Here is a 72,089-nt window from a genome sequence, read left to right on the forward strand (position 1 = left end):
AAATGGTCCAAATAGCAAAGTTGTGTGGCTTGACCCAAGGAATCAGGCATGAAAAGAAATTTGTCTCTACACATCATGGTGTAGGAGTTATGAAGCAAAACATGTTTTACTGCTCTATAGCGCCCTCCTTTGGCCAATCGGGGTCATTTTTTGTTGCCTGGTGAGATGCACACAAACTACACCTACCCACCAAGTTTGGTGTCTCTAGGGCTTACGGCCTCTTGTCCACAGATTCAGAAGAAGAAGGAAAATCTGAGCAAATACAACAATTAAAATGTAGCTACATGACAAAGGTCCGAATTTCTCTTTATTCCTTGGACTGAAACAGGCTGTTCTGTTACTGTGCCTTTAGTTCAGCCTGACAGCCCAAATCAGAGATAATATAATAAACTACTTCTGTATTTTGGACTCATATCTGAATAGATGGATTAAAAAAGGAACATTAGCGCCCAACTATAGCTGGCAAGCTAATAAACAAGCTAGTTAAAATAATAACGCTCGCTATCTACTGAACCGCACACCGTTTATTAGGAGCTGTTTAAGACTCCTCTTGTGTCTGTGTACCTTTGTTGACTGTCTCCACTTCAGGAACCTCTCTGGTCCTTTCATGTCGGTTCCTGCACGTGTAAAAATAATAAAAAGCTCCAACGGCGACGGCAGCCGCGGCCGCACACAGCAGGGGGCGCCACCACATTTCAGAAGGAGCAAGAGTATGAACGGAGAGATGCTGCATTGAATCCACTCGAAGGACGAGATGTCTGGAGCGCAGGAGATCACAGCTTGTCTGTAGACGGTCGGTATAACGTACATGTAATGCTCCATCTCCACTGTGTCCCAATATGCCTCGAATATTTGAATGAAAACATGTTTACAAACGTTTGGTTTCCCTGGAAACAGAATGAAAGACTCACCACGAATGACTCGTTATCAGTAGTTGCCCATATAAGGATCTGTCCGGCGTGATTTATTTCAGCCACTGGATTAGGATCAGGCCTCTTTATTCTTGTAGGATGGTTTGGAACATAATTCAGCATTAATCAATGTTAAATGTGCTTGGTAAAAGATATTTACTATTTATATAGTGTCAACTTTCTTTATTTTTTTTTAACTTTATTGCCATTAACACACCTTGACTGGCTATTAACATATAACAAATTCACCTTGAGATTGGGGTTTCACTTAACATACATGTTGCAGGGACAGTACATGAGCACATGAGCACACACACACACACACAAACACACACACACACACACACACATATATATATATATATATATATATATACATATATATATATATATATATATATATATACACACATTCTATAGCTCCAGACACATATTCACATATACTCAGAGGGAGGGAGGGGGGGGGGGGGTAAATAAATAAATAAAACAATAAAAAAATAAAAGAAAGATATTAAAAATAAAAAAGGGTCCACCCCTAGCTAAGGTAGACAATAACCCATCTTCTTATAAAGACAGGAACTTTTAGTTATCATCATTTTTAGTTATCTATCATGTGTTCCATCGTATAAACATGTTTGACTTTTTGTGACCACTGTACAATTGTTGGGGGATTAGGCATCTTCCAATTAACCGTAATCAATTTGCTTGCAGTCATCAACAGAACATGCAGTATGTAGTACTGGTCACTGATAAACGTGTTCAGGTAACACCTCCAACAAGAACAGTAATGGGTCAATGGGAATATGAATTTTCTCCAACTCCTCTTTAATATTCTTCCAGAATGTCTTTATTTTTGGACAGTCCCAGAACACATGAGTATAATCTCCAACCATACGACAGTTTCTCCAACATTTATTGTTTTTTTTTAAAAAACACATTCAACCAGTGGAGTCCTGAAATACCTCATTTTAACCTTCCAATCGAATTCTTTCCATAGCTGGCTCCCAATCCCCCTGGGACATCTGGAATATACATTTTCCCAAACTTCATCCTCCACTACTATATTCAGTTCCAATTCCCATTGTCCTTTGAGATGTAAAGTATTGTCTTGACAGTCAATCGTTAGTTTTTTATAGATATGAGAGATTTGTTTTTTTGTTGATGCACGATGTTCAGACAAATTTATAAAATGGGTTTCTATATTGGTTGGTTGTCTTTTCATAATATCCCAGTTTGTGTTTTAACGTCTAATTTGTAAATATCTAAATAAGTCGCTTGATGGTAGAGCAAACCTGTCCTGGAGTTGTGAGAAAGACTTAAATATATTCCCATCAAACAGCCGATTCATTGTTTTTAGCCCCTTCTTTGCCCATCTTTTATATGTATTATCCCATATGGAAGGAAGAAATTCCATATTGTCTACTATGGGCATCACCCGAGACAAAGCTATTGCTCCCTTTAACTGTTTTTGAACTGAAGCCCACACCTTCAGTGTGTATTTAATCCATACATTACTTATTTAAATTTTTTTCCAAGATTGTGGACTTAAGAATGGAAGAGTAGGTAATGGTATTCCTGGTATGGAATTTTGTTCAATAGAGACCCATCTGTTGTCTACATCACTGATCATTGGGCCGCCCAGTAGTAGAGTTTTAGGTTGGGTAAATTCAGACCTCCTTTCTCTTTTGAGGACATTAACACTTTCAATCGGATTCTAGGTCTCCTGTTCTGCCAAATACATTTTGATATCCATTTTCCTAGCAATTTGAATGTAGACTGTGGTATTAAAAGGTAGAGACTGAAATAGAAAGAGTATTCTTGGTAAAATATTAATTTTTATTGTCTCTATCCTGCTGGAAAGTGATAGGGGTAGTGTATCCCATCTATTTAGATATTTTTTTATTTCTTTAATCAACTTACCATAATTTGAAGAAAAATGTTGTGTTGTTTTGGGTGTTAGAACAATACCCAGATATCTAAATTCATGTTTGGACCTTCTAAAAGATACCAAATCATCTAGTTGGGAAGGCCATTCTCCAGTTATCATCATGGCTTCAGATTTATTTGTATTAACTTTATATCCTGACACTGCACTGTATTCACTAAGGCTATGTAGGAGGGCAGGTATAGAAGCAACAGGATTATCTAATAATAATATATCATCTGCAAAGACAGCCAATTTGTGTTGATCATTTCCTTCATCAGTTATTCCCTCTATGAGTGGGTTCGTTCTTATTAGTTCAGCCAATGGTTCAATACTAAGTGCAAATAGGGAGGGTCACAGTGCATCTCCCTGTTGTGAGCCACGTTCCAGGGGTAAAATTTCTGAACAATGTCCATTTACCCTTATTCTAGATGTAGGGTTTTTACTTTATCCAATTAATACTTTAATCCAATTAACAAACATTTCATTAAAGCCCATCTGTCTGGTCTGTTCCAGGAAAGTCCAATTGACCCTATTAAATGCCTTCTCAGCATCCAAGCTGAGAAGCATTGACGGGGTGTCTCTCTTGACTGCTAGTGATTGTAGGTTCAAGGCTCTTCTAATATTGTCAATTTCTTGTCGATTACAAATTAAACCTGTTTGATCTGGCTTTATAAGTTTATTGATATGTTTTTGAATTCTATTTGCTATAATGTAGGTCAGAAATTTAAGATCCACACAGATTAAACTAACTGGCCGATAAGATGCACACTGACTCGGATCTTTGTTATCTTTTGGAATAACACTTATTATTGCTTCCATCCACGATCTTGGCGGATCTCCCTCCAACAGGACGTAATTATATACTCTACATAAAACAGGGGTTACCTTATTTGCAAAAATTTTATAATATTCTCCCGGGAAGCCATCTACCCCTGGGGACTTATTATTTTTAGGTTTAATGATAGCTTCTTTCATTTCTTCTTCTGTAATCGCTAGTGTAACCATATTGGCCTTCTCTACTGTTAGTCTAGACAGGCTAATTGAGTCAAGGAATGATTTAATCTTTTCTTTTTTATTGGGTGCATCTTCCTCCTTATACAGCATTCTGTAGTATGTAGCAAAAGCTTCTGCAATATCTTTTGGTTGGGTAAGCAGCTGATCGGTATCCGGACATGTCATCTTGTGCACTATTCTGTTGGATTGGGCTTTACGCAGCTGAAAAGCAAACAACTGACTTGATTTGTTGCCCATTTCATAATGCTTCCTTTTTATAAATCGCAGTGCTCCCTCTGTTTTGTAAGTTAAAAGATCATCCATTTTTTGTCTAGTTTCTTTCAACATGTCCAATACTTTTTGGTTTTTTGATTGTTGATGCTTTAGCTCTAATCTCTTAATTTCCCTCTCCAATTCAACCTGTTTAGCCAATCTTTGCTTTTTTATTCTTGAAGACAGCGCAATAATATTACCTCTTATCACCGCTTTAGCCCCCTCCCAGAGAGTAGACAGAGAGACCATTTCATTGTCATTAATAACAAAATATTCTGTTAGGGATTTACGCATTTCTTGTTGGATTGTTTCATCATTTAATAATGATACATTAAGTCTCCAGTATTTAAACTGTTTGCTTGGTCCTATAGCTTTATCTTCAGGGTGACTGGAGCATGATCTGATATGGCGACTAGTTCTATTTTACACTGTCTATATTTCTGATCCAGATATCAAAAACATGTTCAGTCTAGAATAGCTGCCGTGCACCTGCGACATAAAGTAAAGTCCTTTTCTCTAGGGTGTAGATGACGCCGGATATCTACCAAGCCCAATTCAACCATCATTGTCAAGAGAGCGAGAGATGTTTTGGACACTACCTCAACTGGAAGTCTATCCATATTTTGTCTCAAAACACAGTTGAAGTCCCCACCTATCAAAATAACGCCTTCTGCATGATCTGCTAATAAAGTTGCTACGTTCTTAAAGAAATGCGCACAATCTTCATTTGGAGCGTACAGATTAAGCTTTGTTATTTTAGTACCTCCTATGGTTCCTATTACCATGACATATCTACCTTATTTATCTCGAATTGTTTTTCCAAGGTTAAAACAGACTGATTTATTAATCAGAATGGCAACCCCCCTTTTCCTCCCGTTTTCAAAGGAAGCACCTGATCCAGGGGCGAGGCTAGGGTATTTTTAGTGGTGCTAGAGCACCACCGTGAGGTTGCTCAGCACCCCCTGGCTCAACACATTTTTTAAATATTATATTATGCAAAAAACTTGCTCTGCACCTGCGCAATACTTTGGTTCGACTGGCCAATCTGGCAACCCTGCTTCAAAACGAGGCTTGTGACCAGTCCACTTATCAACTATATCTCTTCTGATTGGTTGGCACATTCACGCGACTGCTTGCTGCTAGAATTGTCTACAGCTTGGCATTTTGTTCTGGTCGTAAGCTAGCTGTTCACATTCTACATTTCTGGATCTGCGAGGCAGCCAGCACCTGAGCTGGGGTGAGAAGGTATGTTTCTTCACTGCAAAAAAAAAATCTTAACAAGTAAAATTAAGTCATTTTAAGGCAATAAATCTTTTTTTTCTCCGATAAGAATTTTTTACTTACTAGGCATTGCAAGTTTTAGGATTATTTTGCTTATTTTAAGTATAATGAACTTAATCAGTCTTACTTAGAATTTTTACCCTATTTTAAGTCATTTGAACTCAAAACAAGCACAAAAAAACTAACCGTTCAAGTTAATTAAATTTTTCAGTTTACATGCTAAAAACACAATGATTTGTACTTGATTTAAGATTCACTTCACTCATTTTTTGACTTTGTGATTGCTTATTTTAAGAAATCTTAATAAGAAAAAAAATCTTACCCCATTGGCAGATTAGTTTGCTTAATATAAGCATTTACGTCTTAATTTACATATATTTTGTCTATTTTTTTGCCAATGGATTTTTTGCAGTGTTCAGTAGACATGTGTCGACTGATTATAATACATCATGGCGTTGTGGTTCACTGATAACTCAATCCTAGATTGGTCCGGTTATAAGCGAATGTGTGTGTGGCAATGCCTTGATGCAGCAGCTTTTCGTAGCTTAGTTAAAGTTAGCTGGCTAATGCTGGAGGGCATTTAGCCTACTTTGAAACCTTGTGAATGAAATATGGGTAAAGAGTGCAGCCGAGTGAACTTCCCCAACGTTAGACCGTGCATTTGGAGAGCTGTAGTTGGCCAAGTCAGTTGCATTTAGTTAATGGAACATTGGGAAAATCTGACCGATTGTCTGTCTTTCCATAGATGGACATACGTTCTTTTTTTAAGAACAAAGGTGAACGCTCAACTTCAGGTGAGAGAGAAAAAGACTGAAATAGTTTTGTCAGTTTATAACAGTCAATAGAATAGTCCCTTAATGTGGCTTGCAGTAGCTATCCTCTTTCATTGAATTTTAAGATGGAATTTAATGGAGAAAAAGATGAGCAGAGAGACCTGGTAAGGAATGGTAGTGGCTTATTTGAAATAGCTTCTCCCATCAATTATAGGGTTATATAATTGTTTGTCTATTAACACAGCTACATTAAGAAATGTGTTAATATTTGAAGACTGCTAGTAGGCTTACAATAAAATGTTTTTAGGAGAAAGGAAGAAGGATAGAGAGAGTGAGGACTGTGAAAGGGAGGAACATATACAAGTAGCGGGTAAGAAGAATAAAAACAGGCCACTGTTGTATATTATTTCATCCAAATACTGTTAATATTGTAAATTAATAGCTTTGTTATGTCTTATATATATATATATATATATATATATATATATATATATATATATATATATATGGGTCAATGAATGTACTGATAATGTGCTGATAATCAACTCGCTCATTTAATGCATACAATGGTGGTATTAGCTGTGGTTGCACCACCCTGACTGCTATTACTAAAACGTCATTGACCCATATATATATATATATATATATATGTATATATATATATATATATATATATATATATATATATATATATATATATATTATATATAATTTTATTTTTATTTATTTTTTCTGAATCATGTTGCTACAGAAACAGAGGAGGAGGAGCATATTGGTGAAGGTGACAGGGAGATCAGTGGAGAAGCAGAACAAGAACAGGCAGCAGCATCAGCATCAGTTTCGACAGAGACAGCTTTAGATTTAGGTGACAGAAACACAGGTCCTAAAAAGTAAAGCTAGCCCAATACCCACAAAGTGTGTTTGGCACACAAAAAAGGGCCTTCCAGTTCAACTGGTTTCAAAGCTTTAATTGGCTTGAATACTCCTGTAAAAGGGATGCTGCATTCTGCTATGCATGCAGGGTGTTTGGGCGAAATTTAAAACAGGACGTATTTGTTAGTGGTGGTGTGAAAAATTGGAGGAAGGCACTCAGCTTCTACCACAAGCATGAATCCTCACAGTCCCATAAAGATAGTGTCATTCGTTGGCAGAGCTACAAAGCAAGTCTTTTGAAGGGTAGTGTCGTACAACAAATTGAGAGTGCTACTTCCACTGAAGTGCAAGAGAGAAGGGAGTACTTAAAACGCATTGTAGCAGTAACCTCCCTGTTGGGGAAACAGGGAATTCCATTCAGGGGTCACGATGAGTCTTGTGAAAGCCACGATAAAGGAATGTTTGCAGAATGCTTCAAACTGGTGCAGAAATTTGACCCATTTCTCAAAAGTTACACTCCTCCACTGAACACCACATATCTTTCAAGTTGCAGTCAGAATGAAATGGTACAGTGTTGTGCAGAGGAGGTCACTGCAACTATTGTGAAGGAGATGAGGGAAGCGCAGATGTTTGCCATTATGGCTGATGAAGCCAGGGATGGAAAAAGGGAACAGCTATCACTCTGTGTGAGGTATGTCACAGGCAGAATGATTAAAGAAAGATTTCTAGCCCTAACAGAGTTGATGGGCTTTGATGCTGAGTCAATTGCCAACACCATTGAGCAACAGTTAGCTCTAAATGGCATTGGAGATCTCAAATGTGTGGCTCAAACGTACGATGGTGCAGCAGTGATGAGTGGGGCTGTGGGCGGTGTCCAGGCCCATTTCAGAAAGAAACACCCCGAAGCAGTGTATGTACATTGTTATGCCCACGAATTGAACCTTGTTTTATGTCACACATGCAGGGCAATTTCTGAGGCCAGAGAGTTTTTTGAAATATTGGAAAGTGTCTACTCATTTTTCAGTTCATCACTGGTGAACCACCACAAGTTTGTAGAGACACAAACAAGACTAGGGTTACAGCAAACTGAACTTGCCCAGTTGTCAAGCACACGTTGGGCATGCCAACTCCGTTCAGTAAATTGTGTTCTTGACAACTTCCCTGCCATCATTGAATGCCTCCTTGGTATTAATACACCTTTGGCTGTGGGACTGAGAGTGAAACTCTGCAAATTCTCCTCTGTGTACTTGCTTGTCATGTTCCACACTCTCCTGTCATTATGTGCAGGTTTGCACTTGTATCTGCAGAAGGAGAACATCGACCTTGCCAGAGCCATGGAGTACAAAAACGCAGTCACCGACTCCCTTAAGGAGAAGCGCAGTGACTCCACTGCTGGTGAGCTGCATGCCAGAGCATTGGCAATTTGTGATGCTAACAAACTGGTCGTCTCTGATGAATCGTCTAAGCAGAGACGTAAAACTAAGAGAATGGTGGACTATGTGGTGGAGTCTAATTGTGGGGCTGGGGCAGGCAGTGAGGCAACTAGTTCTTCCAATGCAGATGACCTCAAACAGAGGCTACTGTTTCCTTGTTTAGACAGAATGCTAGCAGAACTGGAAAAGAGGTTTTCTGATGTAAGTGAGGAGCTTCTCTGTGGGATTCAGGCATGCTCTCCAACATCTGAGCAGTTCTTGTCTGTGCCTCTCCTGTCAGCACTGGCATTGCACTATAACATTGACCTTAAGCCAGCGGAGGTGATGGTGGCCAGCAACTTTTTTAAGCGCAAGAACGAGACTGGAGGTGATGTTGAGGACATGCTGGCCGTATACAAGCAACTTGATGCTGACATGTTCCCTACTCTGAAAGCTACTGTTCAGGCTGCTCTTACTATCCCTGTTAGCAGCTGTAGCTGTGAGAGGTCCTTCAGTGCATTGCGCCGCCTACATACCTGGCTGAGGAGGACCATGGGGCAAAATAGACTCCATCATTTGGCTGTGATGTCAATTGAAAAAGAACTTCTTGACAGCATAAGTCCTGAAATTGTTATTGACAGATTTGCCAACCTTAAAGTGAGGCGACACCGCTTAGTTCTTCCAAAATAAGTTGCTTAATTAGTAGTTGTTACCTTTTTTGTTTTTGTGTGAAGTGAATGGGATGTAAGTGGATGGATCTTTATTCCCCCATTAGGTGTTAAAATCTTCAGTTTGTCCTTCTGACCACTAGAGACCCCCCTGTCCTTGTTCTGTATAGGGCCCTTCCTAATCCACACAGGAAGAGACCATATTTATTTATTTTATTTATTTGTGTGTTTTATTTATTTATTTATTTATTTATTTATTAAGGCATTATTGATATTATTAGCCTTGGGTGATTACAAAGTGTGGGTTTTTTTGTTGTTGTTTTTTTTTTGCTCAAGGATGCATTATTTTAGTGACCATTTTATTTTTTTTCTAGCATTTGTTTTTCTTTACTCCCAAAATAAATGTTGAGTTATCTTCAATATTTGTCTCAGGCTCTCTGTTATCCCTGTGAAGCCACAGTCTTTTGAAATGAAGTCAAGATTGAATGTTGTAGGGGAAAACACAACTCAAAGCAAAACTAATACGGCTCCAAAATTTATAAATGTACTAGTTCGCCTCAATTGGTGAGAAAAAATGTGCCTCTGTGAGCACTGGGGGCTGGGCACCCCTAAAGACCAGATCCTAAAATCGCCCCTGACCTGATCCATTCTCTTTTTCATTTTAAATGTTCATTCTGAGACAAATGGGTGTCCTGAATCATAGCTACAGAACAATGTCATTTTTTTTAAGTTGGCAAAATATTGTTTTCCTCTTAATTGGACTGCTTTACATTATAACTAATACAGTTTAAACCGTCCCTATATTACCTTGTGCTTTTCCTAGCTTGTTTAAAGTCAAGTCATGTAGAAATACAAGATAACCAGCCCCTCAGTAGTCTCAAGGCAGAGAGAACCAAACAAAAACACATCAAAGCAACTAAGATAACACGAACAGAACAAAGTGAACTTCCACGTACCCAACTGGTTTTTTAGCACCTAAACACAAACCAGTTCGTGTGACCTGGGCCGAGGAGGGTGACGGCTCCTCTGGGGGAATCACACATCGTGTCTGAGCCGCCGTCGTCCGACTCGTGGAACGGTCGCTGCTCAATGCGCGGGTAATTCACTCGCGTGACGTAATAGCTCCGTCCGTTACAGTAGAACTTAAAGGTGATCCTCCTAACGCTCGTTGTTCCAAGCTTCCGAGAGTGAAAACCAGTCCGTGAACATTTTTAGCTGTGCCGGGTGAATGCACTTGGCCACGATGCTTTTCTGCTTTAGCTGCTTGATTACCTCCCGCACCTGGGCTCTCTTCTTCTAATGTAACTCCGGGGAGTAGTCGTGACCAAAATATATCGCCTCTGTTTTATACATGACCTGCTTTTGACTCCATGCTTGTCTCAGGATTGCTTCTTTCACGGAGTAGTCCACAAGCTTAACTATAAGAGACCTCGGAGCAGCGGCGGGGCCTTTTGGTTTAGCTGTTAGAGATCGATGGGCTCTCTCTATTTGTAGATTCAGTTCGGGCATTGGTTGAAGAACAGACCGAATCAGCTCTTTCGCGAACGCCTTCACATCCCTTCCTTCACATCCCTTCCTTCACTCCCTTCGGGCACTCTGTAAATTAGAGTTATAAAGGTTATTGCGTCTTCACACCAGGCCGTCAGATCAACCTCTCGGCGTAGCAGACACCGAATTGCGTTCTCGTATCTCCGCCCGTTGTCCTCCACCGTGCTAATGCGGGCCTCCGTCTCCGTAGTTCTTTTCTCGAGTTTGGTCATTTCAGCCTTCAGTTCCTTCCTTGATGATTCCAGCTTTGTCAGTGATATCTTGGTTTGTTCGTGTCCCTCCCGATTCTGTGTCCTCAGAGCTCAGCTAGTATCTTCGGCTCCGGCTCACGTAAGCTGGTGTTAGCCGCATCGCTCACAGGAGGTCGAGATCGTTGCTTCCAGTTTTCATTTATCTCTTTCACCTTCACCTGTTTTCTAGCGCCTTTGCTCCTGCAGGATGATGCCATTGAATATCGTGTTGTTATGCCACGTTTTTAGTATTTTTTTTAGTTATTCGGAAGGAGCTTACATTTTAACCTATGGCGCCACTGGAAGTCCCCTAGTGTCAACTTTCTAATGATAGAAGCGAGCAGTCTTTGCTCCGCCATGAAGTGAACAGCATCAAGAACATAAAATCTGACGTATCATACTTGTAAGATTTTCCCGACATAAAACAAGAGTACTTAAAGGCACTCAAGCCCTACTGAGGAACTACCTATACTGGTCTGGCCATTGTAGTCAGGGTATCAGTTTAATAGTGTGGAATGAGCTGATCTAGAACACGAACAAAAAAGATGACATTTCTCTACAAACAAGACGGGCACCCCATTACACATCCTCCTCCCGTGTGTGTTGCGGACAGTGAGATAAGAGATAGCTGCTTCGAACCACTAGAGGTCAGACGTGAGTCCCAGCCAATATCAATGTGAAAACACTTAATTCTTCAATTTCTGACATTAAGACTTATCTAATTTAACCCATCCTACACAAATGCAAAAAGAAACCTCAAGGAACACTCTATGCATTTTAAATTGTTTAATCAAATATAAGAAACAACATATTCAAGAACTCATATACACTGTTATTTTAGGAAGTTTCAACGCGGTATCAAGAGTCAGATGGAGCTCGACATGCAAACCTCCTGAATATACTTCCAATTTGTCACGTGACAACCATCTCCACTCAACGGATGGGGTGAAATGGCTCCACAATCTCTGCGAACGTCTTCTTTTCTGAAATTGTAACATAAAGGCAATGATCACCACTACATATGTAAAACAGTAATGGATAACTATATAGAGATAAAATAGACGAGTAAGTGGATGGTCCTTTGACTTCTAAACCATCTAAAAGACAAATACACTAGCTTTTGCATGCTTTTACCTTTCTCTGCAAACTCCTCTGGATGTAGTCGGATGTATTCGTTCATGTCTCTGTCCAACCGAGCATAGGTGTAGTTTTCATACTTTGTTAAATGGTAGCCAATGAACCAGCCAACGGTCATGAACAACGCTTGTCGGTGCACACCTGCAAAAACATGTCAAAATTAACAATGTATAGAGGTGATCATTTATACATGTCCACTGCATGCACACTGAAAGAAGAAGGTTGAATGATTTGGGAAAGAATATACATTATAAACATGATCATATAAATCTAAATTATATATATATAAATATGTAATAGCACTTCCATTATGTCAGACTTGAGGCTTGAATGCTTAATTTCCCTCCTTAGAATTTAATAACCTGAATAAACTGAGCGCATGTCCAGTGTAGGACATTATTAAAATTGTGCCATTGCAATTTAAAAACTGCATTCTTTCAAACAGATTTCAATGTAAAAATAACTGACTGTTCAGTCCTACTTTATTAAGAAAGAATGAGCCATTTGACAATACATGATAAATAACATGCTGATTTAAGGGGAATAAATAAATGAACAAATGAATAATACCCCTCTAGCCCACGCTTGGCATTGGGCATGGTGCAGTTGCTCATGAGTGTCTGTGCAACGCTGTAGAGATTATGCAAGTTGTGTGGGCACCAATGCCTTTAGAAAGAAGGCACTGTTGTCGTCAGGAACAGTAGCTCTAACTGCTCTCACCTCCTCTTCAATCAGCAATCCGTCTTTACATGTCAAATACATTCTCAGTTATTGTGCTTTGGTGAATTTCCTGCCGTTTTTAGAAACAACTTATGTCAGCTACTAGAAAGACCAAGGCGCCTTGTGTGTCACTTTCACCATCCCTCTCTACGTCCATCTGAAGACACTAGGGTCGGGTGTACTCATCTATGTGTGTGCGAGGCTGAAGTTGGCTTCCTATTCGCCAGGTTCTTGTTTGAGTTTTCCCGTTCCACCTTAAATAGTGCAGCAATATGCGCATACTGCTGCACCATTTAAGGTGGAACGGTAAAATGCTAATAAGAAGCTGACTTAAGCTTCGTCATGGGTGTCCAACCCTTTAACGTTTGTTCAGTCGTATGTAACCAGTTAACGCGGATTAACGTTGAATTTCAGAGCCGCGGTTCGGCGCTCAGCTGCCGGAGACTCACCCGCTTTTAGCGCAGGCCTTCGGTTGAAGCTGTTGTGCAGCACCGCTGTGAACCAGCCTGAAAGACCGAGCCACACCGAGTTTCTGTTTATGATCCCAGGAGGAGGGAGAACCTTTGCCTCGTCGGGGAGAAGCCCCATTTCCGCGGAATAAATACGAGCGTCTCCCTGTCGAAGTGCAGTTTTACCCGCTACCACATCACCTCTCAAACCAAGGGCAATGTTTAGGGGAAAATGCAGCGCATATAGTCCGTCGGGGAAAACGTGGCGTTCTTTCAAAGGTTCCGGAAGCCATGTAACGATAAGTAGCTGATTGTGGGAATTTAGTATAGGATTTATTTTTTTATTTTATTGAAACAAGTCTGCATGAACTATCGCTTGATCCACAGCTAGAACAGACAATAGCGTCCATTTAATGTAATGAGCGTGATCCAGCACTTCAATTAAGACGAGCTGTCTGCCTCTACTTTTGTCTACAGAAGACTCCAGCGTTAATGAGATAATAATAATGTAATGAGTGATATGTAAACAAGTCATTCAGACTGTTTTGATGTGATATGATTAATTTTTAGAGAAACTTGCTGACCACCACATTTTATGTACTATCCAAATTCACTAGTGAACCTACACAGTGTCTCCTGAGTTAATATTTGTAATCTCGATGATGGTAAAATAATGTAATAATAATCTAAAAATAATATAATAAAATAATCTAAAAAAATATTGTGCCTCGCAATTTTTATTGTTCATATTAATGAGAACTAATTTTAGTTTTAGTCATAAGCATTAAATCAATTGCAAAATCACCACTAACGTACAACTGATTATCCGATGTTATCTATTTATCACAGTAGGCTGTGGAAGAAGTGCCAATCCAAAAAAATCCAGTTGTGTGCTCATAGTGCTCATACATAACCACACTGACGCACATAAACATGAATGACGTTTATTCCCGTCGTTATCCTTGGCTATTTTCTTGTCATTCGTCGTTATGAACGAGCTTTATGAACATAAACCGGTGGTCACTAGGACATATGAACTCCAACTCCCAGAGTCCAGCGCGCTACTGTCTCCCATTTTTTGTGGCTCGGGTTTCCAGCGGCAGGCGTGATGATGTCATGATGAAAACCGAAGGAAACTCTGCAATCAGAGGGAGCAGAAACCCAGATTGAGGGAAGGACGAGATTTGCAGTAACGTCTTGTTTAAGAACCTTTAGGTTAGACTGGATGCCTGTGGAATAATCTGTTAACTGGGGTGAATCCCCTACATTTGGTAAGTGCCGCTACATTTCATTTATCTGACCTCAATGATAGGTAGCCTGGATGAAGCCGAGAAATTGCCTGGTTACACGATTTTTGCTAACTGGCTAGCAGGGTAGCGGATTGTCTGCAGTTGTTTTTCTCCATTATTGCAGGCTGCAAATCCAACATTGCATTTGCAGGGTAGTTAATAACGGAATGAACACAAAAAAGAAGGAGTATGGCGATATCCCTCCCTCCCTATCTCTCCCTCTCTCTCTCTCCCCCTCTCTCTCATACAGAAGCCTTGGATACGGGCATACAGTAAAGCAGTGCATAGTGCTAAAATGTTTGCAATCTTAAGTAGGATTAGAAAAGCAGGGACGGTAAATTTGCGCTGTTTCATGATTGCAAGATAATTAGTGACCAGTGCTGTTATGTTAGTTCTTATTTTTTCCACGGCACATTGTGTGCATGCAGTACTTTTCAATTTAGGAGTGCTTACCAAATGCTTTAGACAATTTAGACAAATACTTCTTATGGGCTCTCATTTCCTCTTGTCCATTGCACAGAATAGAGTGTCTGTGTTTTGCCTAGTCTTGGCATGGCGGGTCTTGGTAGGCCCCTTCTTTATATCCCTTGTTTCTTTATTGCAGTCCTCTCAGCATCCTGCCATAGGCCTTGGCAACCAGACCATTTAAACACATGCACAGAAGGCTCTGCCCATAGCAACATTTCACTTAGAAAAGGGGAGGGGAGGGGGGGTTGCCATGAAAACTGTGAAGCGTTTTTTATCGGATGGATTCAAGAATGCATTAATTTAACAATTGACTTGTCAGTATATTTTTTTTGTTTCAGTGATTATCTAAAGAAACATGGTTAAAGTTTCAAAAATATGAATGAAAATTCGATGGAAAAATGAGCTTATTTGAATTCACTGTTTTGTGATGTCACAAAAACCAACATGTTTACATATATCCACCTATTTGGCCTAAGCAGTTTAGTTCTGCCCATAAATATTAAAGACCGTTTCAGCCTGGACTGCTTTATGAATAAGGTACAATACAGAGCAGCCAAATCAGAGCAGCAGTCATTTACATATAAGCTGAAAGTTTTAAATGCTCAGCACCAAACACCCGATTTACTTCTGAAGGATAAAGAGAGGGTGGGATATGCTGATGTAAAAATGAATAATGAATGTTTTTGGTACTTCATGCCACATACATTTTCAAAGCAGACTTCAGGAAAATACAGAAAATGCAGGATATGGTTTAAGTATCAATGAAATATTTGGAATGTAATTGAAAACAAAATTGTGGAAATGAAGCTTTGTTAAAAGCCACTTTCAAATGAGTGAAAATGTGGTTACATTAAATATTTACATGCAGCAGAAGTAACAGGAGAAGGATGGGGGTTACGTGATGCTGTCCTTGCATGTTTTTGTTAAAGCTGTAACTTTCAGTGTATTCTAGATTATATTGAACTGAGATATGATGGTTCATATTGCACACATGGTTCTAAACACATCTCTCTCTCTCTCTCTCTCTCTTTCTCTCTCTCTCTCTCTCTCTCTCTCTCTCTCTCTCTCTCTCTCTCTCTCTCTCTCTCTCTCTCTCTCTCTCTCTCTCACAGCATGTGACCATGGAGGATTATGATTACCTGTTCAAAATAGTGCTGATAGGAAATGCCGGAGTGGGCAAAACTTGTCTCGTCAGACGTTTCACTCAGGTCTGTCTTTTTATGTGTTTTGCATTTAATTTCCTATTTAAACAAATAAGTAATGGAATTCATGTGAACAGTAATTGTACCATCATGCAAATCAGTCATGCTAAATATTTACTGAGAGCTGTCATTGACTGTTAGCATCATTAGGTGAGGTATTTATTTAAAACTTTATAAAATATGAGGGGGATGCAGTACAAACACCCACAGGCTGCAGCCTCCCCCATGCAGAGCAAAAACTGCTGGCAGGCTCCATGCCCTTTAGAGACTTCTCATATAATTTATAACATTGCAAAAGAAGCTTAACATTTGGTGGGTGGCTTAAGTGCATTACATATAAGAATATCAAAAACCTTAATGTGAAAAAAAAAAATCAGGACAGTTTGTGATATGCAAATAAAAGCTTAAAGTGCTGATTTGTTAATCCACTTTGACCTGTGATATTTAATGTTTTACCCTGTCAACTTGACTGGGGGTTTTACAAATATTTGCATGTTCTGAAGTTTAAGATTAGGAATATTTAAAAAGCATCTTAAATAGGTGATGCTCTGATGCTTGGGGATAAATAGGAGGCTTAGCGCCTCTTTGCCAAGTAGTGCATCAGCAAATAATCCAACAGTTTAAGAACAAGGTTCCTCAAAGAGCAGCTGCAAGTATTTTATGTATTTCACTCTGTATGGTGCATAATGTCATCAAAAGCGATTCAGAAGAAATCTTTGTGTAAAGGGCACTGCTGAAAACCACAATTGAATGCCCATGATGTTTGACCTGCAAGAGTCTGACATGCTTCTGTGATGAATATCACCACATGAGTTTGGGAATACTTTGGCAAAACACTGACAATTAATAACAAGATCCAGAAACGCTACCAACTTCTCTGGACTCAAACTCCTCTGAAATGGATTAATACACAGTCAGTATTGTGGTCTCATGAGTCAACCTTTCAGATTGTTTAGAGTAATAATGGATATCTGTCAAGGTATTAGTGGGTTGTTGCATTAGATGTTGCACATCTGTGAAGGCACCAGTAACACTAAAATATATATATAAATGTTTTGGAGCAATTCTAGATGAGGTTTATTCAGAGACGTCCATGCTTATTTCAGCATGACGACACCAAGCCACGTTCTGCCAATGCTATAACAGTATGGCTGTGTAATCACAGATTGCAGGTGCTAGACTGGCCTGCCTGTTGTACAGACCTTTCTCTTCTATTGAAAACTTGAGGTGCAAGTGTGAAAAATATGACAACGAACACCCCATACAGTTGCAGAGCTAAAGACTTGTATAACTAAGGTATGAAAAAAATTCCAAAAATTCCAAAATTCCACTTTTAAACTGGACCAATTGCTGTTTTCAGTCCGTAAACAGTTATGAGCTGTGTTGAAAGGAAAGTTGATGTAATGCAGCAGTAAACATCCTCCTTTCACAACGTTTTTGGAATATTTTGCAGGTATCAAATTTGGAATGAGCATATATTTACAAATAAAAATAAAGTTCATAGGATAATGCATAAAAGGCTTTTATACAGTTTTTCATCGGTTTCTTTTTTTTTCAGCATTTCACATACTGTCCCAGCTTTTTGGAAAAGAGCTTTGTATGAGGCATGCTAATTTTAGTGTACTGTCCCTTCTATTTCCATTTCCATGGTTCTAGGGTCTGTTCCCACCCGGCCAAGGTGCCACGATTGGGGTTGATTTTATGATCAAAACAGTGGAAATAAAAGGGGTGAAAGTAAAGGTATGTGCCATTCTTTCAGAGCTGCATTGTTCTGTAGTGATAGTGAGTTAGCATTTAATAGTCTGTGTTCTGTATTTTAGCTATGAAGTAGTATTGTAGATTTTGGATGAGAGAAGAGACTGCAATGCTCAAATCAGTTGTAATTGTCATTTTACTATGTAATTTATAAACTTAGGTTAATGTGAATTAAAACACCGGATTCAGTTAACCATTAATAGATAGTTTGTTTGACATGTTATATCTGTCTTGCTTAGACTACAGTTTAATTAAAAAAAAAACAAAAAAAAACAACATTTCGACAAAAAAACGACAAAACAAAACCCATTTCAGTCGAGTTGGCAGATGACACTTGCGGTGGAAACTCAGCTTGGTGTTCGTTTATTCCTGGCTCAGCTGCTAAGTGACTGCATTGATTAGGTGATTTTGTAATGTGCAGCTTCAAATCTGGGACACAGCGGGCCAGGAGAGGTTCCGCTCTATCACACAGAGTTACTACCGCAGTGCCAATGCCCTCATCCTCACATACGACATCACCTGCGAGGACTCCTTCCGCTGCCTTCCGGAGTGGCTGAGGGAGATCGAGCAATATGCCAACAACCAAGTTGTGACAATCTTAGTTGGTGAGCATTCAAAGCATTTACCACTTTCATGCAACAGCCATTGTAAAAACACCTAGTAATAGAGTTGCTTTGGGCAGCAACTTACTGTTTGTAGAGAATCCAAATTAGAAGGGCAGAATTTTGTTTGACTACTTAACTGTAATGTATAATGCGTGATGTGACAGTTGTGCTTTGGTAAATACTTGCACATCTGAACTGAGGCTGCAAATGTTTACTACCAGGGTGTAGTTACTTAATTAATAAGAATAAGCAACTCCTAAAGGGATGTATCAATACACATAAATGCGTTATAGTTTAGGCAAAATGAAAAGTTTATTGTTGATGTTAAGAGATAATAGGGGTGGGTGAAATGGCAGAAACATCATGATAATATCATGGTACTTGTTTCTTTCCTTCTTTCACAGTACATATGTATCACAGTTTTTGTTAAGCTGGAACAGACTTTTAAAAATTCCCAGCAGTGCCACATTTAAAACGTTCTATAAAAAAAGAAAAATGTTCAAGTTTCATATACTATGCTGCACTAAATGGAATTAAACAGGACAAATTATGCTCTCTTTGCATTTGAACATGCAGCTGGTCAGTGTTTAAGTACAGGCAATGTCCACAATGTAATGTATCACAATAAACTATAGCCATATAGCCTGTCTTCTGACATTTACTTTATACTAGGTGTGTTGTGAGCAGGCAGACAGCACACTATTTTTATATCAGTATTTCCAGAACAGCCTTCAACTGCTGGCTCCAGCTTTGCTCTGCGACCCAAAAAGGATAAGTGGGTGTGGGTGTGGGTGTTCCAGAACACTATTATTTGGATTGTACCTTAAGCCTAGGAATTACAGTTTAAGGGTCACATTTGATTAAGTGATCAGTCATAATTATTAAAAATAAACCAACTGGGAGAGAAAGGGGTCAGATGTTAACATGAGGGCCAGTTTGGCATAAAGTGTGCTAGGGTTTGTTGTGATTGTAGTGCTATCCTGCCTGATCATGCTGTTGTCATCAACAGGGAATAAGATTGACTTGGCTGAAAAGCGAGAGGTCCACAGACAAAGAGCGGAGGAGTTTGCTGAAGCCCAGAGCATGCTCTACCTGGAGACATCCGCCAAAGAATCCGACAATGTGGAGAAACTCTTCCTGGACCTGGCCTGTGAATTGATTCGTGAAGCCAAGCAGAACACATTGGACAACAACGAATCTGCCCCCATGCCTGGAGAAGGGAAGAACATCAATTACTTAAGCTGCTGCAGCATCAACTAGAGGACTTGGCTGCAAATCTGGCAAAGGGCTTTGGGCTCTGGCCTCTCCCCACGGAATACATAAAGTGGTGGTTATTCTTGACGTCCTCTGCATAGTTGCGATGATTCCTCTTCGCCACCACAGTTGAGGTTTAGGATACTTCATTAACCCTTATGTGAACCCCTGGGGTATTTTAAAAACTACTCACTGTACGTATAGAATGTCAAGAGGAGATGATATATGCTGCTGTCACTGAGGGAAACTGAATGCTCCTAAATGCTCCTAAAGGCCTTGTTACAGAATACTGCTAGTTGGAGTACTTAAAGGAAAGCCACAGACCAGACAATGAGATTTTATGCACTTCTGTAAAATACTAAAGGTGTGTAAGCCAGTGCGTCTGCTATTTGAGAGATTTGAAAAAAATGCAGGTCTTCACCAGCAGGGTTGCCTCATTCAGAATCACAAAAAAAATTACATCTCATGTAATGACAAATACGACAACATTGTGTAGTATTGTAGTGCCCCTTAATTCAAGTGTTGCTCATATTGCACTTCCAAAACATTGCTAGTAATGAGCTCATTTCGTTGTTTTTTCTTGAAGACGAATACTTTCTTGACAATTTCTGAATGTGCCAGAGAGAGACCATCTTAAACAGTTAGCAGAGGGAAGATGAAATGTCTGTGCATTATTATTATCTAATTAACACTCTCTGACATTTTTCTCGAAATCAGATCACTTAAAGAGACATTTTTCTCCTCTTATTTTTTTTCTCAGCAGCATAGTTTACAGCTCGTCTTTGGGATTCTCACTTGTTTTTGATTTTGTTTGAGTGCTTTATGTAAATTGTGAGAGCTTTGCAGGCTAGAAATTTGCTTCCAACATACATCAAACTAAAGTAATTGTACAGCCACTTGAGTGCATGAAGTTGCTGAACTTGCATTATGTTTCCACAAGCTTATTTTAGACGCAAGCTGAACGTCAGTGTTTGCTAGATGCTAGTGCGTTCCTCAGCTTTTCTTTCTGTGCCCAGTGCACTTTAAACATTTAAGTCAATTGTGAACACTGTGGAAATAAGATTTTTTGCATTGATAGAATCCTTTTAATTGGATCTGTGGGAACATTTTAATACAGTAGTGTGTAGGTTTTTGGACTTTCTTGCTTTGTTGCTTTGGCTCTAGATTCCAAAAAGTGGATTTGAAAAGAAACGATGAGTAGGAGGTTAAAGTGCAGATAGTCATCTGTAACTAAAAGGTGTGATTCCCCATAGTGGGTAAGCCTTTTGTTGCTGCATTTCTAGATCATCTACAAAATGCCTGTCAAAACACCTGTTTGGTTTGAAGTGATACCTAGGTTATAGTGACATTTGCATTGCTGTTGCTGTCTCTTAAAGAGTACCAAAGTAATGTCAATGTCAAGCAATGTCAAAGTAAGTTAGGCCAGTCTAAAAAAAGTCGATTAGAATTAGAATAAATCAATCCATGACAGCTGAAACATTGATTAGTTAAAATAGATTTTGTGCATACTTAAAAAGTAGGTATGCACTGTTGAGGTAGGCCAAGGACGACCACAGGAGTAGATGACTAAAAATATTTTCATTGATTAAGGGGGGGGGGAGCCCTATTCAGCTTTTGAATTCTCTCCAGGATGTAGGCACAGATGTGTAAAAACTACCATAAAGATAAGGATGCACCAGCATGACTTGAGCTTGTTCACTGCAAGATGCAAACAACTGATAAGCTTCAAAAACAGAAAGCCTATGCTACAGTTTGCTAAACCTTGCCTGGAACAAAGTCTTATGGACAGGTGAGACAAAGATCATATTGTACCAGAATGGTGGGAAGAGGAAATGGAATATGATACTCAACTATGAAACATGGTGGAGGTAGTGTCATGCTCTGAGCCTGTGTAACTTTTAGTGTAATAGGTTCATTTGTCTTTGAGGACATGGCTGCCAATGGTGATGAGAAGATTAATTCTGAAATGTAGAGAAATATCCTAACAGCTCAGATCCAATTAACTGCCCCACAACTCACTGAATAGTTTTTCCACTGTGCAGCAGACATATTGCTAAGGAGTTCTTAGGAACAAGTAAGTCAGTCACATGAGCTAAATACCACTGTGCATGCATTTCATTTACTGAAGGCAACTTGGAAGTTCCTGGAAAACAAGCAGGAACTGAAAGTTAAAGTTAAGCTGATCTTCTGCACTTTAAAATCTCATAGCATCTGTTTCATTCAAAATCCAAAAAGACAAAGCCAAAACGACAACAATTGAGTGCACTTTGTGTAAAAAAAAAAAAAACAAAGTCCTGCAGTCATTTTTGATATAATGCAGTACAAACTCAGTGATCAAACTAGTTTGACACATCAACACGTTTGTCTTGTGGACTCTCCTACATATGTTCAAGTAGTCACCTCTGCAGTTTTGCAAGCTTTGAAAAGCAGTTTTGATTTGGTTTCAATGGAGTTGAATCAGAAAGGGAACACAAAACTAACAGCCATTGTGTTGTTGCACTGCACAGGCCCAGTTCTGGATGGTTATAGTACTTCTCTATTTAGTCTTTCCCCTGATTTAGCACCCAATTCAATCCATGAGAAGTTTTAAAACCCCTCATAACTTGATTCCTATGTGTTATATTAGGGAAAACACTGTTCTGTGCAGATTTGCACACTGTCCTTAAAACTGAACATGCTTCACGTTCTTCAATGTAAATGGCTACCAGCGGTGTTCATGTGCATCTGGATGCCCAAAATGTAATATGTGGTAAGCCGAAGGCCACCATATATTAAGTAAATTCAATGTGGTTTGTTTACGATGGGATTGACTGTATTGTGTCATCAGAATTTTCCTAATTTGCGCAGCCTGACATGTGAGCTACATTCTGAATCTTGCTGATTACTGGTTAATGGTCTAATACCTATTTCATTCTGACTTTAGCTCTCAAAAGAGTAGTGTCTATGATCTTTTAGCCGATTCTGCCTTTCTTCCGTTTTAAAAACAATATTATTAGCATATAATACATATAATGGAAAGCTTTGTTTGTTTAGTGAAGCTTTGGTACTGAAATCTTCTCAAAACTTTGTTAAAGCTTTTGACATGGGAGTGAGTGTGTGAATAATTTGTTACATTCAGTTACTGTCAGCACATATATGGCACTTCACCACATCAAACCACATCAGTTTCTTTCAGTGTGATGTGATCAAATCTGACTTTGTTCCTTGCTCTTTTCTTGAACAGTGTTGTTGTGATTAAGTTTGAAACAGTTGGAAAGTGTACCTCCATGTTGACTTGACTCTATCGTATGGTTGTTTGCACCTGTATTACAATGGAACTGTGAATTTCATCTTTTATAGATTTTTTTTCAGTGTTTTACTTGCTGCTAAAAGCGTGTTCATTTCTTCAATCTGATCCATTTTTTTTCTTTAACCAAATTCATAGAAATCTTTCACAGGTTTTTGAAAGCCTTGCCTCTTATGCTGTGCGTCACCTGTCATAAGGATTTAGACATTTTGTGTAGCGAAACTCAACCGTCCAGAAAATCCATCTTTCAAATCGATAAATAACACATGATCTCCTAAATGGCATAAACATCATTTTTAATTTCAAGATTTTTTGTCTTGTGCTGGCCTTTTGATTTGCATTTGATTTAATTTTGCCTTTTTTTTTTTAGCTGCTTACCTGTTATGGCCATATTTTTTATTAACGCATTTTATTTCAAAGTGATAACCTTTTCTAATTTTGTATATAGACTTTTTTTTCTATATGTTTTGTGTTGTGCCATGCACAATATGCTATTTGTCAGGTAATTTGTCTAGCTTTATTTTACAGATATTTGTCATATTGTAACATTTTGCATTGTATACCAGTGGGACTTTAGCCCTTTCTTTTATATATTTTAGGCCCTAATTTCCAGAATAGTATTATGGAAAATTTTTAAGGTTTCTTATTCTAATAATCATATTTTTATTAACCATTTCATTATAAAAAAAAGTTTTCAAACTGCTAAACTCCTTTAAATAGAGAGAATGCAAAAATCATTCCTTTAAATGACCGTATTTGATTTCAGTTTTCCTTTTCTGTTTGAGCATTAGGCTATCACTGTTAAATTTGTCGAATGTTCCATTTTTAGTGACTTTTTGAACTGTGACTTTGGTAGAAAACTGTTGTTATTCAGGAGTTATGTCTAAAGACCTGAACTCTACAGTACAACTACCGAATTTCATCATGTTATACTTTACGCAGTTATGTTTCTGTATCATGTTTTTGTTACTTCTCACACTGTGTAGGCTGCAAGTAAATATAAAAACTTGTCCCAATTAACTATGAAGTTACGCTGTTGATTTTGTTATGCACTTGTATGTTGTGCATAGAGACAGAAATCTTTGTACACCAATTAGTGAATATGATACCCGTTTGACCAAAGTCACTCATATCAGTCAGAACTGCCCTGCCTTGTCAGTCTCTGCAGTGTTTGTCTCAACACATGACCAGCACTGAGAAGATATTTCTCAGCACTGCAGTGCAGCTACCATGTGAGTTGCACAGCAGTGCTAAGAATGATACGCCACCCAAATAATACCTGCTCATTGGTGTTCCTGTGGGAGTATAAACAGTAAATCAGGGTTAACAAATTATGCATAGAAAAAGATGGACTACAGTCTGTTATTTTGTAAAAACAAAATGCACCTGCATGGTTATTTGACCTGATAAAATGGACAACGATGGCCATGCCTACCTAAAGAGGTCTTGGTGGAGACTACAACTCCCATTAGCCTTTGCGCGTCTTTACGGCAAACGTAAAGCGTGCCGGTTTTGTTATTGTTGAACACGCAGAAAACGCTAAAAGAAGTCAGAGAAGTGTAGCGACAGGGTGTAACTTACACACAAATACACCCTTTAATCTTTTATTTTTTCTTCCCCACCGTTTCGCTTTGTCCAGAACAGACGCTGAGTAATAAATGGAGAAAAGTTGGTTGGTCGTTGATCTTTGTCAGTGAAACTAGCTGGTCAAACATTGACTAATGACAGCTGCAGTTTCTCAAACGATAGACTCTTTTGTCCGCTGTAAAAGGCCAGGCCTACCTCGGGGAGAGTCCGAGCTCTGACAGGTTCCTTCCTTCTTCCGTTCATGCAGCTCCAGTCGGACGCGGTTGCGGTACGAACACCCAGCACACTCCTGCTCGGCTTTCCTGTCCTCTCTTTCAGCCATGAGAGCTCTGCCCGGACCCGCATCGCTCTCTGCAGCTCTGCTCTTAATGCTCTCCGCTGGTTTTCACGTGGCCGCGCTTAAAACTCCTCACCTTCTGGGCAGACACAGACTTGCAAGAAGTTTCTCCCAGCAGAGAGCTGTGTTCTACAAAACGTTGTATTTTGATCAGCAGGTAGGTTTTTCATCATACTTTAAACTCAAATACATGCTTTTGTTCTTGTGTACAATTTGAATGCTGTACAGCTTGAAATCCTCACTTCAACTTAAGACATTGCATGACAAATTGCAAAACTTCTCTGAGTTTGCATTATTTAAGACTCAGACAACGTTTATGTATTAAATCCTGTCCTACTCGATGGCTAAATAGAGTAACTACTACTCTGAAGTCCTTTGGCCAGATGCCACTACTAATCTTAAACAAAATAACAGAAAGTCTCAGTTTAAATGAGAATATAGGTATTAATTCAATCAAAAAAGCACAAATACATACATACAATTTTCGTCCAAGGTATAACTATACAAATATATCAGAAGTATAGTTATTAGGCATGAATGGTCCCATATCTACTTGCTGTAATTGATAAGTCTAATATTTGCAGCTTAAAAATAGTGCATCTGATCCTGTTTAACTGTCAAATTAAAAACTGCTTGAATCAGCTTTGTTAATCATGTACAGAATTCACCACGTCCTAGCAGTTGTAGGTTACCTAGAGGTGGGTTACTCATAGTGTACAACTGGGTTTCCTTCACGGATTTCCTTAATTTTCTCTGCACAATCTCCGCTCCACTGCTTTGTATTGTGTTTGCTGACAATCCGCTTTTCCGGGTTGCCTATTAAGTAGAAAAGCAAAGCCATAAGAGTTTTGGCACCGGTCCCGCCAGAAGTAGTGTATCACCTGGTACTGGCCTTATGCCAAGAGGGATTTATTCATTTGAAATGAAAGTGATTTTTAAAAACCCTTTGGGCATGTGCTTCCTTCAGCTCTTGGTGGCTTCCCAACAAGGTTTGAGATTTATTCCTTTTCTTTGACATGGCTGATGGGACCAAGTGATTTGCACAGTACTTAAATAATGATTTTCGAGTTTCAGAAATTTTTCTTTGGATACTGTAGACAGTTTTTTGTTCCGTAACAGTGTGTGAGAGAGGCTGACACAGGAAAAGCCCATCTTGTTTAAGACAAAAACAAGCTTTCGGACAGGACTGTGAACATAATTACCTTTTGACCTGAACATATCTGATTGAAGGGGATTGTTTAACAGTGTCTGTCCTGCTTGTAAAGCTTCATGCCGCCAGATTCATCTGCCAAGGTCTAAGGAAGAGTGAGGCAATTTCCTGACCTTTTTGCTCCTTATTGTCCCGTCTTTTCCCTTTGTCAGCACTTGTAAGTTATAATCAGTAATCTGCACTTATGGTCACTTGAAACAAGGGTGCTTTGCGTGACTACTTGGTCTGTGTAGAATCACTTCTACTGAAACAACCTGGCATTGGCTGAAAAGTATACTTGGAGCTTGTAAAGACACTTAACAGGATAGGACCACAGCAGACCAAGGCCACCTTCGGAGCTAGAGGTTGCTCTGGATCACCACATATGGTTCTGACTGAAACATTTCAAAGGTGTTTTAATCATTTGACAAGAATGAGGAAATGGCAAAGAATGTCTATTCTGCATGCTTAAAAATCTTTCAGAAAATAATTAAAAATGTTCCTTCGCTTCAGCTGTTTTCACTGTTTCAGGAGGGGGTTTCTAGTAAGAAAAGTGACCAATAGTGAGCATAAATTCTTTTACTCCCAGTAATAAAGTGGAAAGCAGAAGTTGTGGGGAACAAAACAAGACGCTGAACAGGAGCAGGTGCTGTTTTTGTGAACTGAAAGTGCTTGCTGTATTTTCATTTTCCGTTATTGTGCCAGACTGGCCACAGGACTGCATTAAACAGAAGCAGATGAAGTAGAAAGATAGGATAAGATAATAAATGTATTTTACTGAAAAGAGACTAGACTAGCTAGACTTGATATAGTGTAGAAGACATGCTTCTGGACTCTCTCTTCTCCACTATTAGGCTTTTGTTATCTGTACGAAAACACTGTCACACACTTGCTAATGGCCACCAGGTGGCACCATTGATCCAAAGCAGTCCTTTGTTCGCTTTGCTAATGTAGGCCAAAATTGTGGTGAGAAGAGGAACACCGTGTAGTTTACTTACAATTAATTTCATGCTATATGTAAACTTGTCCATATAAATATATCTATACGTATTTGAAGATGCTGGACCTTAAACTCAGTACTGTGAAACTTTTTTGTCTCTTTCTGTCTTAGGTTTTAAATATGACTTTTAAGTTGAATTACTCTTTAAAGCATATGAAAACAGTGGCAGATATTTGACCCCAAGCCAATATCTGACTCTTTGGAGAATGAAACTTTTGGCTTGGTGAATCCATTTACTGTCATTGGCTTTTAAAATTTGTGCCTCTTTGTATCCAAAGGGAGGTGGGAGAATGTTGGAAAACAAAACACACAAAAAAGAACATTCTTTATTTATTGGATGTGATTCAAGAAGGAGAATAGTTTAGAAGGGCAGCACAGCACTACAGTTTTGGGAACACACAGGAGGAAAACAGGTATTTTTCTTAAATGCAGAGAGAGGGAAAAAATAGGGAGAAGTTTTGGGATTCAGTGAAAAGACGTCACAGGGCTGGTGAAGCCGGAACTAATGTGGCATCCCTGAGGTCTGGCGTTGGATTTTAATACAAATTGAAGCTAATTATCCTTGTGTCCTCCCCCTGAGGTTTTCAACTTGACAGGAATGGGATGGCACAGGGCCACATCACCAATGAGAACACCAAGGAATATATGCATTGTGTGTGATAGTTTACATTGTGGTTAGGCATGTAAAGTTCAGGTTGAACTGTTATATGCAGAGATTATGTAAAGGTGCTGTGTTAAAGAAGTAGATAACAGAAAAATCAAACATGCACAATTTTCCTCTTACCCCAGACATGGACATCAACTGGACATGGTTAGTGTCCTAAGTTTGCATCTATAGTTTTGGGCTGAAGCTACAAGGCTAATGTAGCTAACAAGACTTCTGTTCTGCAACCTAGTTTCCAAAATAGTTGGGACACTGTGCAAAATGTAAATAAAAACAAAATACAATGATGTGCAAATCATTTAAACCCTATATTTAATGAAAAATAGTACAACAACAGCGTATCAAATGTTGAAACTGAGAAATTTTATTGTTTATAGACAAATATGTGTCCGTTTTAATTTGATGCCAACAACTGTTGATTAGCAACAGGTCAGTAGCATGATTGTGTATAAAAAGAGCATCCCAGAGAGGCTGAGTCTTTTAGAAATAAAGGTAAGGAGGGGTTCACCATTCTGTGAAAGACTGCATGAGCAAATAGTGCAATATTCAAGAATAACATGTTTCAACATAAAACCGCAAAGAACTTTTGCTTTTCATCATTTACAGTACATAATAACATGAAAGATTCCAAGATTCTGGAGAAATCTCTGTATGCAGGGGACAAGGCCAAAAAACAATATTTGATGGTCATGATCTTTGGGTCCTCAGACAGCACTGCATTAAATGCAAACATGACTCTGTAGTAAAAATCACTGCCTGTGCTGCATCCAGACGACGTCTTTTTCAGGGAAGGCCTTGATTATTTCAGCAAGATAATGCCAAACCTCATTCTACATGTATTATAATAGCATTGTTCCGTATTAAGAGTCTGGGTGCTAAAATGGCCTGCCTGCAGTCCAGACCTGTCACCACTGAAAACATTTGGAGGGTTATGAAATGAAAAATATGATAAAGGAGACCCTGAACTGTTGATCAGCTGAAATCCTATGAAAAATGGAAAACATTTCACTTTCAAATTTACAGCAGTGTCTCCTCAGTTCCCAAACTCTTACAGAGTGTTGTTAAAAGAAGAGGTGATGAAACACAGTGGTAAACATGCCCCTGTTCCAACTTTTTTGGAACATGTTGTTGTAGTTTTTTTTCTTTAAAAATACGATTTACATTTCATTGCATTCTATTTTTATTTACATTGTGCACAACAGTCCAACTTTTTTGTAAATGGGGTTGTATTTGCCCTGAAGATGAAATGTGTATGTTGCATTAAAAAAACCTGTACAGATCTTCAGTAATAAATACACATCCTTTTTGTTATTTTATCATATTGTGGGTTTATTATTTTGCAGATTGATCACTTTGGGTTTTTGGAGAATGGCACATTCAAGCAGAGGTTCCTTCTCAACGACAAGCACTGGCATCAGAAGAACAACCCAATTCTGTTTTATACTGGCAATGAAGGAGACATCACATGGTTTTGTAACAACACTGTAATTATGAAATTTAACTAGTTCATTCAAGTCATTCAATTCACTTATTCATTCATTCATTCATTCATTCATTTATATTATTATATCATTTATCATTCTGGCGTTCTGTAGCCTTACAAGATTTTCCAGATAACACATCACTGTCACCTGTGCTTGTTATGTTTTCATTATATTCTTAAAAACTGTATGCAGTGCTAACCACATTCTCTTATGGTGCATTTGTGTTTTTCCCTATTTGTTATAGGGCTTCATGTGGGATGTAGCAGAGGAGCTGGGAGCCATGCTCATTTTTGCAGAACATCGCTACTATGGTGAATCGCTTCCATTTGGAGATGAATCTTACAGTGTAAGGAAAAATGTGTTGTAATTATAATTGTAGTTTGAAATAATAAGCATCTTTTTGAAAAATTACAATTTTCAATATCTTTTCTTGACTTGTCTGTCTTTCAGAATGCCAGTTATTTGAACTACTTGACATCAGAGCAGGCTTTAGCTGACTTTGCCAGGCTGATTGAAAACCTGAAGGAAAGTATTTCAGGAGCTCAGAACAGCCCTGTCATTGCCATTGGAGGGTCCTATGGTGGAATGCTGTCTGCATGGCTGAGGATGAAGTACCCCAGTGTAGTTATAGGGTGAGTAATGAAATAATAAAGACTTTTTTCACTACCTGATGAATTTCACATTGAAAGTTTGATATTATGACCTGTAGTATTTTTACAATCAGATGCCATTCAATAATTTAACTGTCCTCATAAGTGAAGATAAGTGTAAAGTTGCAGAAACTTCATGAGTGTTTTCCCAGCATTAAATATGTATCTCTAACTTAAGATTGTGTGAATTATTTGCCCTGTTCTCCTGCTACATTTGCTTATATTGCTAAGCATTGCTTATATAGATGTATGGTTTCCCACAGAAAGTTTGAGTGCACAGCAAAAATGTAAAAATTCAGTCACAAGAATGTCAAACTCTAGAAACAAAAGGCCTCAGACGCTGTCATTATTTCTTACAGTGCTCTAGCTGCATCTGCTCCAATATGGCAGTTCACTGATATGGTGCCCTGTGGTGATTTCTACAAAATAGTCACGCAAGACTTTGCCAATAGCGGGATCAACTGCAGCAAAAACATCAGGAGGTCATGGATGGCTGTCAACAATGTATCCTCAACAGGTTTGTATGAAGGTGAAACTACTGAGGAGTGTAGGTCTTTAATTTTAGTCAGTTGTAGAAAAAAATAGAAGTGAAATCACTGAGTACTGTTTATCAAAGCATGTTGTCAGTTTACATTCAGATTAGGTATTAAGAACATTTCATTTAGAAGTGTTTAAAATGTATCCTTATAGTGTCTGTATTTGCGAGTGTTCCAGTTGTATTAGAGAAGAACTGATCCTGTAAACTGGATGAAGTTATATTGTTATATTCCTCAAAGGATCTTGCTCTGATTGATTAATTTTAGATGAAGGTCTGCAGTGGCTGTATAAGGAGTTTGGACTGTGCTCTCCATTGAAGGAAGAGGATGTGGGTGGCTTTAAGGGCTGGCTCCAGGAGACCTGGGTGAACTTGGCAATGGTCGATTATCCTTATGAGGCCAACTTTCTACAGCCCCTCCCACGCTGGCCTATTAAGGTACTGTACATTGAATTGACTTTCACAAGTTGCCTTTTACAAAAACAAGAAGTTTTCTTTGTAACAGGAACAGTTGATTCCATCATAGTGAAATGAACAGAAACAGCCAGAGACCATTGCAGGGTATTTGTTTTATCTTTGCGGCTTGTTTAAATGAAAGAAAGAGAGGAGCAAAGCTTCTGTAGGTGAGATAAATGTTCATGAAAAGGATATGAGTGCTTTCGTAGTCAATACATTTTATGGCTGTCTGTGTGATCTCAGTGTGATCTATAGAAGTACTTGAGATGCAGTAGCATTCTAAATACTTTTAAATTGGTGTTTTTAAATGTGAGTAAGTAAACTAGAAGAATGAGTAAAGTGTATCTCATTGAGGAACCAATCACACAGAAATCAGTGAAACATGAAAGGTGCATCCTTTTCCTCTTCACCTCGCTCACTCCCAAAATGCACTAAAGATATGATTCACAAGATGGTGGGATTAATGTGTCTTTTAGAATACATATCACGGATTAAACGACTCCACCATGCCTCTGATAATAATACAAAAATTAATCCTCTTTCTACCAATTTGAAAAGTGACTATAAAACAGCTCAGTCTGTGTGATTTTCTCTGAAACAAGCCCCTCATTAACGCTGTCCGAAACAAATTACTTGTGCCTATAAGGTGCAGGTCTTTTGTAATTGCTTGTTTACCCCAGGAGCATCATTAATATTCATAAGGTGCTGGTGTTGAATTTGTGCTCTCTTTGATCAGCTGCTAATGGTAGTTCCCCATTCTTTAACTCTACTTTTGCCACTAAGCTCCCTATTGAGAAACACTTTCAGATCTCTGAGGTGTTCTGTTCTGGGTACTCCAAGTGTGATCCATAAACAGAAGAGTAATAGCAGCATCTGCACTCTGTCTGACAAAGGAAAATACTTTCACCAGCACACTCTAGGGATGGGACATAGTGAGATTTAGTTTCATATGGAAATTTTGAAGTTAAGAAATGAGATGTATATTTGTTTATTTAAACTCCAAAACCTTCATATTCCTTGTATGCATTTGTCAGTGTGTTAATATTTGTGATTTTGTTTACTATTTAAGTTGTGGGAGTAGTGCTTGTGCAACTGGGCTTGGGATTTGTTTTTTATTAATTAATACAATTAACCAGTTAATTTTATTAAGGAACATCTGTTCTGTTGTTCTATGCTGAAGAGCAAAATTGCTTTGCATCTCTTAAAAAAAATTTCCAGGGATACAGAAAATTGGGTGAATCTGTGTCAACAACACAGATCTGGGATTAGAGATTCTCATCTCATTGACTCTCATTTAGGTTTATTTTGGATCCGAACATCCTGATCCCAGATCAGAAGATTGCACTTGTCGCATATGCTGAAATGCGGGAAACATTTCAAACGTTTTCAAACGTGAGATGTAATGAAACAGTGTGTCAAATGCAGCACTTCAAATGAATCAAATCAGTTTTGAATCTTTTAAGAGGTTTAAGTTTGACATCACTGCTATGAATTATGCAGTAGCTACTATGAAACTGATAAACATAATAATTTATGTAGAAATAAATGAACAACTGAAGTGTAGCTTCACATGTGATCCTTAAGGTTTGAGGGGTTCATTTACATGGCCAGGGCTTGCTGACACACTTCTGTAACCTAAGATTAGCTTGACTAGTTTACATTGAGGTCCGTGTAGTTATTGAACAACAAGCCCTAGTATGTAATAAGCCTGGTAATTTAAGGGGTTAAAGCAAATTACTTACTAGTATTCATATTACTCCTGATGTTTTTGGACAATTAGTTATGGTTTATAAAGGTCAACAAGAAAAGCCATTGTCTGCTCACCAGTGGGCAAGTTGTATATTCTTAAGAGGATGTTTTATATTTATATTTAATCATATGTGTGTGTGTTCTTCTGTGTATAACATTTTATTCTTCATATATATATATATATATATATATATATATATATATATATATATATATATATATATATATATACTCAAGAAAACTAATTGTATGAATGTAATTCAGTTATGCCACACATTTCCATTCAGTCAAATGGGGTCAGTACATACAAATAATGCTACCTCAGCTTAAATTTCAATTGTTAATGGAGCAGGATATAAACATTTTAGTGCAGTTTATTTGGGTTTGATTAGAATGTAGTTCTTTTTTTTATTAATTGAATTCTTTCATTATTTTTTTTGTCCATTTTACATAAACCAATAACTTAAAGACAACAGAACTAATTTATTTAATGTCAGCATATTTTCAGTTTGTAAGGCAAACTTTTTTTTTTTTATAAATGAATGTACATGCTTATATCTGGCCACAAACTAAGAAGATCAAAAATGATACCTCTCAAAGCTCTGTAGATCATAATACCCATAATTATAAAGTAATTATAAGTAATGAAATAATAACATTTAATGTATTTCAAATAATGACATATATCCACATGAAAAAGACTATTTCCAAAGAAAGATAGAAAGATCTGTAGATGCCAACAAAATCAGGTGTCATATCTGTATTTGAGCGTCCTTTTGCTCTGACAAAAAGAAAATTTTTGAGCGTTTTCGCCCAATTCTGATAATGTATGCGACCCCTATGGGTGTTTAAAGCGGTTTAGACAGTGGGTGCAAAGAGGGGGCTTTTTAATGACAAAGCTAATGTGATTATGTGAGTGACTGTGAGAAGGGGGCATTGAGGGCTTAGAGGAGGGAAATCTGTTGGCGGAGATGAATGTATAAGCCTAATCCCATCTGAAAAGTAGAGAGAAGATGCTTTAGAGAGCCACTGCATTTTTTGTCATGGTGTAAGTCTTAGCTTGGACATGTCTGTACCCTACCTCGTGCACAGACCACCTCCTCTTTTAGGGCTCAAACAAAAGCCTTAGCAACAAACTCTGCTAACTCCACTCTACTTGAACTCTTTAGCTACTGAATACCCAAGCTATGCCTCATATTAATGGCCAAAGAGTGCTGTGGGTATCACATATGTAGCAAACAGAAACTTTCATAAGCTACAACATTACTATAACACTGTTGGTTTTTCAGCCAGGGATTGCATGATGAATTAGTTTCCACATATAGAACTATGCTTTGTGTTTTCTGAGGTTTCTTTGTTTGCCTTGTTCTTGTTGATCTTAAACAACTCTAGATTCTTTGTGCCAACTCTCCAGCGATAAATTCTACTAAAGCTAAATTCCCTTCCACACAATTTCACATGCAAATCAGTTGATTCTTTAGAGAAAGTAGTGGAGTGTGTTTTTTTTCTTTTTCCCACGCGAATAGCTGTAGGAAACAGTCAATAAAAAACTGACCATTTCTGTAAATATTGCATTTTAACTAATAGTGATGGTGAAATGTTGTGTGAAGGACATAAATATGTAAAGCTTGCTGTCATGTTCCTATTTTCTAGTGAATATATTGTGTCATATGCAAGCAAGGCCTTTTTTTAAAACACACAGTAAGCCTTATCCATGACTGAATTGTATTAAATAGCACAGTTATATTTTGCTAGTTATGCCAATCATTTTATGTCTGCTTTAGTCCAGAACATCCTGATTGTGAATCATCAGCTTGCAGTTATTTTTGCATATATCGAAATGCTGGAAACATTCAGAAACAATGTACCAAACACTGCTTCAGATGAATGAAATCAGTTTTGAATCTGAGGTTTAAGTTTGTCATCACTACTATAAATTTGGGTTTATATATCTATTAGGTTTTAAATCTATTACATTTTTATCTGAATACTTCATTACATTACGTATTCAAATAATGTGTGGAGTCCTTCCAAACTCCTGGCAGCAGTTGTAATTTGGGCTCCAACACTTTTTTAAAATGTATTATCCAGTTTCACATCTGGAATTCTTCATGGCTCCTAAACTTACAAAATCAGACATGATTTGATCCATTCTGCAAACATTTTACAGTGCCATATCATTATTGCTTAAATGGTTTAAACATCCAAAATAATAGAAAAGTATATGAAACCTTTAGTACTGGCTGCAATCTCAACCAAACAGTTTCTTTGCATGCCTTTTGTAGTCCTGAGCAGTGATTAGAGGTATATTGATTCACCTCTCTATACAAAAATACATTTTGTTCAGGTACAACATTGTGCAAAAGTCAGAAATCTCCCTCACTTATTTAACTTCAAGTTAAGATGGTCATATGTATGTAGTGTTTTTTTGTCCATCCTTCAGACTCAACACTATGAGTCTGAAAAGGTCTGTAGCTGTCAAGAAGCTGCTACTGAAAAAGGAATTGGACAAAAATGAAGAGAATTTGCAAGTGAAGGAAAGAAGCTGCTCGTCTTCTCTAAATAATGAACTGATCACCCCGGAGTTCAGACCTCAACATCACTGCTCTGCTCCTCATCACTGTTTGGGATTATTTGGATTGTGTGAAGTAGAAAATACAACTAACATCTAAGACTGAACTTTTGAATTGTAGAAAAATAGGAAGAAAGGAAGCTGTAATAAAGGCAAATGGTGTTGAATGCTGAGAAAAATGACAATATATGTGGTTGTTGACGCTTCACTGTCGTCTTTTTAAAAAAAAAGTATTATGTTTTCTGCTTTTTTTCCCTAATGCCAAAAAATGAATAATTTATACTTAATTGCTGTTTTGACTGGAAAATAAACTAACTGAGTATCTTCTGACAGTACTGTATATTTTATAAATATCTTGCTTGACTGGCCTTCAGATTACATCACAGTGATTTAGTGGAACTGAAGTCCGTGTTCAGTGCTCCGTTTCATCTGTTAGAACTCACTTGTTTGAGGATTCTGCAGCACAGCCTCACGCTGATCTGTAATCTATAGTATGCCCACTCTTAGGAGAGTTGAAGTGATATTGAATGTGTTCCCATTTTAAGCTGCCTGCTGACTGATAGAGGCCCAAGTCTTTCCTTTTGTAACCCTTAGAAACTTCAACAACTGCTGAGGTCCTGCGAAATCTCTTTTATCTGTGCCTTATTTACAGTATTTAATCAGAATTCTGTTGTGAGGTTGTTTTATTATGCAGCGCAGGACAAATCCATACTTGAATCAATTGGAACATCTTATATTTATCATTATTATCCTAGAGGTTCACATACTTCTTCAATCAATGACCTTAATTGTTTAAACCATTTTAATACGCCTAAGACAAAGTAAAATTAATGAAAGTACTATGCTTTTTTACAACTGCACTCCATGTACCTATATTTTCATTTTGTACAGCTCTATTACATATAATCTACTAATATTATAGTGTGTATTTATACTGTCACCATTAATTGTAATTCTTTTTTTATTTATTCCCAATGTTGGTTCAGGAGTATATGGTAATGTCATGCATTGTTTTGATTTCCAGGTTGTCTGCTCACACCTTCAGTTTGATACCGGTGTCTCAGACAAGCAGCTGTTACATGGCATTGCTCAGGCAGTGAAAGTGTACTACAACTACACAGGGACTGCTGTTTGCCTCAACATATCACAGACTGCTACCGGAAGTCTGGGCATCAGGGGTTGGTTCTACCAGGTAGAACTTCAACATGATTATCCAGCATGTTCACATTCAATATCAGTGTATAAACAACATGTGATGTACAAACTTTAAATATTGTATATAGGTACTGAAATAAGCTCATAGTGATGAGGATGACATAATTCAGCCCCACAGTGGTTGTTGGCCATAACTCAAAATTGTTGGTCATAACCTTATATTTGAGTTGTATGTTTCTGAAAGACTTTCTTCACTATTCCTTTACCAGGCATGTACAGAGATGGTGATGCCCATGTGTACTGATGGCATTCAAGACATGTTTGAGCCTCAGGTGTGGAACTTCCAGGCATTCTCTGATGAGTGCTATGAAATATTTGGAGTGCGGCCACGGGAGCACTGGGCTGGTACTGTTTATGGGGGGAAGAACATTGGCTCCCACAGCAACATCATCTTCAGGTGGGCAGTTACTCTAAACTTTTGTTACACCACTTATGTCAGAAGGTACTTGGTTTTTTGCTGAACTGCCCTCTGCAGGCTTGGCACCTAGTTTTGTGTGCTGATCTGTAAAGCCTGAACAAAAAAAACTTTTTTATTTATGTATTACAAATTATCAGCCACCACCTCGTAAATCATACAGGAACTCCAGATCACATGTAGACCAGTAATGATAACCCTTGGAAATCAAGAGTTATTGCTTTCAATTTTGCTGTACTGTTCAAATATAATTACATAATTATGCATTAAATTACATAGTGCAACAAAATGTATTTACCTTACTGTTCAAAGGTTTAGTCACTTGTTATCGTTTGTGTTAGTTTATTTACAGTCTAGATTTACATCTTACAAACAAGAAACAGATATTTTTAGATGTTTTATTCAGTGTTTTTAAGATCTTCAATATATGATTTTGAATTATGTGCTATAAATGATATGCTGTAATTGTAAATGTAAAAATTATTTGAACGCTATAAAAGTGCACAAGACTGGCGTACGGAATGAGGCTTAATTGGTTTTAGATTGTTTATTCTAAACATTTGAACAGTGATGTCAAACTTTGAATATTAATGTACATTTAATTTACATTCTGCTTAATGTCAAAAGCTAGCAAAATAAGCAAAAATGTGAAAGATGGTTTCTTTTTCATTAGGTAATTTTAAAAATCTCCACTTTTTCCTCAGAACACGGCGGTTGTAATTTCTCCACATGTATCATTGAAGTATAAATGAGAAATAATATCAGATTGCATCATGCTTTTATTATCACCAGCAATAACTGCAACATGTAACGGTTAACATGCATCTCTGATGAGTTCTCTTCTCTCTTCCTGTTCCAGTAATGGAGGTTTGGACCCCTGGATGAGTGGTGGTGTTACCAAGAACTTCTCAGACTCTCTTGTGGCCATTATGATTCCCGATGGAGCTCACCACCTCGACCTGCGCTACAATAATCAGTATGACCCACAGACTGTCATCCGTGCCCGGGCCCTGGAGGTGCAGTACTTCAAGAACTGGATCAAACATTCAACAATTACATGATGACCACTTTTGACTGTTGATAAAAATGGATCAAAGCTTGTGAAGTCTAAGCAAAACCAATCATGTCATTTATAATTGTTTACCTTAGTACAGGAAGTGCTGTGTGCCAAAGGCAATTTGTTTACTAAACCGGACCAAAGAAGGTTTTTTTTTTTTTTGATTCATTTTTGTCAAGTCAGTCATTCTAATGATCATATGAACATGTTTCATCCTCTTACATTAGATTTCTTACATTAGATATGCAAATCACACATGGACATTTCGCATTGATTCATGTGTTAGGATGTTAATGCAGAGAAGCACTCCATATACATGTAAATAATCCTCAGTGGAACAGTTTAAATATTGAAATGTCAAAAGCAATAAAGAAAAATAAAACTTTGGAAGATTAGATGCAGTCTTAATGTGGAGTAAATGTAAAATCTTTCAAAGGTATTTTACTTCCACATCCCCCCTTTCTGCCTACCGCTATTCTATCCCAAAAAAGCCTATAAAATAACGAAATGCTGTCATGGTGAAAAAAAATCACTAAGTACAAGGGTTCATTTAAGAAAATCATTTAATTGCATTGCTTTAGTAATTAAGATGGTAATGTAAGAAGTTCATATCTCTTTTGTAACGGTACACGCATTGTGGAACCATAGGATTATCTAAGGATTAATTATACAATTAAAGCTGCAATTATAAAAGCATGTAAACATCATTTACCACCGAGAGAACATCTTTTGCATCCATTGCCTCCTCCCCTTTTCCGGTTAATATCTGGAATGCCTCATGTTATGAAATGTAAAATATTTATGAGGAAGGTAGAAATGAATAAAAGAAATAAAAAAGGAAGGGAGAAAGAAAGGAAGAGTGAGAAGTACGGAAACGAAAAACAAAGAAAGAAAATGATAAGGAGTAAGAAAGACAGAAAGAAAATATCCCTTTTTAAAAACAGAAGTCATTGCAGTGTAAATGCATATTAATAGAATCCAACAGAGATAACCCATTTCCTGCTCTTTCTTGGCCAGTGCTCCTGCGTGATTTAATGAAAACTCCACGGCAGACGTTGAGCAATAAAGTGGCTAGCGGGTGGCTAGAGGTGTATAACAGGGAGACCATGCCCCATGCAGACCGACCCGCAGGACTCCCCCAGACTGCCATTCATTCACCGGCAGCTCTAACCTCTCTAAACTGCTATACCTCGACATCTCCTCATCTTTTGCAGCCTGCCCCCTGCTAGCTGTATTATTAATACTACAGCCTGAGTGCGGAGGAGGTCTCTGGCCTGCTGGTGAGCTGTGGTTGAGGGGTGAGGCTCTGTAGATGAAATGAGGTTGAATGGGATGAAATGATGGATGATGATCAACCATTTTTAAAGGGTCACTAGAATTTCAGCTCTTGTCCTACTAGCACAACTGTGTCTGTAGGTATTTCTTTTGTTCTAACCATTCCTCACAATACTTGATTTAGAGGTGATGCATGAATATGGCTTGAATATCATTTGCCAGAAAGTTTGAATTTTAAATGTTAATTATAACCAGTCCTCGTTTTATTAAATATGGCCTATAATTACAACAGGTTATTTAGTGTACTCTTTTTAAGCTTGTGCATGAACCAACACTTATGTAGCCACTAGTGGCAGAGATTACCCTACTTTTAAACTAAAAAAAATGGACTGTGTGTGGATAAAATCACAATTGTTCTGAGAATACCAGCATCTTCTTTATTTGATATGCAAATTTTCTTTGTTTTTTTTTTTTTTCTTTTTTGGTCTATTATCTTTTTTCATTAATGTCTTCTTGACAGCTATACATATTTTAGACCCATATTGTTGGGTTGTTTTCTCACAGTGGAAGGATGGACAGATGTTTTCAGATCTGAAACAAGATTGGAGCTTGATTTTTCTCCCCTCTCTCAAAGATGAATATACTGTTGATCTGATTTTGACAGTTTCGGTGGTCTACCAGGTCTTGCACAGTTGTTAGGAGATATCAGTAAAAATGTGCAACACTTGCTCTATACACAGCAAAAAAGGTAACTTTTATTTAGTTAAAACTATGACTATGATCTTTTGGCCCACATGCAAAGCCTTCATCAGATATGCAAGACAAATGGACACCATTTTAAAACTCTCAAATCAAAAACATAAAAATATAGAAACGCTGTTTTTCTTCATCTTATTTTCATGGTTGTTAGGAGCCCCATTTGCTCTGTACCTTTACCAGTTAAATTTAATAAGATATGAGCACACTGGGGAAAAGGGGTGTACAAAGTTGGAATAAATATGTATGGACACAGTTGCTGTTGGTGTTGATGCAGTTAAATACCTTTAAAGTAAAAGACCTCAGAGGACAGTTCAATGTCTTATACTTCAGTCATTTAGACTTTTTTTTATAAACCCTCAGTGACCGCTATGGAACACTTACATTCTCTTATGCTTTGGAAGTAGCTTTTTGTAAAAAGGTTGTATACTTAAAAAAAAAATTCACCCCTCTGGGCACAGCTGAATGTAAGCCATGTGGTATGATGTGAAATCATGAACTGTACTGAAACAGACAGTCTTCTTTACAGTTTTAGTGATAGAAATCAGGGGTCACTACAACGCAATTATAGCCATTTTATTTACTATCCAAAGCAATCAGTGAGCCTGTATGTGTCTTTCGTTTATTTATGTTAATGATGGTAAAATCGTGTTAAATCCAAAAAAAATTTCTTTAGGGATCAAGGATGAAACAGAATAGTTGTGATCATTTTGAGCAATAGCTTCTGTGATATAACATTTGAGGGGCATTAAGTCACTGAATCACTATGTTTATATCTTAGCCATTTAATTATTCAAAAAGTTTGAACAATTTTTGGAATTCCCCTTGTTGTGAGCCATATCTTCTCAAGGCTTTGGTGCTGTCATTAATTTTACCATCCTTTCTTCTCTCTCGACATTTCCATTAATCAAACTTCTTATTAGTATTCTGCTGACCCATAATGTAATGCAGACCACACACTACTGTGAAGAGATTAGGTTTGTGTGTGTATTTGCGTGTGTGTATAACCTGCTTTTGACGCCTGTAGTCGATGGAGAGGGAGTTCTGGGGGCCAGGGAGAGAGGGTGAAAGAGAAAAAGAGTGGGTGCTGAGTTTGTAAATTCCCTAGGCAGAGGGCGGGGTGCGCAGTGTGTAACGATAACCAAACAATGCTCACTTTCAATGGTCCGTTTGCTTAAGCAGCTTTCCAGGGACGTGAATCGCAAGCGGAAAGATGAATGTTGTTTCACTGCTTGCCTCATTTGTTCTCCCCCCAAGACATTTGTTCACCTCAATCTGACCTTGTTTATTGTTTTTCCCCCTCTAATAATTTGTGTTGTGGGAGGTACAATGATCTTTTGTCTGTGGATATGTTTTGTATGTAGTGTAAAAAGCCAAATGTCAGAAGTTGCAGACTTCTATTTGTGTCCGCTTTCTCAACATGTATTTCTTCCAGACAAAACACACTGGGACGTTTTTGGAAGTTCAAGTGGTCAGGAATCCCTTTTGTCTCTTTTCTTTAATGTAATGCAATTCTCCTTTTTTCCCCCCTTCCCTCTCCCCAGTGTTCAGCTCCCAGCCCCCTCTGATCCCCTCACCCTTTATGTGGCCATAGAAACTTGTTTCCGGAATCAGTGCGTCAGGCCCTCAAATGTGAATGACTAGCATGTACAAAAGCTCTGTGCGGGAAGAGGAGAAAATATCAGCCATTAGTTTGGTGATGTCACTGTGCCAGAATTAGGCTGCTGAAGAAAGAGGAGGATGTGGAAACTTGTTTAAAAAGGAATGAAAGGACATAATGCACTGCCAAAGCCTTGATGTTTAGAGTTAGAATCATTTCCAATTTGTATACTTTTTGAATATACTTTTTCAAAGCACAGACAACTGCAACTGCCACTTTTAAAATAATATGCTGCAATCAGAACCTTTCTTTATATTGTCGTAACATCATAACAAAACCTTGCATCTCGTTTTTTTTGCATACATTGAAAACAGCAGTTGCCCTTTGTCATGACAAACAGACCAACAGAAATGGTTCAAAATGAAATGAAACATTAAATTGAATGTTTTTTTCCCTTCTCCTGTAAAGCTACTTCCTATAATCTGATGTGCCTGAAGGTTATTAAGGAAAAAAGTATGAAATGTAACTATAAAAAGTAAAAAAAAAACACTTTGTCTTTTAAACTGTTGCTATTTTTCTGTTGTTGTGCAGCTGTTTATTGTAAAGTGATGGCAGCTTCTCTGGGACCCCCATTCAGGCCAGGAGCTTGAGCTGGGCTACAGATAATTAGATCAGTGCTATCAGTTTCACTGTTCCTTTTCTCCATTGGAATTTACATGATAATAACACTCTCTCGACAGTCCCTCTTTCTCAAAAGCGCTCAGGCTTTTTTTTACTCACCCTTGCAAACATCTAAATGATTCACTGCCTCACCTTAAAATGTGCTTGTAGACAGAAGAAAAAAGAAAAATGCCTGGGAAAATCTTTAAAAGTGTTACAGAAAGAGAAGACAGAGGAAAATTTGTCCTTTGGCAAGTGATTTCACAAGTTGCCAACTTCAATGAGGGAAGGGAATAAAACATTTTATTTCAGTAGCCCTATAAACTTTGTATTTAAATTTAAAGACTTGGAGAGCATTGCTTAGTTGAAAAATACATTGTGTTCTCCATCTGCATGACTACATGTAACTCATTGAGATTTGCTATCAGCTATAAAAAGCGTCATGACCTCAGTTCTCCATGAAATCCAGCCTGTATAATAAATAATCTTTATATATATTCAAGGGCTCCATGAGATACTTATAACCCTTGTCCATTTTTCTACCAGCAGTACCCAAAAACATGTCCCTGTAAGTGCTTTTGCTCCAGTGGGCATCAGCTTGGGCCCCTATGAACCTCTCAGTATTGGTCCATCTCCCATTCCAGCATTCAGTGTTAGCCAAGAAACTTCCTGTAAATGCGGGATTGTTTACAGCGGCCGTTACACTCATACCCAGGATTTCTTAAGGTCAACATTTCTTCTGGCACACTGGGCTTGAACTGCACTTTAGTCCCCTTTAATTTAACAGCTCCGGCAGCTTTTCTAGTTAAATCGACTGTTCATTATTGAGCCCCATTTTACGAAGGGGCTGTGAGGTGCAGTTTAATGAATCTCTGGCACAAAGATCCCTTTCACTGCCGAAGGAAGAATAGAAGCTATTTAGACCCTGTAGGGCTGTATGTCAAAGGCAGCCCATAATAGTTGTCAGGCAGAGGCTAAAATTCCCACTGGTGCGGGAATGCACAAGAAATCAACTTTCACCACAAGCAGATTAAGACACTACCAGGAAGTTTGGGAATATGCACGTGAACACAGTGGCACCAGCTTGAACCCACAGGTCTCTCTTTTTGACATTTGCAATATACATAATGATACAAGGCTCAATTAAGTTTTATGCTGTACAGATGCAGCAGACTTTAAAGAGAGTGCATTGCAGAGAAGTAACCTATCCAAAATTGTAAAACCAACCTGCTTCTGCATAAATTTTTTTCTTTTCATTGTATTGAAATCTTGTATTGAAAACTTTTCATGGAAAAAACTAAGAAAAACATGTTTCTATATTATGTATATAAACTTATATTGTTTTAAAGTGTCAAAGAAAGTGCCCCTAAATATATGTAATATGTTGTAATATCACATATCACATATAAAGTCTCAAAATTCCAAGGAAAATGGCTATACAAGTTTGTAAAAAAGTGAAAGATTAATTATATAGGTAAACCTTGATTCACTCCTTTAAAGAAAAACGTTTTGTCACCTGAAAAATACTGCGGAACACGTAAGTGTCTACAAGTGTCTACAAGATATGTTATTGTACATGTGTTTAAATGTATTGGTGAGCCAGCACTGTTTTTCATGTAATGACAGTGCTGGTCACATACACAATAAGAACTGCTTGGAACAGACACAAGTGGCTATTATCTTTTTACACTGTGGGATGCCTCAGACAAATCCCTCTTAGTTGCAGGTGGTCAGGCATGAGCAAAGAGTTAAGTCCAGGGTCCCTCTGCCCCTCCCCTTTAATGTCCTGACATCATTGGCCCTGCCCCCTACACCCCCCCTGCCTTCTCCAAAGTCTGTCCCCCAGTCCTGCTTTTGGGAGAGTAAAAAAGAAGCGCAGTCCATGCCCACCGCAAGGACCAAGGGTAGCAAACTACCCTGGACAAAAACAGAATATATGTTTAAATGATGGTCTGATGCACTTTTGGGAATAATACTGGACATCTTGGTTGAAGGTTGCAGAGAGAAATGGCTGTTCAGGCAGCCATCATGAACTCGCAGTTTCTAAACTTCTGTTTCCCTGGTTCTGTTATGGAGTACGAGGTGGAGAAGGGCTTGGACGGGAGTCTCCTTGGTGAAGCTGACTGCGAGGATGACTTTAGGGAGACTACCAGGGACTTGCTCAGCTTCATCGACTCTGCTTCTAGCAACATCAAACTGGCTCTGGACAAGCCTGTCAAGTCCAAAAGGAAGGTGAACCATCGCAAGTACCTCCAGAAGCAGATCAAGAGATGCACAGGGATCATTGCCTCTGGCAATGCAGCGACTCAAGAGCCTTGCAAGGGACAAGATTCACCACAGGCTCCAACCAGCACCCTGCAGAGCAAAACACCAACTAAACGGGATGGGTCCCAGGCCAACTTGCAGAGCAAGAGTCTGGCCGCCCTCTTTAACCCTGCCAAGGACTTGCGGGGAGAAAGGGCCAAAAAGCCCCCGCTGAGACACCGAAACCTGCCCCCATCCTTTTTCACAGAACCAGCCAACAGCTCCAGAGTTACATCAACTTCCGGCATGTCCCTCAAAGACCTAGAGCGCGGAAATCCGGATGCAGCGGAGTTCTTTGAGCTTCTGGGACCTGACTACAGCAACATGGTCAGTGAACAGGAGCTCTTCCAGAGTACTCCCATCAGGGTCCAGCAGGAGGGAACTGGAGGCCCTGAGCCAGGCTCATTTGACTCACACCCTTTTGTGACAGGAGGTTTCCTGTATGCAGAGCCTTGGGACACAAGCAGCAATGTAGCCAAAAAAACAGGGGACATGAGGACAGTGCCAGGGCAGCCGCATCTATATGGTAACACAGACTCATCTGGCCCAGTTCAGGTGGAGCAGAGTTCTCCATGCGCGTTGACCTTCCCAAACTTCTTTACAGACTGCTCTGTCTCTCAGGTCTCATATGATCTGGCTAGTGGATACAGCCGAGGTAGTTTTCCAACACTTTAGATTGAAGGAACTTTCCATCTTTTGGAAGAACTTTTCATTGGAAAGAACTTTTCTTATGGAAAGACAGCAGTCTGGAAACAAGAAATTAGCTGTTCATCTGTAATTATCAATTGACAAGGAATATTTTGCTTAACTTTGAGTTATGTGGTCAAATATTTGCCTCAGAACTTACAGAGACAGGATCTTGCTTGGTGTTGTGGAATCTACAAGATCAATTTTCAATGTTAAAGTTATTTCAGCCCATATGTGTGAAACAGGCACAGCACTAATAGCCAATTAAATTTTTTTAAGTATTTTCACTGTGGAATTTATTTTCAAATTGGAAAAAGTGGGGGATTGTTTTAGAACATTATCTCAGGGTCTTATTTTGCTTGTTTGTGTCAAAAATAATCACAGCCATATAGGTCTGTAGACAAAAAAGAGGAATCACTTTTTAAAGAAAGTAATCACTTTTAACTTGTACAATCTATTGTCCTACGTTTTGAAATATATATGTATTTGGGTCAGAGATGTTTGTTGATTTCAGAAGGATGAGTGTTTATATTCATCTTTTAAAGTTGCAGGTGCTCATATATCATAGAAAGGAGGAATTTGTGGAATATATATTCATTATTATCATTCATCATTAAAAAGCACTAGAAGAGTAGAAGCATTATGACAGGGACCACAAAATTTTTTTGGCTTTTCACGCCAGTCTAACTTTGGTTTGGAATAGAAGCTGATTATTGAAACTAGACATTTCCAATTCCAGTGGAAAACAGCAAACCCACAAAGTAAACAATTCTAATGGCTAGCTGCGCATTTTAGCTGTTGTTCCTACTTTTAAGTGAGAGGTGCCTTGAATGATGACCATATTAGGTGCTGCAATCACTGACTGCTTTTCAAGTAGTTTTGTTGTAAATAACTTAAAACTGTCAGCAGGGGCAATATTCAAGTAGTCTGATGTTTGTATTTTAGGTACTGACACTTGATTGCTGTTTTGCTGTATAGTAGATTGTTCACTTGATTTATATAGTTGAATCAATGTGTATGTAGACTTGACCGTAAGGGAAGAAAGCTGAGAACATCCTGCTTATTTGTAATGTAATAAGGCACAATAAAGCTGGTCTTTATTTCTGTCATAATCTTTCTCTTCACTGAACTTCTCTGGATCTAATAGCTCAGTGTATGACTAGTGTGGAATCTTCTGCAATATTAATAAAGTGATTTTTCCCAAAATCTACAGAACTTGGAATGTTGGAGGGCTGACACATTTCTCTGGGGGGAGGCTCAGAAAGCTAACAAAGCCCATGAGAGTGGATGTGTCTGAAAACAAATGCAATCTTTAGCAGCTTTGGGTTTTGAGCTCGTAGCTCCCTCTATGGGCTAAACAGTCATCCACACAGCAGGTTGTCCACTGCTTTGGAAGCACTTTCAGTTCAGTTTTAACTGTAGATTTGTTACATACAGACAAAGTCTTCTCAGTATTAAACATAAATAAAAGAAGACAAGATAGGAATCTGAAATAGGGATTTAGATAAAGTAAAAGAGTTGCCAAAGGTGATGAATAACAAAGAATATTGGGCCTTATTCACCAACATCTTCCTATGAATTTTCTTAAATTAGTTCTTGAGAAAGATCCTAAGAAAAAGTCTACGTCAGATTAATGACGTTCTTAAACCGCAGAATTGCCTGCACTTTTCTTCTCTTGAGTGTGTATAGATTCTGTTCTTACCTAAGAACAAATCCCAAATAAGAAAACACTGGGGAATGAATCTTTGTGAAACTGCAAAAATGAGTTTTAGGAAGAAATTTCTGTCAGTGAATGAGGCCCATTGTTTCCTGCTAAGATCATTTGACTGTTCCTATGTGTAGCTGACTTTCTTACAGGTCTTGAGTGTTGAAGTCTGCTATGCTCACCACTGTCTTTTTCATTTCTTTGAAAATATTCCAGTTCAAATTCTGTTTGAAATCTGTTATTGTCCTTGTTGTTTGCATTTCTCAGACAACTCACATCTCATGTGTACAGACAGACAGTTACCTTTATACTTCAAATGCAGTTGTCATTTGTCTCAGTACTTATGCTGAAGTGAGTGGTCACAAGAGGAAAGTGGCCATATTTTAAAAAGAATACGTACACCAATCAGGCATAACATTATGATCACCTCATTGTTTCTATGCTCATTGTCCATTTTATCAGCTCCACTTACTGTATAGGTGCACTCTGCAGTTCTACAATTACAGACTGTAGTTCATCTGTTTCTCTGCATACTTTGCTAGCTACTTTTTACCCTGTTCTTCAGTGGTCAGAGAGCAGGTACTATTTGGGTGGTGGATCATTCTCACCACTGCAGTAACACTGATGTGGTAGTGATGTGTTGGTGTGTGTTGTGCTGGTACGACTGGATCAGACACAGCAGTGCAGCACATTTCTGCACAATCACTGTTTATTTGTTGAATTTAACGAATGTGAAGACAAATAAAGGTAAAACGTGGCCTGTGCAAAAATCAAGGCACATGTTATATTTTATATTTTCAATTTGTCAAACTTAATATAAAATAAATTAAATTATTATTACACAAATAAATTAAATTATTATTAAATTAGCAGACAATGCTGTATCAGTGTTCATTGTGCACCTTGTAGAGGATATTTTCACACTGAGGGTCAACAGAAAATGTTATTTGTTAATGCCAATAACTCACATAAAAAAGTGAGCAATTTGGAGCAATAAACTAGTTCCAACAATGATAATATTAACCTGATGAAAAGCAACTATGTGGTCGATAGCCACAAATGACACCATACACAACAATATTGGTTTCATCTGACAATTTGTTTTAAAGCTTTTTTTTTTTTTGCCAATTGCATTCATATGTTTCCTGTATCTAATTAATAATAAAATAAAATCAACATCTGCTGCTAGGTCTTCACAATTGTGAACATAAATAATCATGATTCACAATTTAATTGCCTTTTTTATTCGTTGCATGGTTCTGTTAAAGTTCAAGCCTACAAGCCTAAAGAATCTGATCAGCTGTCCTGCTTCTTAACTATTGGTGCTCAGTCCCCTCAGCCGGCTTGAGCTCAAGCAAAGAAACATTACCCGCCACTGCCCTCTAAAGGTGTTATAGCACCAGTTAGAAGTTAGAACTTTTGTTGACATGACATGCCTCAGTAAATGTTTTTGCTTTATTTTTTTTTTTATATGAATTTGCATCAACCTAAAGTACGAGACACCCGCTTCACATTCTGTTGTGACATAAACATGAGACTTGAAAGACTGAGAAAATTATTGTGATCAGAGATTATGTAATAATTGTGACAGGCCTCTTAAAATTGAAGCAAAAATAATAAACAGTTATATCATGACTTGAATTGAAATATTGAAAAGTGCTATAAATGTGCTATTGAGGAAACTAATAAAGACACATAAAAATGTTATATTGAATAAAAGAATGAACCTATATGCTTCATCTATGTAGTTGTCCATCATTTCTCAGTTAGCCTTGCTAAAAAAAAAAAGAACAGCTTGGCCAGCTCAACCTGGATAAGCTGATTAAGCTTGTACAGACCAGCATATGGTGTGTTTTTGTTTGTATTTGATGATTTATCTGGTCAACCAGCTTGGTCAGCTTAACCTAGTAGGGATCACTGCAGTTCAAGGTTTATTCACTGTTATTTTTACCACTGCATACCTGGATTAATGTAAAAATGTTGGTTTTGTGACATCACATAAACAACGAATTTAAAATGAGCTACTTCTGCAGGTTAGTTTACATATATGTGCTTCACTCAGGAATTAATTATATATTCTGAAACAACTTCACCAAACACTTATTTTCAGAAGCAATGAAAAATTAGTTTTCCTTTGAGGCAGGTCACACAGAAGAAATAGATACCATTTGATTCTTGAATTGTTGCAAAAATCATAATTTAATGTGTAAGCAGATGTACAAGGCTAATGTAACAAATAGTTAAGACAGCCACCAATTAGCCGATTTAGATTTGTATGTAGGCATTTGATTATTGTTTATTTAATGATACATGAAGAAAATGTCACTTTAAATATAATTTACCATTAATGAAATATCTAATATGGCCATTTCTGTCTTTGATACCTTCTCCTAGGCTGCTGAATCTTTCTTTTGCACTAGATGGCAGTGTTGTTATTTTAAGCTGGCTCGTCTAATTCTTGTTCATGGCCTAAAATGAGGTATTAATTTTTAACTTGCTGAGGCCAATTAGTTACAAAATACTTTATTTATTTACCACTGATGGCCTTATTATATCAAATGTGTCTGCATAAACAAATTTCAGAATTATTGAATTCAGTACTTTTGGGAGAAATAAGAATTTCTGTAGCATTGAAACAGCTGTAGCACTCACGCCATGCATGAGTCATTGTAGCACCTCTGCATTTTTTGCTTTTCAGTTTGCTGGATGTAATCAAAAATGACTCTATAACTGCTAAGCATCTAATTGCATTCACTGTTGGGAACATCATTGTCAGATGAATGTGTGTGATGTGTATTGTATTCTCTCAGGTCTGCATTGTCTTGCATTGGATAACAAAACTTGATTCCAATAGTATGTCCTCATCAAATGCACTGTAGTCTCTGAAGTTGCTCTGTTCTGTCACTGATGAGATATGTTTACTAAAAGAAGCTTGTGTAAGCTCATGTATCTCTGTCTGTGTGTGTCACCTAAATCTCCAAGACATGCCAGGCCTATGAGTGAAATATCCTGTCTTGAATAAAACTTCACAGAAACATGTACATGAATGAGGATGAAATCTGTTTTGCTGTTTGACCAATTCTGCACATCATACTTAACTGCGAGTGACAAAGACTTGTACTACACTTGACCTCTCGCTGACTGAGACGCTGGTATGTTGTGTTTTTTTGGCAGAGGAGCAATGGCTGTAGCGTGCAGCTCAACATGACATTCATGCGTCCTTTACCACTCAGCTCCCCCCTCCATCTCCTTTCTATCAGTGCCTACTTGATTAAGTGCAAAGACAAAGACTCTACATTCTAATCAATGTGTCATTCAGCAGGTCATAGGCACAAACGGTAAACTTAAAGGGCACAAATTCTAAATTCGACTTTCTAAGAAGTTTGTATGGGTTTATGTACCATAATTAATTTTTACATGACCATTTTCCATCTCTATTTCTCCCATAGAGTTGCTGTGCCTTTAAGACTAATACATATACATGACTCCTGTTGTGATGCTTCAGTTGACAAGCACTTGTGAAACAATCCATATAACATCATTATGGGCAGGGCAACATGGCTATCGGCTGAATGTGCAGACATTTGCAAGGTTTAGTGGAGGGTAAATGCATGTGAATGTTTTTTACATACGTGTGTAACTTTTTACTCACTTGTTAAGATTTCTTAATGTGTAAGACGTCTTGTTGAAGGTCTTATTTTTACAGAGCACAGTCGCAGATAATTGCATTCTGCTTAACCGTCTCCCTCACTTCATCTCCCTCCTCCTCCCATTTCCATTCATAAACAATGAAAAGAGCCAAAGAAACCATGGCAAATCACTCTGCTATAGACTTATACATTTCAAGTTACCCAGAGAAGCTGTGTCACACACACACAGTACAGCCTTTCATAATAGCCTCACAAGTCTATTTTTTCTGCTTCTTGCAAGCACTATGTGTAAAAAGTTGTGCAATTTGAAACTAAAAGCATAAGAAAAGCAAAATGAGGAAACAAAATAAGTGACATAATTTGGTACCAGTAATTCGACTCCTGATTCCTAAAAAGAATAAGCAGGCGATACCCAACACTGTCCAGGATAAGCATTGTAATTCATTATCCATTACCAACTTTAGAGGGGGGACACTGTGATGGATTGTCAGATTCCACCATCCTGCCCCCAATATGCCACTGTACAATACCATATAACTAGAAAATCTTGATTTAATGGAATACACTAAAGCAATTTTGGTGTCTATCAGTGGGTTTTCATATTAGAATTTTAACAAAAAATATCATTACTTACATAAGATATATATACGATATGACTAAAATATTAAAATCCTTTGTTTTATAGAGAGTGCTTGAAATGTCTTATTCAGGAAACCAAACAGCCTACATGTGATAATAAGATTATAGTGATTAAAGGGAAGTATATTTATGTATGTAGTTGTCCACCGTTTCACAATTATCCCTGCTGGGGGGAAAAAATACAGATTGGTCAGCTCAACCTGGTTAAGCTGATTAAGCTCATAGATCAGTTTAACTGCTTGACCAGCATAGTGTGTGTTTTTATTTGAGTTTGATGATTTAGCTGGTTGATCATTCTAGTAGACCAGCTAAACCATCAAAACATACCCTGTGCTGGTTAACCAGTATAACCAGCTGGGATGTCCCTGAAATTTAGGGCTTAGCCACTTTTGTTTTACCTCTGCTTTTCTGCATATATTGGTTTTGTAACATAACAAACAATTCATTTAAAAGTGCAACTTCTGCAGATTGGTTTTGCATACATGGACTATATTGACTTGGGAGTGAATGGTATGTTTTGAAATAGCTTCCCCACTTTTATTTCAAAAGAAAGGTTTTTTCTTTGATATGGACCCTTTAAACAGCATAACCAAGTGTTTTTTTTGTATGGCCCTATATTTAAATCTGCCGCAACAATTCTCCAGCTGTGCCACTGGCATAAATCTTTCTTTGATCAAAGCGACACATTGCTGCTTACACATTTTTTAAGTATGGAGAATGCCTCTAAAATTGACTGACACAAATCTCTTATGCAAATAGCATCAATAAATCTTCCCCTTAAAGTCTGTTCCTCTGTGTCAGTGTCAAGCTACACTTATTTGCACCCTCACAATATTATTCACACCCACGCAACATATATACAGAGCTGCTCTAAATTTAGAGTTCAATGAAATGGGCTGCACAGCGCATACAGCTCACAGTGTCCTTGTTCATTTCAAGAAGTGGAGATAATAGCTCAGAGAGACTTATACATTCAGAAACTTATCTATTTGCCTCAAGTAACTTTTTAATGATAGTGGCAAACAGTCCTATCACATTTGCAAGAGAACACAGAGGCAAAACATACGCTAATAAGGAATGCGTAAGTTTTCTATTTGTTGCCACTTAATGAACGCAGAATTACTGGCTACTTCTACACTCTCTACTCCTGTAGGGCTACTTGAAGGTCAGAGATGCATGACGAGAGTTTACGAGAAATTCAGTCCATTTTTTTTTCTTTAGGATTCACACTGAATTACAAATACAATCTGGATCCTCTAAACATTTGCCGTAGAACTGAGTGGACTGGGTCTGACCAGCAGGACCTGCAATAATAACTTCTCAGGAAACATTTGAATGAAAGTGCTAAAATACTACTTTCCTGAGCTCCCCAGCCCCTGCAGACTGTGGATAATGATGGACCTGACTAACCAGAGCCCTCCCTGAATGGGGTGCCATCTAAAAGCCTCAGAAATAAACTGATTTTGGTTTCTAATTTTGATATTTTATGCTATTATACAAATAAATAATTTGAGACTGCATTTTCGATGATGACCATTTAAGTACACAATCTTTCCTCTCAAAAATATAAATGGTTTAATCCTCCTGCATGCATATTGTATAACTTCTGTTGTGGCTGTTTACCAGTTCTGACTTGGTAAAAATGAAAACAAAAGCAATATTTCAGAAACAAAAGGAGCAGAGATAAACAGAAAGACAAACAGAAGCCAAAACTTGAGCCTAAAGTGCCAAACAGTAAATATGTTGTAGTAATGCTTGCTAGTAAGGTTAGCTAGTTATTGGCTAGCAATTGGCTTCATTTGCAGTCATTTGTAACAAGCACAAGCTAATAAACGAGCACAAGATTTAGTTCAATGCAGCAAGTAAGCATTTTTAATAGCTAATGTAACAGACAGTTTTTCTACAATCATAACCCAGTGAAGTTCTGCCTCAGTCCAGCAGCTAACCTGTTAAATGCACACTGTTTGTTCTAGAAGCTAGCTCCAGCAATATATTCATATAGCGATTTAAAGCAAAATATTATTTATAGTAATATATTATCACATGGTTGATATTAAAGCTCAGTCCAGCCTTTGTGTAAGCAGTTAAACTCACTATTTAGGATGCAATCTAGAACCTGGTGATATAGACTTTAAAAATACATAACTAAAAAAATTACCTGGACCACAGCTTTGACATTATGCATTGTTATATAAATTAAATTGAAGTTTTTGCTTGATTTTTTTTTCTTGAAGATCCAGGACACACTTTAGTTGAGCTGATGTAGAATGACCCTTGTACAACTCTCTGAAAGTGTGTTTGTTTTAAGAAAAAATGCTCAGGAAAAAAAAATGACAAAAAGTGTTTTTACAAAATGTGTCTTGGTAAAATATAGTTTTACATGTGTGTAGTTTTGTTAAGATATATATATATATATATATATATTTATAATTGACTGGAATCAAGACTGGTTCAACAGAGCAGCAGCATGAATAAGCCTGTCTGTAATGACAGAGACTTATGCATTATACATTTTCTTCACATTTTCAGATGTTCTCAAACACGTTTGCGACTGATTTTGCACTTTCTCCCTCCTTATCTTAGCTACTAAAACCAAGATGAAATCCAAACTTGCAAATGATGTCCTCATGTCCTGAGGAAAAGGACCAGTGTAATAACCCAGAAGAGTCCTCAGAGAGGAATAATAACCCATAAGAATGGAGAAAATCCCATTCCCCATCATAGACTTCTCTCTCATAATTACCAGAGCCACCTCTCTTCAAAGGTGAAGGACTCTCTTTCCCAAGCACTCCAAGATGTGGGGCGATTTATTCTCAGGCTGGAATACAAGTAGAAAACTACAAAACTGGGTGCTTTTTTAACAGCTGTATCAGTAACTATCACACTTCGGCAACATTTCAAAACAAGGCTATACTGCACCTCTCAATGTTCGTGTCTCCAATTGTCTATAATCCTGACCTACTTAATCAGCTGTCAAATATAGGAATCCTTAGATGGAGTTGCTCAGGAATTGCCCAAATGTCTCATTTCTTTTCAGGCACTTCTGAAAAATCCTTCTTACAGATTCAAGAGCACTTTGGTCTTTCAAAATCTGAATTCTTTAAATAACTGCAACTCTCAAACTCTTTCAAGACAGGGTTAAACTTAGAACAGAGTTGATGGACACAGAAGAGCGTCTGGATTGACACTGTGCTTAAATGGACTTGCATCACGAATACATAAATTATATGATGTATGTCATATCTGCCTTCTTTGAAGTGTATGTAGGAATGAGATCTGGAAATGAATATAAGTGACGATGAGTAATTGTGAAAGCCTAATCCTAGACTAAGCAAGTCATCTCTTCACAAAATGAACTTGAAATTTATCAGTAGGAGTTATTAGGACAAACGACTGTTTACCTCCATAAGATCTTTCAAGATTGTTAAGATATTTGCTTCAAGTGTAAATAGGAAAGACGTACACACCCATACAGTAACTGTACCTAGCTATATGTACAAATGAAGTGTCAATTAGAAAAAAATAAACATAAAAATAAAAATGACAAAAATACAAGGTTGTACATATTTTAGGAGACGTGAAAAATGCATCACTTTCAATTCCACTCCGCTTTTGCCTTGTATCATTTCCCCTGATGACTTTGGTGCTTCGTCTCGCTTCCTGATGGAGTGCTTCAACTGCTGCTTAAGAAATGGCGCAGAAGACCGAATGGGGAGTTCCTCTGTTTGTTTTGTCTTATTATTTCTGAAATGGCCATGTGTGGCTTATCAAGTTATCACATGTTTTTCAATGAGGAGCAACCTCCACTTTGAATGAATTGTTTACTGACTGCGCCTTATTGCTTATTACACTTGATGTGTCCTGGAGGCTGACAAAGAGAATCGAGTTGAGAGAGATGGCTGTTTGTTTTTTCGCCTCATTTCGGCTCGGCCATATTCTCCAAACCAAAGAATGCGACACGTATTCCGTGAGTGAGATGAAAAACGAGGGACGAATATTATTTTTTTGATGCCTTTCAGATTGAATATTTCAAACCTTTGAGGACACTGCCGGTTCCCAGTCTCTAAATGTTTAGATCACATGCCAAATAAGAACACCTGTGCTATGCCTCATACTGGCTTTTCAGGCCTTTTCCATTTCTATTTCAGGGCAACTGTGGAGAAATCGTCCCTCTTTATGCAGTGGCATAGATTTAGACTGCATGAATATCTCAATATTGTAAGCTTCATGAGTCTTGCCACTTTGCAAGCTGTATCATCCTTGCTGTTATCCTACCAGGCCAGCACACATGTGTGTGCTTATCACTTTCTGCTTATCCCATGGACCTTGTAGTCATTCATAGCAGGAGAAAGAAAATGCCACAGAAGTCAGGAGATTTGTTTGGAGTTTACTCAGAGATGAGGCCTCATTCGGGAGTATAACAGACAGACTTTCCCTGTTCTGTCTTTTTTTTCTAGGACTGAACCCCAGCACTTCATTTGTGCATTCTGCTGAAATAGATTACTTTCCCTCAGTGCAACCTATGGATGCCAGACTGCTTGTTCAAGGTAATCCTTCTAAGACTCTGATAGTGAATAGTGTAATCCTTCCTCATTAGAGCAGCCATTGCCATGGTTTTTGTAATGAAATAAGAACAGATGCATATGAATATGGCAAAGTCGACACAGCCATGACATTGCAAATGATTAGTCACCTCAGGTGCTTGGGCCAGGGACGAATTTCATAGGAAAAATGAAAGCAATAATAGAAAGATTAGCTCTCTCAAATAGAACAGTAGTGGGAAACTGTAGAACAGGTCACAGGGAGTACACAGACTAACATTTTAATTCATATCTTTGCAAAATTACTTTTATCATTGGATATTTTACCAGAAGATATAGTAGGGGAGCACTGAAATCACATAAATACATATGCATTTTGCTTTTTGTTAGGATGCTGCTCTATTATATACATTATTGCTTGCTTGCTACATATAGTAATACATTATAGTGCAAAAGGCATCTGAGAGAATGATATGTAAAGATATTTAACTGGACAGTGAGCATCTGTTTGTTCAAGAGGATATGTAAATGCAAATTATCTACTTGGGTACAAAATTCTGAAGTCCCATTGAAAGAGGATCTTTTGTATTTTAATCAGCATGAAAACAGAACTTTCCTTACCATTTTGAAATAAAGGAGTTTGATGTAGTGTACAAATGTTAAAATTTCAAATTGTACCTTTCACTTCCTACTCCACACAGTTAATAATGAAATTAATTAATTTGCATTGAATTCACTGTTTTTTGTGATGTCACAAAAATACCCGATTTACACATATACACTGAATCGACCTACAGCAGTTGAGCCCATTTATAATGAGGCTATAAAGAATAATTCAGCCTTTTAGTGAAGAGCAACACAGGGCAGCCAATCAGAACAAATGCTATTCACATATACATTTTGCATTGAGTAGCAAAAAACACCAACAGCAAAAAAATAAATAAATAAATAAACAAAAATAAACAGTGAGTAGTAAAGAGGATGATTTTCAGTTGAGCTTCAAAGTAAGAGACAGTAAAACAGTCATGAGTCAATCTTACAGGCACAGTAACAGTAAATTAAGTGAATCTCAGGACAAAAATCAAGTACAATGACAATGTAAAATATCAGTAATATCAGGAAACGTTAAGACAAGTACATGAAGAACAAATATTGAAGATTCTGCCGTGTTTGCAGGTAACTGTTCAAACTGGAGCAAATTTGTGACACTGGCCATGTTAAGACCTTTATACAAAAAGATCAGATTATTTTTCTTTCATTTAAACACGTCTGCTGTCGACTCTCTGAGACATCAGAGGCTTTTGAACAAACCTGTGTAAATCCATACCAGCTCAAGTGCATGCAAAAGTGCGTCGTTAAGTGCATGTCATTAAGTGCATGTCATTAAGCAAAAGAAGGTGAAATCTGAAGTTTCTAGAAATATTTCAGATGCATTTTACCTGAATAACTGCCTAAGACTTCTGCACAGTACTGTACAGTCACTGCCATAACAAAACCTTACATCAATAATGTTTTTATCTATCCATCCATCCATCATCTATCCATCCATTTTCTAAGCCGCTTCTCCGTCAGGGTTGTGGCGGTGGGGGGGGGGGGGAGGGGTGCTGGAGCCTATCCCAGCTGTTTTCGGGCGAAAGGCAGGATACACCCTGGACAGGTCGCCTGTCCATCACAGGGCAGACAGACAGACACAGACAGTCACTCACACACTCACACCTAGGGGCAATGTAGCATGTCCAATTGGCCTGACTGCATGTCTTTGGACTGTGAGAGGAAACCAGAGAACCCGGAGGAAACCCACGCAGACACGTGGAGAACATGCAAACTCCACACAGAGAGGACCCTGATCACCCGGCAGGGGAATCAAACCCAGGCCCTCCTCGCTGTGAGGCAACAGCACTACCCACCACGCCACTGTGCCACCCATAATGTATTTATTTGTATTTTAATGTACATTAATGCTGCACAATTTTTCCTTTTTTGGATCATTTGTGTTGATCCACATTTATCATAAAATGTTGTTATGATGTTTTGAGTTGTTAAGTTTTGTAAATATATGTAGACATATGTTATACAAAAGATATATAAATGTATAATATATAAGATATAAGATGAGGCTCTGTAACTATATTGGCATACACTAAATAAATATAAATACATCTATACTATAATCAAGAAATCTACTACGTTTGCTACAAATCTGGCATGCTATCTGCTATCAGTACAAAAATCTCCATGAGTAATAACTAAAACAGCACTACAGGTACTGCAGGAGTTTTTGACAGAGAGCATATTAAAGGTGCATATTTTATGTTTGTCAAATTTTCTCTTTGGCCTTTACTAAATTAGATTTTTTTTTAAATAGAAATTTATTCTCTAACAGTCACTTAAGAATCTATGTCCACATTAATGTCGCTGATATATGCACTTGTGTGTGTGTTTGTGTGTGTGTGTGTGTGTGTGTGTGTGTGTGTGTGTGTGTGTGTGCAAAAGTCTACACAACGCTGGTCAAATGACATGTTTTCCTAATTTCCTAATTAAGTAAAAATAAGTTAACACATCCTCTACAGAAGACACACTTAAATATGCCAACCTTCTGCTAATTTTAGTGCACAACTTTCTTAACATATTGTTCAACATATTGGAAAAATAAAATATAATGCCATAACTTTTGTACAGGCCACTTTTTATGTTTTTTTTTCTCAATGAATTAAATTCAGCAAATACACTTTAATTATGCATTACTATGAGCCAGTGGCGCAAAAAGGGGGTATGCAGCGTATGCGGCGCATATGGGCGCTGCACTAGAGGGGCGCCAAAACGATGCCGGAAAATTATTTCTAGTCTGCATTTTCTGTAAGAGCTGTTTGTTCAAGTATGATAATACACATCAAAAAACAGCACAGCACTAATCAGGCGCCCATCCACTCCGTCCCCTACCCTCCTGTCATTTGCTCCCAAACACAGGCGCTTGAGAACGCGCCCCATAGGGAACGCGTCAAGGCGTGTTTTGTTTTTGTTTTCAAAACAGAAAACGGAAGAGGGAGAGAGAAAAATATGTTGTAGGGATGAAGAAACGCTTCTCAAAGTGGTTGAAAGACAGCAGGTTGGTCAGTTTATACGCTTTATTCACCTACGTCACCTTTGTCTACCAAAACGAGACTGTAGGGTACGAAAGTAGCGTTGGACCACTGGGTTCTAGCAAAGCTGCCTCACTGCTGCGTTCCCAAATGCACTTATTCAAAAATAAAGGAATCTAATAGAGGTCAAACCTTCCATAGTTTCCCCAAAGATCCCGCACTTCACCGTGAATAGATTCACACAATCAGAAGAGATCGCCTTTTCAGTTTAAGATGTATGTTACTGTGCTAGCTAAGGTTAGCCATATTAATATTACCCAGCCAGCCAGATGAATGATAGCAGTGAGGCAGCAAGCTAACGGTAAAGCTAAACTTGGTTCTCCAGCTACGACCTGATTAACCCTGAACTGGTTATTTTTCTCGGTTTAACTTCAAAACGAGTGACATTAGTCAAGCCATAGCTCTTTATAGTAGCCTGTTTAGCTAGCTAACCTAGCTAGTCAACATTCTAGTTAATATCCTAACCGTGGCAGCCTGGTCTAAAGCTCAGCTCGCTGGTGGCACTAAATCATCTTAAACTCTTAGTTTCTAGCCACATTCAGACACATTCAGCCTGTAACTGTTTTAGTTGAGTTTTCCTTTACATTTTTATTTATTTTGTCCTTTTATTTATTTAATTTTCTGTTTTACCTTTTTATCTATTTTATTCCATACTTTTCGCCTTTTACCTTTTTATTTCATTTATTTCTTCCTTTTATTTATTCTGTCTTCTGTTTTACTGTTTATTTTATTTCCATAATTTACTTTTCTAGCTTGAGCTTAACTTGCTGTTTTAACCCTCTTTCTTTGTGCTTATATTTTATTATTCTAATTATTAATCTCTATTTTATTGCGTTACATTTTAGCCTGTCCACTTATCAGTTTATTCTGAATTATTTTATTTCTTCTTAATTAAATCCTCATTGCTTGTTTTTTGCTCTTACCATTTAATTTGTATTCTGTTTATAAAGTTCCTTATTTTAGCTTGCCTGCTTAAATATTTGATTTTAATTTGAATTTTTTTCAGTCACTTTAAGTTAAGGGGCGGGGTTTTGGGGGGGGGGGCGCCGAGAATATGTTTGCATCCACCTCAGAAAGTATGTAGTTGCACACCTGCCATGTGCAGAACTGTGTGCACCATGGAGGATATGTTCAATTAGGACATCAACAAAATGTATAATTTGAACAGGGTGCTCAAACTTTTGCATGCGGTTGTATGCATGCAAAAAATCTTGTGTCTCTATATGCAGTTTTAAATATTAAACACTTCCATATATGACCCAGTTATAAAACAAATCTCACATTGGAAGCAACATAAATGGAAGACAGCTGCTGTTTCTATCCAGAAATGCATAAAGCTTGAATCTGCAACCATCTGCACTCAACAGATAATAATAAAATAACAAAAACTCCATGTACACTAGCCTATAATATGACAGAAATGCTTTCCTTTAAAACAGGTACTCTCTGTTGCTCTCAATAAAAAAGTGGCCCTAAATTCCAGGAAAATGTAGGAGCATCTGTAGCTTCTCATGTCACTTGAAGGTGTTCATGTAATGTTTCTTAATAACTCAAACTTATAAATAGTTCATGTTAATAAGCAGTGACATTAAAATGAGATTTATTCTCATGGGATGAGCTATGCTGAAGTGGAAAATTATCCCCAGATTGGCATTTAGATTCTAATCTAATGAGGGTAGATGCCATGGAGGACTATAAAGCAAAGCAGAGTGCAAATGAATATAGTTAAAAGTTTGAAATGAAGTGACCTCATATTTTGAACTCAGTTAGGAAACAACTGTTATCATGGATAAGAACATTTTTGAAGGGCCAAAAGTGGACTTTTTATTATGGGATTTATAAAATAACATTAGGCAGATAAATAAAATATTGAATTATAATCAGTTCCAGAGAGAGAGAGAGAGAGAGTCCTCAAAGATGTTCATGTACAACGGCGTTTCAACAACAAACTTAGTATCACGTTGTGGCTAATTTTTGCTCCTGCACGGATTGCATTGGGAATGCATCACAGTGGTAAAGACACAATGCCTTTTTATGTCCTTGCGAGTTTTTCAGAAATGTAAATTTATGGAAATTCCTCCTCCATTTGCATCTCGTCTCAGAGGATCTGTCCGCATGCATAATGTTAAACTGAGTTAATGATAGATTATATATCTAGGGCCAGGAACTTAAATTTTGTGGAGTCATGTTTTCCATACTCTCTCATGTCCTACATTAGAACAAAGCTATATGTCCTCCTACTGTTTACAGTAACACTCTAAACTTAAAATCTGCACTACACACAGTCTAAAACACATAGCTAATATCTATAATAAAAACAATTTGGCTTCAATTTGACCTCAAAATCTATAAACAAACTCCAACTATGCACTGAACAGGGAAACAAAGCAACCTGTAATAGGGAAGTTTAGAAATTGATGGGCTAGGATCCCTAGCCTAATGGGTCACAACTACTCAACATGGAAGTAAAGTGATGGGGCTAAAGTGCGTCAGTGTAAGTTGGAAGTGACAGCCTAAGCATGCACAATAATAAAATAAAACATGATTATGAACATTCATTAAAATGGAACTATCTGTTTTTGCAAATAAACATATGTAAAAGTATAAACGTTATATCAATCAAACTGCAGTTGGGTTGTTCGATTAATTAAAATTATAGAACACAGATAACTTACTAAATTAAACTTGATTGATTTAAATAGATTTTTTTAAATGTAAATGAATTTTTTTGGCAAAACCAGCTATTTGCAAAGTTTTTTTTCATGTTTTAGAGTTAAACAAAACCATTTAATGAATACAAGTTTCTATTAAGTGCAATATTTAACCTTTTTTAAGATAAGCAAATATGTAAAGTGCTGAAACTGCAACAAAAACAGGCCATTCATGGTCAATATTAAACTCAAATCTATAGGATCTTATCGGAAAATCCTGAGGCTAAATCTCAAATGGCTCAGTACTCCCTATATAGTGTGCTATGTGAGGATGGAATTTTGATTTTACACCCCAGCATTGGGCTTTGTGTCCTCTATGGAATTGTGCACACATGGCAGAATCCATTGGTCATTGTTTTAAGACTTACTTACTGCCCTTTGAAGGAAAAGGGAGACATTGGAGTTCACACTTGACTCTTTATGCTGTAAAACATGAACTTGCAATGCCTTGACAAGTGTGGCTCTGTAGTAAAAGAGTCCGAGTGCTAAACCAGCCTGCCTGACATGTTACCTGTTGAAAACATTTGGTGCATGACAAAGGAAACCCTGAACTGTTGAGCAGCTGAAATCCTAAATTAAGCAAGAACAGGAAAACATTTTTTCAATTTTCAAAACTACAGCATTTGGTCTCCTCAGTTCTCAAATGCTTCCAGAGTGTTGTTAAAGGAAGAGGTGACACAACACAGTGGTAAAAATGTCACATTTATATATGCCCATGATATACACTCACCAGCCACTTTATTAGGTAATTTTTTTTTTTTTCCCCTTTTCCCCTTTTGCCTTCAGAACTGCCTTAATTCTTCATGGCATACTTTCAAAAAGGTGTTGGAAACATTCCTCAGAGATTTTGGTTGGTTATTTGAGTTACTGTTGCCTTTCTATCATCTGGAACTAGTCTGCCCATTCTCCTCTGACCTCTCCCATCAACAAGGCATTTTCATCCACACAACTGCGGCTCACTGGATATTTTCTCTTTTTCAGACCGTTCTCTGTAAACCCTAGAGATGGTTGTGTATGAAAATCCCAGTAGATCAGCAGTTTCTGAAATATTCAGACCAGCCTGTATATATACATGTGTGTGTGTGTATATATATATATATATATATATATGTATATATATATATATATATATATATATATATATATATAGACAGATGGCAAATTCATTGAATGTATGATTAAGTTTTTTGTATTTCCACCTCCTGGCCATATGTATCATGAAGGACTAGATAACATGCAGAGAGACAATATTGACAATCTGGAGGGTCCTGTATTAATCATACAGAGATAAATCCATCTATTCAAAGCAGGCGCAATGGGAGACAGGCAACAAGGAGAGCATGCAGGACTGCACAGGCTGCATGGAGGGGCCAGGATTGGTGCAAGGACAAAAGGAAGGTGAGACTGCATTCAATTCATTATGCACCTGACATGATTTATCGGAAGACAGAAAGAAACGAGAGAGAGTTTTGAGCTCCTGTCCTCGTTTGTGGAAATTTTTTTGACAGGAGAAATTTGGAAAATATATCTTTTTGGGTGCCTGCCATTTTTCATTATGTCTAATAAAGCTTCACATATCAATGAACTGGTGGCAATAAAACACAAATATTAAGTTGTGGGAAATTTGCCCAGGAGGGGGAGAAAAAAAGACGACTTTAACAACTTTCTACAGTTTGCCAAGAAGTTCTGTTAGCTTGATAAGGGCCATCCAGACTCCATGGTGTAACAGATGTGCTTAATAAGTAGGATACTCAGGAGCAGCTGTATGTTGAATACTGGTTCATTGACCATACAAAGACAAATGGCTAACAGCTGGTTCCTCCACTGCAGTCACATCTCCAAAAGAGCCTGGTTTCTTTAGATCATCATTCAGCAAATCCCACGGCAAGGTGATGGTACTCAACCAAGACTCACCATGCTGAGCATCCACTCCAAGGTTGATATTTTCACATTTATGTATAACTTCATCTACATTTCAACAATGCACACATGCAGATGACTGTGTTATACCGAGGATGTTCTGAAATAAGGTTTTTCAAGCTTATTCATTAATGCAACTGAGGTATATTAAAGTCTTTTGAATAACATGACATGTTATATTAATCCATGTTTCCACAGCTGATTGTGCTGTACTTTATTAGTGAACTGAGTTAAATACAGGGCACATGAACCATTGCTATATGCTGTTAGAGTGATTGATTAGAAAAGCAGTGAATAGCGAGGTGACTTGAGGGTATTCTCTCTCTCTACAAAGCCTTGATCAGTATGTCCATATATTTACATAATGATGCAGCAATTATTGGAGAATCGATGCCCTTCTATAATGAAGTGCTAAATCTGCCATTAGCAAAAACAAATACATACTCCTACACTGGAGTTTGACATGTAGTTGTGAAGGTGCATAAATTGCCCATTGATAGATCATAAAACAGACATTGCACATTAGCTGAAGAGCTTTGTAAACACACAAATAGCCTTAGGTCAGTGTTTTCCAGCTCTAGTTCTGAAGAGGCATGCTATTCTGTGTAATTTCATGGTGAGTCATATTGTTAGCTAATGATCATGTCTTTCTTGAGCTGCCATGCTAAAACAAGGAGAACACAAAGGTAAACAGTGCAAGTGTGTATGTCTTTGGTTGTCACAGGATTGTTTGAGCCTTGATTTTCAGTGTTCCTTTGTTTTCTGAATGCCATACATCCTCTGTCTAAATGTAAAAGAATGTACCCATGTGTGCAATACAGTATGTAAATATTTAGACAGGTTCACAGTTTTTGTCCTTTTGGTTTTGTAATGCTCCACATTTGATTGGAAACAAAACTTTTACTATGAAGTTAAAATTCAGACTGCCAACTTTGAATTTTGGGTATATATATCCAAATTAATTTAGGAATTACTGCCTTTTTCAAATGTAGCCAGTTAGTCTTTCCATTTTAGACCACAGGAAAAGGACAGTTGGTCACTGGCTCATTAGCCAGATATGAGCTGTTGCATTGTTATAACAAAAGCTCTAAAGTTCTGGCTCTTGTTAGTGTTGTCCCTCAGCATGAAAACCACAGACGTGTCAGTGACATTGTTAGCCTGAAGAATTAGACATCAAAACAGTAGGCCTGTCAGAATCAATTGTTTGGTATATTGTTGGTAGACCACAGCTGGTAGACCACAGAAGACCACAGGGGTGTAATCATTACTCAATAATGGTGAAAAACTTACAAAAAGGAAGGAGTGCACCAGGGTGACCTCATTAGAAGGTTCAAACCCTTGATTAGCCTCAAGGACATGAAGATTATGGTTTGTCCAAAAATATATAAAAAGCCCATTTTGAGAGAGATAAAGTCTTAGGGACATCAAGAATTCTAAATAAAACCATTCTTAGGCCCAGCCTAATGCATCATAATTTATTGGAGGGTGTTTTAGATTGGAGCGAGACAATTATCCCAAACATACTGTTAAGGCAACCAAACTGTTTTTCATTCAGAGTGAGTATTTCATTGTGTAAGTTAGTTACCAATCTAAAGTCCACTGAGCATGCACTTCACTTACTGAATACAAGCCTATAAAACAAGCAGGAACTGAGAATAGCTGCATTACAAGCCCTTCAAGGCTAAAATATAGTGATCTAGACTGTAGATCACAGACTCTAGACTGAAAAGCATTTGCAATCATGCATTAATCATAGAATTAATGTATTAATTAAAGACAGTTAATTTGTCTGCTCAGTTCAGGGCCCTGATATCAGAGGACAGTGTTTAAAAAGGGTAGGCATAATGTAGGGCATGTTACATTCACTCAATATTTGAAACTCATAACCATTTGTTAATTTCCACTCCAATGTGGTGGAGTACAAAGCCAAAACAACAAAAATCTAGCAGAGTAAAAATCCTCATGAGCTGTAGAAATTTACAGACCTATATATGTTTGCAGTGTCCCTGGACATTAGACATTAAATTGAGGTTACCTATAAGTTTACGACTTAATTAGCTGGTGCTATCAAAGTCACTGTAAGAAAAGTTTGTCCTCTTGACGGCCATCTTGGCAATGCTCCCAGGCACTTGGCTCAATTAACACTCAAAAAATGTGATTTTTCAGCTCTTTCTGACAACTGCGCATGCGCATATCTCCACAACAAATTGATTTTCTTGCTTGATGCTTAAACAGCAAGGCAATTGGCTCAGCTTATTGAAACATGAGGCTTTCTCCATCAACAGGCTACATGCTGAACATGAGGTTTCCCATTCAGATTTCAACCAATGTCTCCTCCTAAAATGACTCTTTAACTGTTATCAGTGGATAAAAATACTGTAGCAAACTACATTGTGGTCTTGTAGTTCTGAATTTTCTCTGAAAATCCAACTGCTTTGAGTGACATGATGTCACGCATCTGTCAAGCTCCAAGACAAACTCAGACTCCATCTCCCAGAACCCTCTGGGAAATCACATGACTCCTGACCTTTCCTTACGCCCCACTCAGCGCTCTAGATCTCCTGAATACCGATTCTCTTCACCTGTGCCTCACGTCATATGACCTTCTTAGTTTAGTTTATAAGCCTGGACCTTAGCCATAGCTAATTGTAAGCTTTTGTATATTTTGTGATCTACTGATTGTTCTACTATTTGCCTATATGTTGTTTATGATCACTGCTTTCCATAGTTTGACTCTGCCTTTTGCCTTTCCCCTTTGGACTGTTTGCCTTTCTTGTTTGACTCCTGTTTTTGACTTTTTTGCATGTTTTTCTTGACACTGCCATTTTGCTTAACCCTCTTGGATTATTTGCCCATGGTGAAGATCTCTGTTTTTAATTGCTGCTCTTTTTGGAATTGACCCCTGCTTGTTTTGTGACTATGAACTTGGATTCTGATTCTAACAGTAAAGCCTCAACTGTGTTTTCTAAGTGCAAGCATCTGATTCTTGTTGGCACATAACACATGAGCAACTGATGTTTTACTTCAAAAATTGTTGAAATTCTCAACAGTGCTGTTTGGTAGCTTGTAGGGAAATGAACATAGCAATTTGGGAAATCAAGAATGCCTATTTCAAAGTGGAAATATTAATTATAATGTGCATTAAATCCAACCAACTGGCCCTGTGTTTGATATTATTTAGTTATAAAGTAATTTTCTTTTTAGGCAACCCATTGTCATGGTTACATTTGCCATATAAAAATATCATCCTTTTTTGTCGTGGCAAAGCAGGATATAAAAACTAGAGTCTAATCAGATTGTACAGCTGGCAGGTCATAGCCTTTCAGCCCTTGGACAGTGACATGTAGAGAGAGGCTGCATCCTTTGCTTTAAGAATAGAGTAATTATAGAAGTACCGTTGCTTGTTAACTGTGCAACATAGTTTTTCAGTAAAATATAAACAGATAGTCATAACAGTTCCCCCAAGTGCAGCACATATGCCATATAATGCACCTGCTTTTCATGTTTCTAGATTTACATCCCTGATATGAAATCTTTGTACTGTTTGCCTTTCTTGTTTGACTCCTGTTTTTGACTTTTTTGCATGTTTTTCTTGACACTGCCATTTTGCTTAACCCTCTTGGATTATTTGCCCATGGTGAAGATCTCTGTTTTTATTTGCTGCTCTCTGATATGAAATCTTAATTATTAAATTAAGTAAGATAGTAAATATTCATGATGTCATAATTATCCAAAATGACTAATATGTGCGTGCATGAACATTTCTTAATTAAATAGTTTTTTAAAATAGTTTTTAAAAAAGTTTTTAAAATGGTCACGGTGTAATGTTTCAAATATGTATGTATATATATATATATATATATATATATATATATATATATATACATAAAGCAGTCCTGCAAACAGCATTTCAATAATCAGTAAAAATGTCATTAATAACATTAGTACATTCATAAATGTGCTAAAAGGTTCTTTGGTATCTTCTTTTGAATCATTTTCAAGTTTCAGCAACCTCCACATGATATTAAGGTTCAATGCCTATTAAACATCCTCCCTACAACTGTACATCCAAGAAAAGAACCATTTAGAACCCTTTATTTTTAAAGGTAACAGGTAAGGGAGACAAGGGCTGTTCAAACTTTTATATTATACTCACATTTGTCCTTTACAAATGACAAAAGCATAGAAATCTACTGTTTACTCACAAATCCAGCATGTTTATGTCAAATACAAAGAGTTCTCCTTTTACTGCTGGCTCCACATTTGTAAAGGACATTTTTTCTGCTTTTTTTAATCAAAGCACCGACATTGAAACTGCTAGTCTATACTAAAACATTTTAACCATGTTATCACTGTGAATTTGCTATAATTAATTGCCATGAGAGATTTTACTCAGTACCCATTCTGTTTTAACATGTTATGATGCTTGATGTCATGAAGTACACTTAATAAAAACCAGAAGGTTTACGCAATCTGTCATGACAGTTACCATTAATGGTAACATAACATTGTTGTATTCTTGAACAAAATCTGTGATGAACTCATGACCACAAATGATGTCTGCCATGACATGTTTATGATATGTTTATGCCAGTGTTATGTAGCGGAGTTTAAAGTAAATTGTTGCCAATTCGTCTTACTCAAGTGACTTTTTGTAAGAAATATGAATTCTTTGAATATGAGTTCTTTGGTCATCTCCTTATATTCCACTGGATGTTACCACCCACCTGCCCTGATCAGTCATGATTTTTTTTCAGCATGTATGCTTGAAACTAGTATTTTTCACATCAAATTAAACTAGAGACACGGCTGATTTAGGCCATATGAAGTTGTAACAGTTAAATTCCATTGATATGAGTGCAAACCAACTGTTATCCAGACATGAAATTTTACTTTCTTACTTCAGAATTGGATTTTGTTCCATCACTGTTTCATGCAATGCTTTCAAACTACGACTGTCAGCTCAGCAGTAGGGGTGGGAATCTCTAGGCACCTCATGATTCGATTCAATTATAATTCAAAGGCTACCATGCGGTTATAAAACGACTATTGATGCATCTTGAAGCATCCTTTTTTTCTATATAAGATTTCTTTTTTCTTAATGTGTTATGACTTGGAAAGACTTGGGAACTTTAAAGCAAAGTATCTGTAATGATCCATAATGAATTTACTTCCAATATCTTTTATTAATAAATCAAATGGAAATCATGTGGCAAGTGAACTGGAAGACTCCCATTTACAGCTCTTATCTCCCATTCATTGCTCACATGAGATGCTGTGCCACGCATCTGTGCTAAAAATGTGCTGTTACAGTGAAATTAGGTCCTGTGGCAGGTTACAGCCTCCTACCCGTTTTCTTCCTTATTCTACTTTGTTCTTTGGTTTTGGTCTTGTTGTAGAGAGTGGGGATGGGGTCGCTGTGTCAGTAAAAGATCTTCAAGACAGGCCGCTGTATCTCAGCTCCAAAGTGTGCAACTTAGTGCGAAAGGCCTGGCTCTCAACAACTGAGAACGGACGCAAATCCTTGCCAATAAAAGTATGCTTCTGAAATGGGTGGAAGCATTAGTAGAAACATATAATATGGTTTCTCATGTTTGTCGTTTGCAAAATATTTTTGTTTAGTGTGACACAACTTGCATATAGTGTAGCGCTTGTCCAGTTCTTTTTCCTTTCAACTTCATAGAAGCCAAAGTGCTTCCGTATGCTAACTCAGGGGTCGGCAACACATGGCTCTTTTACTGTCCTGATAAAAATAAAATATCCTCATTTGCAGAAAAATAAAGCTCTGTTGGTCGTTCTAACAAAGTTTTTATAATAGATGGTGTTAAACGCTGCTAATTCACCACCTAATCCTGAAGGCTGGCATGCAGAGTCTCGCCCAGCTAGCAGCTAACGAAAAGGCAAACAGAGATTTAAGATGAACATTTGGAGACAAATGGACTTATTTGCATTTATAAGCAGCACAGTTAGTTTTGTGGTATGTTAAATCTGCAACAAGAGATGGTCAAACACTAAAAAGTTGCAAAGCTGAAATCAGCTTCTTATTCAAATTGTCCTGTTCCATCTTAAATGATACTGCATTTACATTCTGGCACCTTAGGCAGAATTTAAGGTACAATGGGAAATTCGAACAAGAAGATGGAGAATGAGAAGCAACTTCAACCTTGTAAAACAGGTGAACTTTGAGAGACATTTTACATGAAACTGATGTACTTTTGAAGAAAAGTTTTCTGGTGGAGATGGGAGGAAAGCAGCTAAAGCTTAAAGTAGAGCTAAGTAAGTCTGTGTTTTCTTTCATATTTTTAGCCAAAACTAGGACAATAGCACACACTGAGACGTATTGGACATTAAATGTTGTGGCTCCCAAGGTGGTTTGATTTTTTTGAAAGGATAAAATGGCTCTTCATCAGTACATTTGGCTTGTCGACTTCTGACCTAACATGGCTTTTAATGCAGAGGCTGCTGGTCAGATTTCTTGCTCATCCAATTGTGTTTTTGTTATGTGTACATGTCAGACTGTCCGGGTGCTGCACTTCCACGCTTCCACTTTTGTGTTCTGTCAACATTACAGTATAAATTAAATCTATAGAAAATTGATGTTCGACATTTGTGAATTGATTCAGAATTGTCCAAGTCTGCATCACGATGCATCTGAGAACTGATCCCCCCCTACTCAGCAGTGGGGTGGATAGTAGCCCATTACTCAGTATTAGTAATACAACCCAGTAGCTAATTCCTGATTGGTGAACCTGGGGCGTTACAACATGTTACAATCCTTTCTGGTCTCCCTTACAGTGTTGACAGTACAAAGAGACTAAATGTGTTCTTGTTTATAATGAAGGTGCTTTGTCCTATCCACTCAGATATATACTGTACTGTCTGTAGTGTTCAGTTTTGGAACATATATGGTAAAATTCTTATGCTCACATCACATCAAGAGTATATGGAGAGTTTTATGAAATCAAAACCTCTTGATACCCAGCTGTTGACTTGCTATCCAGCTTATCCAGTTCATTTTTACAAACAGAGCTGGCAGAGTTTTGACAGAGACAGACCTCCTCATTTCCCTCACAAACTCTGGTCTGCATTCTGATAAGACAGCTGCAAGGACATTTCAGCTCAGAGATGAGAGAGACAGGAGGATACACTGGCCTCAAATGCAGAAATTTATGCTAACAGCTCTACAGAAGACCAGCCAAAGGTCTGACTCCCTCTTACCTTACCAGACGCTTAATTCCAGTCAGGTGGCACCAAATTCAAAAGAATCTGCTTTTGACCTCATTAATTGATCTCAGTGGGAGCTTGCAAAGTTCATAAAACACCAAACTGGCAACAATGGGACAGGCTACTGAAACAAAATAATAGTACAATGGTAATTCAGATCCCAAGGACATTTACAGACATTTCAGTTCCATTTTGCCAACATCAGTGGATTAAAGTCTACACAGATCCTCTCCACTGTCTCTGAAGCTTGCTTTTTTCCCACTGTCCAAAGCCAAATTAGAATGTTGTATATTTATAATACTGTGCCAAACTTAGAGCTCACTCTTTACTTATTTAATTTCCAATCAGAACATTCAGTGATGATGAGGTCTAGACTCTAGGGTGGACAGACCATTGGTCTGATAACATCAGCAGCTTCTTAATCTGACTGGCAATTTTTCTTTGCAAAATTTCCATTTCCTTTTCTCAGTAATAGTGTCTTGACAGCTACACATTCCTTCAAAATCATCATCTTGACCTGATGGACAAAAGCACCTGTGGATTTCCCCTCTCTCTCAAAGTTGAAAGCTTTAAGTCCTGTCTCGCTAAATGCCTTTTTTGTGTTTGTTCCAATGGTCATGCTTTAAATTGAGCAAATAAGATATTGTGCAATTATAAGTTTCTGCAAAAATATTGAATGGTTGAAAGCCATTTAAGATTCTGCTCTTTATGTCCTGACAACAGTAGAACAATAATAATATAGAAATGCTGATGAATTGTATTAAATCAATACTAAAATGTTCCAGACTACTTTACCCTTTACAAGGCTTTTCAGTAACATGTTTGCATTTTTGCCTTTAGTACTCATTAAAATGGGAAAATGAAAGGGTATGTTAGAAAGTATAAATGGGCCCTCATTTTGAGTGTGTGTGTGTGTGTGTGTGTGTGTGTGTGTGCATGCAAGTCCATGTTAATGTGTGCTTGTTAATTTGTAGAGATGCTTCATGCATAACCTGCCAATCAGCATTAATGTTTTAGCATGCAGAGAATTTTGCTATTACCCAAAGGAGTGGGTATCAGATCCGATTAATGCAGTCTTACAGCACGGCTATGCTATTGCAGGAGCATGAATCTTAATATAGACTTTGAAGGAGCAGGTGTCAGCTAATGTCTTTCAGACCGACTGGTAACTTTCAGTAAATGCAGTTCAAATAATATGAGTCTCCATCTCTCATGTTCATTTTACTTCAGCTCCCTCCACAAGTCACACACAAACTGACCAGTGTATTTACTTTGAAGTCATGTTAAAATCACACAAGCATTACATCACTATG

General features: G+C 37.7%; 4 protein-coding genes across 4 annotated transcripts; 3 read left to right on the forward strand and 1 right to left on the reverse strand.

Moving 5' to 3' along the window:
• Nucleotides 1-11,660: 11,660 nt before the first annotated feature.
• ndufc2 (NADH:ubiquinone oxidoreductase subunit C2) lies at nt 11,661-13,446 on the reverse strand. Its single transcript, XM_017696713.2, has 3 exons — nt 13,196-13,446; nt 12,024-12,167; nt 11,661-11,872 (listed from the first exon to the last, which is right to left on the reverse strand). The coding sequence occupies exons 1-3, from the start codon at nt 13,332-13,334 to the stop codon at nt 11,823-11,825; spliced, it is 333 nt and encodes a 110-aa protein (XP_017552202.1). The 5' UTR covers nt 13,335-13,446; the 3' UTR covers nt 11,661-11,822.
• An 867-nt stretch (nt 13,447-14,313) lies between these two features.
• Nucleotides 14,314-22,124, forward strand: rab30 (RAB30, member RAS oncogene family). Its single transcript, XM_017696793.2, has 5 exons — nt 14,314-14,466; nt 16,065-16,160; nt 17,811-17,894; nt 18,331-18,514; nt 19,524-22,124. Exons 2-5 carry the CDS (start codon nt 16,074-16,076, stop codon nt 19,772-19,774), a joined length of 606 nt encoding a protein of 201 aa, XP_017552282.1. The 5' UTR covers nt 14,314-14,466; nt 16,065-16,073; the 3' UTR covers nt 19,775-22,124.
• A 2,417-nt stretch (nt 22,125-24,541) lies between these two features.
• On the forward strand, nt 24,542-38,361 carry LOC108426952 (prolylcarboxypeptidase (angiotensinase C)). The gene is made up of 9 exons (XM_017696792.2): nt 24,542-25,135; nt 29,175-29,315; nt 29,560-29,661; nt 29,766-29,947; nt 30,325-30,482; nt 30,769-30,938; nt 36,302-36,469; nt 36,702-36,889; nt 37,767-38,361. Exons 1-9 carry the CDS (start codon nt 24,962-24,964, stop codon nt 37,966-37,968), a joined length of 1,485 nt encoding a protein of 494 aa, XP_017552281.1. The 5' UTR covers nt 24,542-24,961; the 3' UTR covers nt 37,969-38,361.
• A 5,744-nt stretch (nt 38,362-44,105) lies between these two features.
• Nucleotides 44,106-46,355, forward strand: LOC108426901 (protein FAM181B). The gene has a single exon (XM_017696712.2). It carries the CDS (start codon nt 44,263-44,265, stop codon nt 45,232-45,234), a length of 972 nt encoding a protein of 323 aa, XP_017552201.1. The 5' UTR covers nt 44,106-44,262; the 3' UTR covers nt 45,235-46,355.
• Nucleotides 46,356-72,089: the final 25,734 nt, after the last annotated feature.

This window comes from Pygocentrus nattereri, chromosome 17 (genome assembly GCF_015220715.1).
Source record: "Pygocentrus nattereri isolate fPygNat1 chromosome 17, fPygNat1.pri, whole genome shotgun sequence".
Classification (NCBI taxonomy): Eukaryota; Metazoa; Chordata; class Actinopteri; order Characiformes; family Serrasalmidae; genus Pygocentrus; species Pygocentrus nattereri.

Bases quoted from the DNA above. Each gene is read 5' to 3' on its own strand.
- LOC108426901 (XM_017696712.2), top strand. From the start codon at position 44,263: ATGGCTGTTCAGGCAGCCATCATGAACTCGCAGTTTCTAAACTTCTGT.
- LOC108426952 (XM_017696792.2), top strand. From the start codon at position 24,962: ATGAGAGCTCTGCCCGGACCCGCATCGCTCTCTGCAGCTCTGCTCTTA. The intron at 29,948-30,324 runs GTGAGTAATGAA...TATTTCTTACAG, and splicing joins TACCCCAGTGTAGTTATAGG to TGCTCTAGCTGCATCTGCTC. The intron at 30,939-36,301 runs GTACTGTACATT...TTTGATTTCCAG, and splicing joins TCCCACGCTGGCCTATTAAG to GTTGTCTGCTCACACCTTCA.
- ndufc2 (XM_017696713.2), bottom strand. From the start codon at position 13,334: ATGGGGCTTCTCCCCGACGAGGCAAAGGTTCTCCCTCCTCCTGGGATC. The intron at 12,168-13,195 runs GTGAGTCTCCGG...ATGTTTTTGCAG, and splicing joins AAGGCCTGCGCTAAAAGCGG to GTGTGCACCGACAAGCGTTG. The intron at 11,873-12,023 runs GTAAAAGCATGC...TTACAATTTCAG, and splicing joins AGAGGAGTTTGCAGAGAAAG to AAAAGAAGACGTTCGCAGAG.
- rab30 (XM_017696793.2), top strand. From the start codon at position 16,074: ATGGAGGATTATGATTACCTGTTCAAAATAGTGCTGATAGGAAATGCC. The intron at 17,895-18,330 runs GTATGTGCCATT...TGTAATGTGCAG, and splicing joins TAAAAGGGGTGAAAGTAAAG to CTTCAAATCTGGGACACAGC. The intron at 18,515-19,523 runs GTGAGCATTCAA...TGTCATCAACAG, and splicing joins AGTTGTGACAATCTTAGTTG to GGAATAAGATTGACTTGGCT.